This window comes from Eschrichtius robustus, chromosome 3 (genome assembly GCF_028021215.1).
Source record: "Eschrichtius robustus isolate mEscRob2 chromosome 3, mEscRob2.pri, whole genome shotgun sequence".
Classification (NCBI taxonomy): Eukaryota; Metazoa; Chordata; class Mammalia; order Artiodactyla; family Eschrichtiidae; genus Eschrichtius; species Eschrichtius robustus.
The window spans coordinates 166416944-166489032 of NC_090826.1; the positions used below are offsets into that span (position 1 = coordinate 166416944).

General features: G+C 39.7%; 1 protein-coding gene across 2 annotated transcripts; it reads left to right on the forward strand.

The window, feature by feature from the left end:
* Window positions 1-1761: 1761 nt before the first annotated feature.
* LBR (lamin B receptor) lies at window positions 1762-29008 on the forward strand. Of its 2 annotated transcripts, none has more exons than XM_068541759.1 (14): window positions 1762-1895; window positions 7093-7271; window positions 8872-9087; window positions 11511-11621; window positions 11852-12044; window positions 13138-13334; window positions 15239-15293; window positions 17977-18168; window positions 18900-19003; window positions 19921-20046; window positions 23052-23220; window positions 25992-26072; window positions 26170-26292; window positions 27030-29008. In XM_068541759.1, exons 2-14 carry the CDS (start codon window positions 7107-7109, stop codon window positions 27188-27190), a joined length of 1893 nt encoding a protein of 630 aa, XP_068397860.1. In that variant the 5' UTR covers window positions 1762-1895; window positions 7093-7106; the 3' UTR covers window positions 27191-29008. The 2 variants fall into 2 exon arrangements, with proteins under 2 accessions (XP_068397860.1, XP_068397861.1); XM_068541760.1 differs by having other exon boundaries at window positions 11511-11594.
* The last annotated feature ends 43081 nt before the right edge of the window (window positions 29009-72089 follow it).

Sequence of the window (72089 nt, forward strand, 5' to 3'; positions counted from 1 at the left end):
TAAGAATGTCTTTTAAAATTTATAAGGTAGAATGTTAACTAAGCTAACTCTAGTGATTTACGATCTTTTAATTTCATTTTGTTATGACGAGACTTTATAAACCTGATCTTTAAAATGAAGTGTGTTTTTTAATGAATCTTCTTTTATTTCATAAGTGGAAAAATCCAGGAAATGTGTACCTCAAGGGAAATCCAGTGAAATCTTGGTTCTGTGTAGAAGATAGGAGAAAAGAATAATGAAGCACTTCATGGCTATTAGGAATAGTTACTATCTTAGGTCCCCACATACCCGCTACAGTGTTTTCATTTCTGTGTCATTTGCTGCAAAAAATGAGGTAGCACTAATACTATCTCACCTTAAGGGCTAAGACAACTGAGGCTGAGGGCTTTGCCAAAAATCACAGAGGTTTTCTGACTTTGAAGTTCGGTGTGCATTCCTATAGCTCAGATTTCCACCCAGGGCAAATTTGATGACAATGACAATTTGATGTCAGAATTTGTTCTAGGGAAAGGCTCGGATGAACTCATTCACACTGGATGTGAATGACAGAGAAAGCTCAATGTATTTTTTTTTTCTTATTTTTGTAGTAGTAAACCTGGGTGTTTTGTACTTATATAAGTGTGAGAAAATGAGAGCTCTTGCACCCGAAGCTGGGCTATAAATGGTAACGCCGACTTATTATAATTTAATGGATAGTGTTTCCAAAATAGAAATTCACATAAATTTACCTAGTAAGTTAGGTTAACCTAGTAGTTGGGTTAAGAAATACTTTGATTAAAACCACGCTGCAAAATGGGGAACCTCAATGGACTGCTTTAAACTCTTGACCTCAAAGGAAGGAAACAAACTAACCAATAATGATAACTTGGAGAGAAAAAAAAGCTTTAGGATCCATAACAGATTCGGAGTTAACAATGTAATGATTCAGCATTTTGGAAGCCAAGTAAAACCAGACTTGTGGGATGCACGTCAAGTGGCATCTCACTGCATACGGCACAGAATTTTCTCTTCCACGCCGCACGTTGTTGAATATCTTCTACCATATCTCTGCAGGACCTCCACTTAATGTTAATCCCCCTCCTCACAGCAGTCGGGCTAGGAACGCTGCGAGCTGTAGGGAACCCTTGGACATTCTTCACCAACCCCCTCCCACCCACTGGCCCCACTGCCCCCAAGCTGCGGTCCAGGTCAGTTTCTATCGACGTGCAGCCATCGCCAAGACAAAGGAGCCCCAGATTGCCTTCGTAGCCACTGCTTGCCCTGGAGTCTTCTGGTTTTTTTTGTTTTTTTGTTTTTTTTTTTAACACGGTAAGGAGAGCAGCAATAGTGTTTTAGCAAGAAGTACTTTCGGTCTCGGTCAGTTGATCTTTAGTTACCACTATGCAAATTTACTTTATAGCCCTTTTATATCTCCCGCCAAGCCACTTCACACACCAATTTCCCTACTGTGCATCGCCAGACAACTGTGGCGAGTGCCGGGAGGGAAAGGGCGGGGAATGCGCGCGGTCAGCGGGCTACAAGTGCGCCTGGGCGGCTGAGATAAGGCCCGGTCAAATACGCCTTCTGGGCCGCACCACGGCCAGACCCGCAGCGATCCTCTTCCCCCATCGCGGGCCTTGCCGCGGGGTGGGGCGGGGCGGACGCGCCATGTCGCAGAACCAATCGGCAGCGCCGGGCACTATTCAAAAGGCCGAGGGGCCAATGGGAGCCCTGGGAAGCCAGACTGGGGGGCGGGGCGAGGAGAGGGCGGGGCCGGGGAAGCGCGCGCCCGGGCTGCGGGACCGCGGGGCGCGAGAGCGCGTGAGCCGGCAGTGTCGCGCGCGTGGAATCGTCGCCGGGTTTCTGCTCCGCAACTCTCCCGGAGCTGTTCGTGTTCCCGCCGGAGTCCGGAGCAGGTGAGCGCCCGTACCCCCGCCCCGCTCCCCGCGGCGCAGTTTCCGAGGGGCCGGGGGGAGGCCCGTGGGGCGGGCGCGGCGGGTGGGCCGGGGTCCCTGGGCGCCGGGCCTGGCGCCGCGGCCTCGCCCTCCCCTCCTCCGAGTCGGTCCGGGCCGCTGCTGGCGAGGCTCAAGGTGCGCCCGGCCCGGCCAGCTGCGGAAATGGAGCTGCGGTTTTAAATTGCAGACGTTTCCCTCCATTTTGGTCGCGCCGCGTCGGAGTAAAATGATGTTGGCTGGGGAGGATGTGTGGGTGGGTGACCCAGTGGGTGACCCACCCCGGTCCCTTTGTCCCCGCCCTGCAGCACCAGCCCTCCCAAGCCGGCTCCGAGCGCCTTTTGACAGATTAGCGGGTGGCTTGGTGGGCCCTGCTCTCGGGGAGGCGGAAAAGGCGCGGCAGCCTGGCGGACAGGGAAGTGGGGTTGCAAAGTTGCCTTTAATTCTCGCTGGTTGTCACTGGCCTTGAGGGTCCAGGCCGTCTCTGTTCGGCGACTCTCCAGTGCTGGCTGCGCGCGTTGCATTCCCTCGCCCGGTGTTTCCGCACACTCAAGAAACGGGTCCTTGGGCAGGTTTGCGTGCTCCAGCTAAAGCTCGATCCTATTTTTTCATCTTTTTAAAGGCTTTAAAAAAATTCTTCGTAATGACACCTTCCGACACTCGCAAGGGACACTTAGCGCTTGATGGCAGAGGGCCTGGTTCCAGGCGGTTCATCAAAATGATTGCACGGTCTGGTCGGGAGTTAGGCTGTGGATACTCAGAACGACCCAGTAGATACATTGGACAGCGCGTGGACAGTGCAAGGGTTCAGCCTGGAGCGAGCGAGCGAGCTTGCTCACCTGCTGTGACGGGCATGCACCCGGCCGGAGCCCAGCTAGATCCACGCTCCTGGTCCCAGCCCTCAGGGACCTTGCAAATAAATACGTGCAAATCTGTAATTACACTTTGTAGCAACTGCCGTGGAGGAAAGGTGTGTGTGTGTGTGTGTGTGTGTGTGTGCTAATTTAGACTGGGCACCAAGTCCAGTTTAAGTTTAGTTTCTGAGAGCTGTCTAGGGAGGAGGGAAAAGAGTGAGTAGGAGGGGAATTATTGTTACCTTCAGTTCTTTGTATTGCTTAGGGGAAAAGTCGGGCCATGCCACCTCTACAGCCAAGAAGGTGGCGTTTCTTCTGCATCCTGTGACAGGGGCAGGAGGTAGGCCAGGGGTTCCTGTTTGGGTTTTGCCTGGCAGGCCAGCCTTGGGCCCAGGTGTTGAAGAGGGAAGCTGTCAAACTTCATTTGAGCTTCCCTTTCTCTGCCACGTTTAGACTAACTTGGGAAAGTGAGGAAAGATGACCAAAGGCCTCTGTAACACTGCGATCAGCAGAGAATAGCACATTCTGTTGTGCTGATATACAGTAACATATTGGAGCCGATATGTGTGGGGATTCCAGTGCCAATTGACACTGAAGTTAGCAAGCATGTGGCTTAATAGAGAAAAGCCTGAGGGTCCTCATGTTTCCACTGCTAATGGGGAATGAAGACATTGTGTTCAGTAAACAAAATCTTTCTTTGCCAACCTACTTGGCTAAAACCTCCCTTCTGAGGGAGGCCTATCCCTGCGTGTTTTGACTCCATCAGGTGAGCATAGTGATGTGCACAAACGTCCTGGGGCTTTTCTGTCCTAGCTGACGAATTTACTCTTGCAGAGTTAGGATGTGATGCACGGTGTGACACTTGTGTGTGGATCTCGTGCAAAGTGGAGGTGCACGTAATGTCGGTGGTTTCACCTTTTGGAACATTTGTGTGTGAGATAGTGGTCTCCTAAGGAGCGTGCTGGTTTGTTCCTATTTTTTTCTTTTTTTCAGCCATTATATGAAAGAGTGTTATCGAGTCCTAATTCCTAATTCTTTTTTTAAAAATGTTTAGAGACCTAACATATCCACCAGCTATCTTAATTTGTTTAACCCCAAATATTTAATTGATAACAGAAAAACTTCTTTGGCACTGACCTGTGTCCAGTATTGCACAGATACTGTGTGTGTGGTGTAAATAGGTACAATGGAAAGATGACAATAAATGAATTTTCTGAAAAGGACAGAATCTGCTCAAGGGCCTTTTAAAAAATCTAGGTGGCCCCCAAGTCCTGAGGGCCTGTGTTTCAAAAGTTTATAAAGAGTTGTTTGAAACTCGGATGGCATCTTCACGTAGAAAGATGTAATTGCCTTCTGCCAACCCTGGTTGACCAATGTCAGAGAACTAGTACTAATAGCAGTGGTTTGATTTTAGGGGGTCCGAGGAGAAGGAGGGGGCACGAGAGAAGGAGGGCACATTTCCTTCCTCTTTCTTAGTGTTTGGAGGCTCAGAGCTAAATGTTGAAATAGGCAAAACTTGCTGTTGTCACCTTCCTTTTTTGTGCCCCTCCTCCGGGTCCCAAGGTGTCCACCGCCCTCTGCTTCCCAAGTGCCCCTCACGTGACTCCTCAGCCAGGTGTGACTTCATCCCCAGAGTGTCTGGGGTCCCCCCCAGACCCCCCCAAAGCCCAAACCTTCTCATTACCCCAGTGATGCTATCTCAGGTAGGTTTGGGAAGAAAGCCATCTCTTGTACCTAATGTGTAAGTGGACCGACATCCTCTAATCACCACCTGTCTTTGTGTTTTCTTTCATCTACTGACCTAGCTCCTATCTATCTAAGCAAGTGAAGCTTGTGAAGTTTTTTCCTCATTTTCCTCAGGCGATTAACAGTGAAGAAATGTGGTGCTTGGGAAAGACTTTTTCTCAGGAGGGGCGTGGTAATCTTTCTCCTTTCTATCTATCTATCTATCTATCTATCTATCTATCTATCTTATCTATTTATTTATTTATTTATGGCTGTGTTGGGTCTTTGTTTCTGTGCGAGGGCTTTCTCTAGTTGCGGCAAGTGGGGGCCACTCTTCATCGCGGTGCGCGGGCCTCTCACTATCGCGGCCTCTCTTGTTGCGGAGCACAGGCTCCAGACGCGCAGGCTCAGTAGTTGTGGCTCACGGGCCCAGTTGCTCCGCGGCATGTGGGATCCTCCCAGACCAGGGCGCGAACCCGTGGCCCCTGCATTGGCAGGCAGATTCTCAACCACTGCACCACCAGGGAAGCCCTCTTTCTCCTTTCTTAACTCTGGAGAGTCTTCAGAAGCTCTCAAGCGTTGTTTTTGTTGACAGGAGCTGGGTGAGGAATGTATCTTTATACGCCCAGAGGATATTTCGGGAATTGCTTAGTCAGTGGGATGAGGGTGATGTAGGGAGAGATTTTTCTGTCGTACTGTCTGCTTCTTAGACGAGGCCCAGCTAGTTCAGTTGGTGTTGCAGCTGTCGGCAGGTGCTGGTTTTGTCCTGTGGAAATGTGAATCTGCTGGTCCAAGGAGGGAGGAGCATTACTACCTAAGAGCTTAAAGCACCCAGCAATCAGTTGATGTTTGAAAAACAGGCCTCATTGTAAGTGGCAATTCCTGCAGATTGCTTGTGGCTTCTTAGAGTGTTGTTTTTAAACCAGGCTTCATGGGCCATGTTTTGGTTCAATGGAGAAGAAGGTTACAACTGGGGATTGATGTCTGCTGTAGGCTTTTGAAAAAAGAGCTAGGATGCTGGCCCAGGTATGTGGTTGGCAGTTACTTGGTGTGCATTTGAGACTTCAGCTGTAAGACTTGAAAGCTTGGTGAAAACCCCAAATTTGCTATTCATTTTAGATTTGGAGTTATATTTTTCTCCCTGTTGGTTGGTTATAGCAATGCTAATTACACAGCCTTGATTTTCCCAGTCTGTTGCATAGTTTACTGTTTTTAATAAAGGTAATTTGTAAAAAATTAGATAATACATCTTTAGAGCCTTTGTAAGACTACAGTCATCCCCCCTTATCCGCAGTTTCACTTTCTGAGGTGGTCACCTGCGGTCCGATAATATTAAATGGAGAATTCCAGAAATAAATAGTTCATAAGTTTTAAATTGTGTGTCACTCTGGGTAGCGGGATGAAATCTTGGGCTGTCCCTCTCCGTCCAGCCTGGGATGTGAATCGTCCCTTTGTCCAGCGCATCTTGCCCATTAGTCACTTAGTAGCCATCTCGGTTATCAGATCAGCTGTCGAGGTATCACAGTGCTTGTGTTCCAATGACCCTTATTTTACTTAATAATGGCCGCAAAGCCCAAGAGTAGTGAAGCTGGCAATTCAGATATGCCAAAGCTGTAAAGTGCTTCCTTTAAGCGAAAAGGTGAACATTCTTGGCTTAATAGGGAAAGAAAAAAAATCCTATGCTGAGGTTGCTAAGACCTATGGTAAGAACGAATCTTCTATCTGTGAAATTGTGAAGAATGAAACAGAAATTCATGCTAGTTTCGCTGTTGTACCTCAAACTGCGAAAGTTACGGCCGCAGTGCATGGTTAAGTGCTTAGTTAAGATGGAAAAGGCATTAAATTTGTGCCTTTAAGATATTTTGAGAGAGAGACCGACCACATTCATATAACTTTTATTAAAGTATATTGTTATAATTGTTTTATTATTAGTTATTGTTGTTAACCTCTTACGGTGCCTAATTTATAAATTAAACTTTATCATAGGTATGTATGTATAGGAAAAAACACAGTATGTATGGGGCTCTGTACTATCTGTGATTTCAGGCATCCACTAGGGATGCCTGGGGGTCTTAGAATATATCCCTCTTGGATAAGGAGGGGACTACTGTATATGCAAATTTATCAATCAGAAAATGTGTGTCCTTTGTGAGATTGTGCCTTGTTAATTAAAGAAGTATAGTTACTGTAAGCGGGTAGCGTCTTGCATGGTGCAAATCATTTGGAGCCTTTATGTTTTGTCATATTTAATCCTTAGTGTCACTTCCGTGTACAGTGGCTGTATAAAGTGATTCCCAGTGAGATATGGTGTAGCAGAAAGAACAACCTCTATGTCCTGACTCTGCCACTTCATGCCATCTGTTTCTATGCCCTTGAACAAAACAGTTAACATCTTTAAGCTTCAGTTTTCTCACCTTTAAAATAGGAGTGGTTCACCCTCTCCTCTAGAGGCTTTTGTAGCCTGAAAGTCTTGACCAGTTAAACATTTTGGAAAGTTGTATTTTAGTGTTTAATCTATGAAAAAAGACAAATGTAAGTGTGTATGCGCTGACTCTATTTTTTTTTTTTTTTTAACTATTCAGACTGATTTTCAAAAATGCCAAGTAGGAAATTTGCCGATGGTGAGGTGGTAAGAGGTCGATGGCCTGGGAGTTCACTTTATTATGAAGTAGAAGTTCTGAGCCATGACAGCAACTCCCAGCTTTACAGCGTAAAATACAAAGATGGAACTGAACTTGAATTGAAAGAGAGTGATATCAAGGTAAGCACTCTTTGGTTTACAGAGCATGTTTATAACAGTTGGAAAATCACTGTAGGTGTGGTTTTTAAGCTTTAGAGCAGTCAGTTCTGGCTCTTTGCAGACATAGGGTCACTCTCCTGCTTTAGGTCAGATCCTGTTTTTTGGCTTTGGGAATGTATGAATGAGGCACAGTGCCCTGTTGCTAAGAAGCTGTCAGTCTGCTGAAGTCAGACACTTACATCGTCCTCTCCCTGGTTTAATGCACTCTGTCATTCTGTGACAGTTTGTCGTGCGTGGTGTTGGAGCACATCAAGGGTAGGGAAGGGCACTGGGTTTTGGGGAAGGCTTTCAGAGCTGCGTGCTGAGGATAGATAGGGAAAACTCAGGTGATGGGGTGGGGGGGCTTCCACAGCGGACAGCATGCCAAAGGCTTGGGTCGGGGGACACAGACGACCAATGCTGAAAGGGTGTGGTGGGCGAGGGCCAGAGGAGGGGAAAGAAGGAGCCAGAACTGGAGGGGTTTGGGCTTCATCCCAGACACCGAGGATTTAATCAGGAGAGTGACATTAATTAGATTTGAGTCCAAGGCTTCTCAACCTATCTGGTGAGGACCTGAGCTTGCAAATATCTGGTCCATGGTATAGAAGTATTTACGTAACACATCGTAATTACTAGGCAAACGGGGGGAAAAAAAAAAGGTACAAAATAAAAACCCCACTGTCAGATTGAGTAGACATAATATTACTTTGTCAAAATGCTATAAAAATTGCTGCCCACCTCTTCTCAGGTTCATTCCTTGCCGCAGGTCAGTAACAAACAGTTCTTGAGCCTACAGTGTATGGATCACAGTCTGGGTGCTCTAGACCAGGGGTTGGCAACATTTTTGAGTAAAAGGACTTGGAAACATAGTTTGTGTGCTGCAGGAGCAGCTCTGGACATGGCTGTGTCCCAATGCGATTTTAGTCATGGACACTGAAATTTGAAGTTCAGATGATTCTCACATGCCACCAAGTTTCATTCTTCTTTTGATTTTGTTTGCAGTCATTTGAGAACTGTAAAACCATTCTTCGCTCCTGTGCCACCCAAAATGGGTGGGAGGGATTTGGGCTGGGAGGTAGTTTGCCTTCCTTAGGTCTAGGTTCCTGGAAATATTGGGAGTTAGGTGAGGGCAGGGTAAAACATTGCTAAGTAACCCAGTCTTGGACTCATTTTCAAGATCTGACCGTGTTTTTTTCAGAGTGAAACCGTGAGACGAATTTTCTTGTTATTGTTTGTGTGCTAATTTTTTTTTTTGTCCTATCATCTCAGTTTTAATCAATGTTATTAGTATCTCTTATATATGTTATTAGGAAAATGTACAGCTGCTTGGTTTAGAACATTCATTTCCTGGCAATACCTTCAAAGAAGAGTTAGGGGTGGAAAGGCTGCTTTGGTCTCAGGGGAGACGGGTCATTATAGCTGAAGTTGTTATTGGCCTCATCTGATGGATGCTCAGATCCCACGAGTTCCCAGGGTGGTTTTAGAGTCACTGGCGCGATCACTGCCGTTGCGGCCCTCTGGCAGTGTGGGTCTGCGTGTGTTATGACTTACGGTGAAGCTCTGCCTTTTCTCCTCCCTCTAGCCTTTAACCTCCTTCAGGCAAAGGAAAAGTGGCTCAACTTCCAGTTCTCCCTCCAGACGCAGAGGGAGCCGCTCCAGGTCGCGCTCCCGATCCCCTGGCCGGCCCCCAAAAGGTTCCCGCCCATCCGTCTCAGCTTCGCACCAGGCTGACATTAAGGAAGCAAAGAAGGAAGCAAGGAAGGAAATGTTGGAAATTAAACTGACTCCGCTGGTATTGGTACGTGTGTTTGGGAGATCTCCAACCTTACACAGTGTTTAATCTGCCCAAATCATGTCTTCCCCTTTATGTGTACTCAAGTGATTTGCAGTTAATAATATTAAAGATTACATTAAAAAATGAATGTTTGGAAGAATAGAAGGTATAATGCTTTTAAATACCATGAAAAAGAACATTTTTAAGTTATGAGTACAATTTAATATTGTGGTTTTTTTTTAAAAAGCAGTGTTTAAATTTGAAATAGATGTAGGTTATAGATTGAACTGAATAGTTTTTATAGTGAATAAAAGTTCATGTAGAAAATAATGAGACATAACTATCTTATAAAAACATATTCTTGCTGTCATAGTATCATTGTACTTGATTGCTTTCCCTATTCAAAGATGGTACTTATAATGGAATTTACTTTCAGAGTTCAAGGTTGGAAATATTAGGGTGTGCAGAGCCTGGAGGACCTTGCACAATGAATATTTTAGATAGTAGACCAAATTGAAATTATAAATAAACAGAATTGAAGAAAGGTCGTTGTTTATTATTAAGTTGTTTATTCACTTAATGTTACCTCTTTTCTGGATAAAATGCACACAGATTTTTGATAACCTTAAAAAACTGGATTATTACATAGTGTTTTGTAGTCAGATTTTTAAATTTTAAGATGTTGGGCATAACCTTCTGTGTTGTATTTTCCTGCATCACTTTTGTTGTTGTATGGTATTATTTGGATTTATCATAAATTATATAGAGGTAATGTAATTGTTAGCTCCCTTGTTGATAGACATTTAGCTTTTTTTCTTTCCAAGTTTTCATTATTATAAACAAATATTCTTACACAACATCTGATATGGCCTTAGGATAAATTCTTATAAGTGGAACTGCTCGGTCAGATGGATAGAGCAGATTTGAGGCTTTTCTACATATTGCCAAATTGCTTCAGGAAAGTTGATACCAGTAGGAGTAGGGTATGAATGACCATTTTCTCATTCCGAGTATAATAGTTAATAGGTTTTTTCTCTTTTGTTTTGTTTTTTTTGGCCAGTATGATTGTCAAAGATTTTCAACTCACCATTTTAAGTTGCATTTTGATAATTACTAGTGAGTTTGAACATTCTGTTAGTGGCTCTTTTTACTAGTCGGGAGACTCAGGGTAAGGAACAGATGCTGTATGCTTTCTGTCACATTTCATTTTTAGCTTTTAGTGACCGTTATATTTTTTACAGTGTAACCTCCTTATAGTCCTGGTGACCCAAGAGCCGCAGACTGGCTTTGCTCCTCACCCGTCGAGCCCTAGGCTCACTGTGGACCCATCACTGAGTTGAGGATGGGGTGACGTGTGTGAAAGAATGTACTTAGGCAGCACGTAGCTTTGACATCACATCATCCTTATTCTTTGGGACTCCTAATTGTGATCTTTGCAATACCTTGCCTCACTGTGTGAATACCCTGTCAATTTGCAGTCAGTACAGTTCAGGGTCAGCTGACTAGCTATGTTACAGGATTACATTTGTGGTTGCTGTGGATTACACATTGGACCTTTGAAAAACCGAGAGTGTAGTTTTTAGGTGGGTCCGTTTGCTGCTAAGTGGCTCGTTGGCACTTTGGTAAACTTAAGTATGTGTTGAATGCTGTCACTGCTCAGTTAGACCTTGATTTGAACTAGAACTTGATACTATATTAATGCTGTCTTTTGACAGCTGGCCTCCCAAAAGATATATTTGTCTTTTTAATTAATCTGTCAGGGACTTTAAAGGAGCAAAGTTACCTATTTCAGCCATACATTGCCTGGAAAATGTTTTGTAAGCGAAAGTCCTTCCTCTGTACAGTCAATAAGAAATTCCCTCCACTGCTTGAAGAGAATGACGTTCAAGGAAAGAGACTGAATTGAGAAAAGAGACATTAGGGAGAGAAAATGTAAGGTTAAAGAGAAATAAGGCAGATGAAATTCAGAAAGTGGGCAGTTTGTAGGTTACTAGTAATACTCCATAAGTAGCCACTATTTCTTAATTTCCTATTATTAGCTGTTTGGGGGCAGTGAATGTCTTTTCCTCTTTTTTTTTTTTTTTTAACCAATTAATGAGCTGATTTACCAGTTTTTACTGTATCTACCTCTTATAGCAAATATTATTAGAGCATCTGTTATTGAACAGTGAAATTATGAGATTTAGTCTAATTTTGTTTAGAAGATGAAAGATCTTATGTGGAAACCTCTACTGTAAGAGCCAATCTTTTGAAGATTGGGAAATTCTAATCAATTTTATTCCATTTCATTTTTAACAGAAGTGGGCTGAAATTCTTCAGCATTACGGCTGTGAAAATCTTTGGTTGGTTTTATTGCTTGGCTTCACAATACTGAATTTTTACCATCATGTTCCTTTTTACTAAGTTATCGTTCTTACGGTTAAAATGTTTTATATTCTTCAATTTAGAAGCCATTTGGAAATAGCATCAGCAGATATAACGGGGAGCCTGAGCACATAGAGAGGAATGACGTACCTCACAAAAACGCGCAGGTACAAAGGGGTTCATTTTCCTCTCAGGTAATTTTTTTCCTTGTTTAAGTGACTTTATCTACAGAAGCACATTGAAAACCATAATTTTTCTTAGAATCTTGTCTAAGATTCTGTCCTTAAATTAAGACTGAGTATAATTTAACAAATTTATTCTTATTAGTGTATATGGCTATATTAAGATGCTGAATTAGTTAATGTGGTAGCATTAATGAGACTTACTGACTACAGATATTTAATACTTTTTATTTTTTAAATAGGAAAAATTCCCTTTGTCACAAGAGAGTTGTTATATACCTACACAGTATAGCCTTCATCCAAGAAGAGAAGAGGTCAAATTAAAAGAAATAGATTCAAAGGAAGAAAAAATTGTTACAAAAGGATCTATGTCGTTGAGAACCTTTGAAGTGACAGCCACACAGCAGAAGGACTTAGAATTTGGAGGAGTACCTGGTAGGCATCAGAACCGGCCTAGGGAGGGCAGGCTGGGTGGGCAAACGCTAGTCGCTATAAAGTGAGCAGGAAAGGGCTTTCTCTGAGGAGATCTGAAGGCGGCCAGGTAGTGAGCCAGGTCGGAGCCTGGGGAAGAGTTTTCAGTCAGAAGGAACAGCAGGTGCAAAGGCCTGAGTAGGAGCATTTTTGAGGGTTATCATAGAGTAGAAAGGGTGCCATTGTGGCTATGTTTAAAACTTTTAGCAATCTTTTAATAGGTTTTGAGCAAAGAAGTGCAAAGAAATGATGAAAGGAAGGTTGGTATGACTGTTGTATATAGGAAGGACGGTGAGCTATTCGTGACTGGGAAATCTGCTGATAATCAGATCTCAGTGACAGGGCCTGGCTTGGCAATAGCACTGGGAATAAGCTGCATGCATCCGGTGGGTGCATGGTGTCTACCTTACCTGTTAGGCAGGTTGCTTTTGAGGGTCAAAGATCTGAAGCATTCAGAGGCTTGGAGTTATTAAGTGGGTGGAGCTGGTGAGGTTTTATGACTTAGTAAAAGAAAGTACTTCTTGGTTAAATGGTTCAAAATCCTGCATGGCTTAACTGCTTTGTATTTTGTAAGTTATAACTCTTGGCTAACTGAATCTGTTAAAGATGGTGTCCAGCATCGCTTAAAAGTCTGCGCACATGTAGCGTGAATGTGATAACTATTTTAACTGATAGAAACTTAGGGGTATAAAGTTTTTTGTTCTTTAAAGATTAGACCGATAGTTTTTAGATGTTCCAATCTTCAGTTTGCTGGAGTTTCAACATGTTTGCTCCCATAGTGGTTGGATTTTAAATGTTTCAGAGCTTGGTTTCCGAAGTGGAATTTAGCTCATCAGTGCTGGGCATTTGCTGTTTTACTACCTTCATGCCTGTGGTTGCTTTCCCACAGGATGTGACAGGTAGAGTTAAGACTTTCTAATGATGCATTCGAAATTGGTTTCAAACAGCTAGCCAGACTTGAGTTCTGACCTTAGAAATTCAAGTGATTTTTGAAAAAAATAAAATAAAATAACCTGGATTGAAATTAGAGCCTTGAATGTTCACTAATTATTTGCAGGTGTTTTTCTCATCACGCTTGGCCTGCCTGCTTTCCTCTTCCTGTTGCTGTTGATGTGTAAACAGGAAGAGCCCAGTCTTCTGAATTTCCCGCCTCCTCTGCCAGCTTTGTACGATTTATGGGAAACCAGGATATTTGGGGCCTACCTCCTCTGGTTTTTCCTTCAGGCTCTGCTCTACTTACTGCCGATTGGAAAGGTAAGGGTTTGTTTGTGGGGCATATGGTATTATGAGATTTTCTTCCCCTCGCTCCCGTGTTTATATAAAGGCATTTATAATAGTTTTAAGGTTAAAAGCTGTCCTTGGTCATAACTACCCAAACTTACTTAGTTTTAGTTTGTTAAGCCTTTACTCTTCTATTCTGTAACACATGCTTATTAAGCAAAACTTAAAGAATCTGATTGAGGGTTCTTGTGTAACTTTCCAAACCAAATAGAGAAGAATAAGCCATTTTGCAAAATAGCCTGACTAATGGTAGAGGTGGCTGGGAAAAAAAAATTCCCTCTCACTATATGTCATTTCAGATGCAGAATTTTAAATTACCGGTTGATAAGCTACTGAGCTCAATGGACTTTAGTCCGTTATCTTTTACTTTTTTTTTTTTTTTTTAATATGATGAGTTTCTAATTTTCATCTCTTTCAGAAATTTGTTGTCTGGACCATTGAATGTTCTTTTCAGACTCATGCAGTGTCTTTAAAACTTGTCCTCATTGCTAAGTGTAGTTTTTTCTTCTTTCATTAGAATACTCTACTTGGATATATTTAAAAGAACATGAGATTCCCTAATCAATAAATAATTCATTTAAAGATCTTGTTCTTAGAGCTTTGCAAGTTTGCCAACTGTCTGTAAACCAAAGGATCAGTTTTATTAGGAGTGGCAAATGCCAGGGATAGGAGGATAGAGCTGCAGACTTTAAATACTTTGGAACCTCACCATAACATTGGCTCTAGAGAGGATTCTTGTGATGTGAACCTTCAGGTATTTTTGTGATAAGGCTCTATAGTAAAAAGTCACAAATTCAGGTAAACTCAGGTAAAGCTAGTTCAAACTAGACAATATTTATTGAGAAAAGCAGTTTTGATGGTTAAAATATATATATATGTCTGTATCTATATCTATAGCTATATATATATATATATAGCTATATATCTATTTTTTCCCACAGACTAAAACCCAACACAGTAGTTGTTAGATACCTTTAATAGATAAGGATCATTTGAAATTAGCATGTGGGGTTTTGTTAATCCTGTAATCTCAAACAGATACTACATTTCCCCTGGGTTCCCTTTCATAGCTAATGAAAGGGTAAAGTAGTTGGCCCAAGACAAATGATACCATATTAGTATTTTACAATTTATAATGAATTGTACCATTTCTGAATAGTTATTTTGGGGAGTAAAATGTAGCTGCCATCGGGCAAGTGGACTTTTTATTTTAACTCATCCTGTTCAAGTAGTGTGTTTCTTGAGTACCTTTTATATGGGGATGCTGTGGGTGATCCACATGAAGAGATGAAATGGTCCAGTGGACATGCTCTCGGTCTCTTATTGGAGATAAAAGAATCACATGAAATGATTGAATAACTAAGTGAGCGTATATGTATAAATAGCAGAGCAAGTAAGTATATGAGTCTGTATCATCAAATAGCACATGGGCCTTGGGGATTGGGTAAGTGGGGTTGAACCCGATTGAAAGGATGACACAAATGTGAGATAGTGGAGTTGTGTTCTGCTTTGTAAGCAGTGGGGAGTCATTGAAGAGTTTTGAGCTAGAGATCGACTAGATGTACAGGTTTTTGAAAACACATCTGGTCTTGTGGTGGGACATGGGATCATTGGGGGAGAGTGGCTATTGCAATAGTCTCAGTACACGGAGAAGTCATTACCAGATTTGTATTTGAGATAAATTCCTGAAGGTGGAATTACTTTACCAAAGGGCGTGCCATGAAGATGTTTGAGACTTGTTACTAAAGTTTCCTACTAAAAGATGATCCTCCTTCTTGGGCATGTTGAAATTTAGGTGATTTTACAAGACATATATATCATGGTAAAGTGTTGTGCTTTTTAAATTTTAAATTAAAAAAATAACCTTTTCTTTTAAGGTTGTAGAAGGAACACCTCTTACTGATGGAAGAAGACTCAAGTACAGATTAAATGGTGATTTTTTTTTTTTTTTCAAGACTCAAATTGATGACTTGATAGCTCAAACTTTTGGGTGCTGTACTCTTTAAACTGTCAAAGCTGATTATGCCAGAGCAGTAAATAGTAAATTTCTCTCAGTAGTCCGAAGAGCATGCAAATAAACTGCTCGCACCTGCAGCCAATATGTCAAAAGTATGCCATGTTAAGTAACAAGCCACTCAGTCACTGTTTTCCACTCTCCAGTTTTATTTTCTTAGTAGCATTTATCACTCATTGAAGCAATTTTGACTATGTATTTTATCATCCCGAGTCATCCCCATGGCCTAAGAAGTTCTGCACTGATGTGGGCTTCCTGGCCACTCCTGCCCTCCGGAGCTCTTGCTCATTTGCTCCAGCCACTGGCCTCCGGGCCGTCTCTAGGCTACATTCTCAGTGCTTTTGCCTGGAAAACTTTCCCCCAAAGTGTCGGCTGCTTCATCCCTGATGTGTCTCTGCTCAGAGGAGCCCTCAGATCCCTTTCTTTCCTTTCCCCTGCTTTATTTTCCTCTATGACAGGTCTTTCTGACATCAGTGTACTTGTCTCTTCACTGGGGTCTCCTCACTAGAAGGTGGCTTGTGGGCAGGGACTTGGCTGTGTTCATTGTGGTACCCTTGGTGCCAGCAAAGGGACTGGCCTGTAGGAGGCGCTTGTTGGTAGGAGCCCTGAGTGGATGGAGTGGAAGTCTCGATGAGCATCTCAAGAAGTGGGCATTGTCCCTCTTGACGTGGGCACCTCCCGGGGTAGGAGTGTGTGCTGAGTAAGAGGAACAGTCCACCTTTGGCACGTGAAGACTTTGATAAAGTACAGTTAACCTGCTTTTAAGAAATACGTGTATAGTGTAGTTATCCTTAAATGATTTTCCATTTTAACTAGATTGGGTAGACTGTTTTCCTTTTCTTGGGAATAATATTGTAAATTTTAATTCTTGGCCTGTTTTAATCCTATCGCTTCTCACCTTTCGAACTGTGGGTACTTTTTTCAGTGACTCATCTAGCATCCACCGTATCTGAAATCACTCGACTGGGCTCTAAAAGGGAAGCCAAAGGTATTTTAGATGACTGCCTCTTGTGCCAAGTGGGTAAGGCGTTGAACCTAGCTCAGTGCCTGACCCGTGGTAGATGCTTAGCACTGACTTGCTGCTACTGTCAGATACTTTGTTTACTTTTACCAGATTCCTTGCTGCTGGAACCAGGTCTAGAATCTCCAACACACCCTCTCTCCTGCGCCTTGCGGCCTCAGTGAGGCCAGGTCTGGGGAGGCGTGGGGTGTTCCCTTTGGGCCGTCAGGTCTGTCGCTGTTCGTGTTTTGTGGGCTTCTCTCTAGGTACCCACTTACTTCTCTTCTAAGTGCTCTTCTTTTCTGTTTTTGCTTCCCTTTGAGGGGTGGCTCACTCGGAGGCTGAGAACAGTAGTACTGGGCTCGGAGCTGTCGGAGCAAGCAGGCAGTGGCTGAACTAGTTGCTTGATCCTTCCTTTGAAAATTTCCTCATCCGGTTCTAGTATTATGAGATTTTACCATCATCGACTAAGGAGAGTCCTAAGACATTTTGAATAATTTAATCCACGTAGGCTAGAGAGCAAGAAACTGCTTCATCTACCATTCTTTTTCTTTAATGTTCATACATTTTATGAGCATTAAATGAATGCTTTACAAAGTTAAAGAAAATGTTTAAAAAGTTAAAAGTTACTCTTTGGAGTAAACCTGACAATGTGGAAAATGTGAATTTAAATAATAAATTAGAGATGACCATTTGACTTTACAAAAGCTTTGGTTTTAGAATTCTTATAGAAATAACACCTACATCTTTTCTGTGTTAGACCGTTTTTATCCAAATGTGATTTGACTGCTTACTCAGAGAACAGTTTTTGCAGGCACTCAGCTCCTGAAAGGAAAACTGTTTCTTGGGTGCAAAGAAAAAGCAGCCAGTACCCTCAGCTTCTGTCTGTTGAGCCATAGCAGGGCTAGCTCGGAACAGGAGTTCCTCTTGTGGGGCCTCGTGGGCACTTTTGACTTTGGAATGAACATCTGTGGGCCTGGCAGTCCCTCCCTGACATCCCCACTCAGCTGGGTCCCCTAAGTCTCCTGCCTGGCCCTGGGGAACATTTGGGTTGTGGCCTCTTCTTTGAGGGCAGGGTCTTGAGGTCTTTGTTTGGGAGGTGGAGTACGACCAGGATCCTTTGAAACCCTTATTGATAAGTTATTTCGGGTAAAAATATTTATAATTTATAACCACCAACATTGCCCTAAAGGCTTTAAAATGTGTGTTTGGCCCAGCTCTGTCAATAATTAGCCATTTGACTTTGGCCTGAGGGGTTTGGATTTTGTGAATTTTGAGGTTCTTTTCAGCTTTTTAATAGTGAATTTCTGTGCACTTCTTTTCAGCTCTCTCTTCATTAAAAGCAGATGACTGTTCACAATGAAAAGTAGTAACTTAAGTGTGTTAGAATATTTCAAAAATTGTGTGCAAGATAAGGCATCTGTATTGAAGACTGCTAACCTCAGGGGCACTGCTCGTTCATATATTTGTGTGTGTGTAGCCTGAATAATGAAACTAAGATTTTAAAAAATAATGTTGCATTATTTTATAACGGTGTAAATCTCATGTGAATCCTGGGTTAACATTAATTTTTTGCCCTCCCCCCCCCCCCTTTTTTTAAGGATTCTATGCTTTTATCCTGACATCTGCACTCGTCGGAGCATCTTTCTTCTGGGATGTAGAGTTTTATTATGTGTACAGTCATTTCCTTCAGTGTGCATTTGCAGCCACTGTTTTTTCTGTGGTCTTGAGTGTTTATCTCTACGCCAGGGCTTTGAAAGCGCCCCGGGATGAACTGTCGCCGGCCAGCTCTGGTGAGCAGTGTTAGAACGTGGGTCCCACAAATGCCTCCCCACACCCTCACCCCACTGGCCCCCCAGCATCTGTTTCTAGGCTTTCATAGAATTCTCTTCTAGCTTCAGTTTATGAGAGATGACGAGAAATAGGAAAAAAAAAAAAAAAAAAAGGTGAAAATATTTAGAGAAAAATAAAAGGAGGAAAATCTGATTTTTTCCCCTCGTGCTTTCCTATTTGTTTCTTCTTTTTTAGTCACTTGATGACAGTAATACATTTTAACAACTTACAGCATTTTAGTAACATTAGTATTATAACAATTTAGGACAAATATTTTTTGTCCAAAATAGTAAACATCCTTTAAAAAAAAAACAAACAACAAATAATAGAGATGACAAATTGGTTGATTTTAGCCTAAAGTACTTAAACATTAAAAAAAATTAAGTGGCTTATTTTTAAAATTGTGAGTCTACATTTAAAAAAGCTCCAGTTCCCTCAAAATCTAGGAATCTGGCGCCATAGGCTCCATGCCTAGAGCAGCATGGATGTTTCCAGATGGGGCCAGCATCCCCTGCCCCCTGTGTCCTCACGGCCCCTCTTGGCTCTCACCATCATGCCTTTCCTCACTGGCTGTTTGCCAGGCTCCTGGAGGTGATTGAATTGTGACCCTGGAGAGTGGATAGCAGTGCAATTTTAAAGCCTCATAATTGGGTTTAGAATACTGTTTGGATAAGGACTTTTCCCTTCATAGGAAATGCTGTGTATGACTTCTTCATTGGCCGTGAGCTAAATCCTCGGATTGGTACTTTTGATCTCAAATACTTCTGTGAATTGCGCCCCGGATTGATTGGATGGGTATGTCTTTTTTTTTTTTTTTTAAATTTCAATTCAGTAGTACAAATTAGTCTTGCATTTAGAAAGGATTGTAGACAATGTTAAAGTAAGCTGTGGGTGGTATGTTTTTAGGAATAATCACGGCATTGCATAAATCTGTCTACTTAAAATATTTTCTTGCTGTAGATATAGTCCAGAGGGTTAAGATGCCCTGTTACAGGTTATTAAACATTAAAAGAGTTTGTTTTATTTTGATTATATCAGTTTATGTTTATGTAGGAAAATAATAGTGTATGAATTAAGAAAAAATGTATTTTCCTCCCCTTTAAAAAAATGTATTTTGACTTAATTTTAGACTTGTACGAGAGTTGCAAAAATAAAGAGTTCCTTCATACCGCTCTCCCCAATGTTAACATCTGGCAGAACCATAGTATAGTTTTCAAAAACAGCAATTAGAAAGGAAAAAACCCCACAAATTAACATTGTTACAGTAGTATTAATTAAATCCCTAGACCTTATTTGAGTTTCACCAGTGTTTCATGCTGTTGGCCTTTTCCTGTTCCAGAATCCTCTTCCGGGTCCGACCATGCATTTATTTGTTATTTGGCCTTAGTCTCCTTTAGTCTGTAACAGTTACTGGTCTTTCCTTGTCCCTCATGACCTTGACACTTTTGAAGATACTGGTCAGTTATTTTGTAAGAGTGTCCTTCAGTTTGGGTTAGTCCAGTGTTTTCTCATGATTGGAGTGAGTTATACGTCTTTGGCAAGAACACCACAGAATAAGTGTCCATCTCAGTGCATCTTATCAAGGGACTCCTGAGGTTGATATGTCTTATCACTGATGGTGGCTTCTCGGTAAGGTGGTGTCTGCAGCTTTCTCAGCTGGGAAGTTACCACCTTTCTCTCTGTAGAAACTATACCTGCCCCTGTTATTTCAGGTGGTCATTAACCTGGTGATGCTTTTGGCTGAGATGAAGCTACAGGATCGCACTGTTCCATCCTTAGCAATGATTTTGGTCAACAGCTTCCAGCTCTTGTATGTGGTGGATGCTCTCTGGAATGAGGTAATTAATTTTAAGAGCTTTGGAGTCAGACGGCGTTGCGTGTGGGTGAGTGACCTGACGCCTCTGAGCCTCAGCTTCTTACACACAAAGTGAGGAGAATATAGCCTGCCTGCAAGGCTTGTGAGGATTAAAGGAGATGTGGATCCCTGTGACGCATTGAGCTCACACACAGTGAGCACTGACAGAGGGTAGGTGTCGAGAACTGTGGTGATACTTCCATGTATATCAGCTGCTCTGTCAGGTGCTAAATATTTAAGATCTGTGGATCTTGGCTTTGTGGGTGTGACCGATTCATATAAATAAAACTTTATTTATATGAATTATTAATATTAATTTCTTATTGATTCTATCAGATGAAAGTGGATGGACAGATTATCATCGAATTAAGATAGTGTTTTTTGGATTGTCAAGGGGAAGATAGTTCTTAAAGGGGGAGATGTTTTATTGTTGGTGTTTCAGAATAAAAGAGTAGCTCTAATTAGATGGATATAAAACCAGAAATCATGATACATTGAGGAAACCAGTTTAAATAAAGCTAATTTCCTAACACTTGGCTTTTCTCATACGTTGATACATCATCAGTTTTTTCTGCTGCTTGAAGCCTGGCAAATGTTTGCTAATCTCGGTCTCACCTAACTATATTCCTTTTGAAAATAATTTCTCCCTTCGGTCTGTTTTACAACTGTTATCGTTTACTGTTATCTTTGTCATCATCTCCTCCAGATTCCAAGTTGAGTTTTCTTTCAGTTTTAAAAACAAAATTGGCAGCCCTATGTCATAATGTTCCAAAATAAATTTTCTTGGCAGTCTGTTGACATTTGGAGAGAAGGTCCATCTCCTTTAAGGTGTTTTTTTTAAAAACTGTCTTATTTGGTCATATTCAGTCAAAATGACGTTGAAAGCTGGATGTTGATTTGTCGATAACCTTCCTTTTCTTTGGGAGGAGATTAGGACCTCTTTGAGGTAAACAGACCTCGAGTGCAAGTAGCCACATTTGGATTCTTGTTGAGCTCCTGCCACTGAACACAGACCTGGGCTCAGCCTTAGAAGCTGCAGAGATTGTGGGAGCATCTGATACAGAGTCCTTTGAAAATTCCAAGTCTACTCAAAATTAAACATGCTTTTGAAATTAAAAAAAAAAACAACCAATTCTTGTAAATGCACGTAGTCTTGCCAGTTGTAGGTCTTTCTTTGATTTTGTAATAAAGGGCTCCTAAGAAGATGGTAGGTTACATTTTACAGGTCAGATGATATTTCCTCTGTTCCTTCATCACCTCAGAGATTTTTTTTTTTAACTTCCTGTCTGGAAGCTTTTCAGTGATGAGTAATTCTTCCTTCTAGTTTTCTGTCGTGTCATGGGAGTCACTTTTGAAGTGACTTAGAAATTCATATTTTCTAGAGATTTAAACAAACATTGATTTCTGTTAATTAACAGAAAATGTTTGTATTTTAAGGCAAAACTGTTAAGGCGGTTTTTCACCAGGGGTAGTGGATTAAAGTTGGGAAGTTATTTTGTTAAATACGTTATCAGTATCTCAGCCAGATTATAGTAGGCTTCTTGAAGAAAGGACTTGATTTTACGATTTTCTTTAGTATCTGGCACACTTTTGGGCAATTAGTAGATGCTCAATAATTTTCTTATTACATTGGGTGATAGAAATTCTTCTACGTGTTGATGTGCCGCACCTTAGAAAATGGAGAATACGAACTTACATATAAATGACCCTTTCTGTGAGCCTCCGCTGGCTGTCCAGCAAATCCCCTGAGGCCCCAGGAACTGGGTAGGGCTGAGGGTTCTGCCCCTGCTGGCACCAGCTGTTTATGCCTTGTCCCTCAGTCACTGCCGACTCCCGTGTGCCCTGTGGTTATCACTGGTCTGCTCTTGTACCTGCTCCCGTGTGCATAAGAATAGGCGCTCTTGACTAGAGGGTGAACCAAAGGGCCTGGAGTTGTTACATCCACTTTTCTGTTCCATGGTCCTTTTGCTTGCTTTCTGGAAAAAAATGCGTTTTGGAGATTATCACTCTTTTTCTTTAACCTAGAATATTGATTTTTTTAAAATTTTAATTTTATTGGAGTATAGTTGATTTACAATGTTGTGTTAGTTTCAGGTGTGCCGCAAAGTGATTCAGTTATACATATATTCATTCTTTTTTAGGATCTTTTCTCATATAGGTGATGTTCCCTGTGCTATACAGTAGGTCCTTGTTGGTTTGATTCTTCAGCAGAGCTTACTTACACTTGCTAATTTTCCTAGTCAGTGGTGAGTACTAGTGTCAGAGGCAGATTAGAGATGCCCTTGCGCAGGGCCGTCTCCACTTCCAGAGCTGGGCCTGCAGGTTTCTGGTCCAGGGGGATCTGGCTGCTGGCTTGCTCTGACCAAATTCCCAAGAGAGTGCATTCAGGTCCTGATTTACCCTGAGCAGCGAGGCAAGCATTTTCCCATGTTGCCGGGTAGTGTGGAAAAGCTACACGAAAAGCCAGATTGCTATCAGAAGTTAGGTTGGTGCACGTGTGCTGGGTGCTGGGGTGGCAGGTGGAAACCCGTGGTCCCCGCCTTCCATCTTCTAGTTTAGTGGCGAGAGTCGCTTATTTACAGGACAGTTACACGGTTGCTCCAGGCTTCAGCGGGTGGTGGGTGGTGGCATCTGAGAAGTGCCTTGTCTAGGGGGAGGGTTGAGGAAAGCAGCACGGGTGAGGCTTCAGCTGAAGTTGGAGCGGGGTGTTCCAGGCAGAGGCGTGGAGGCACAAGGGGCGTTGGGAGCTCTGTTGTTTCAGGATCGTGGAGGGAGAGGGTAGAGTGACAGGAGAAGAACAGAATGATACACGTGCCAAGGGAACCAGATCCCCACTCCCACTTTAAAACGGTTTTGGTTGGTGTACTTTCCCTTAGCCCTTTGTAAATTTGACTGTAAACTAGAACTTTATTTGAATACTTTAAACATAGAAGTTTTTGTCCCCCAAACTTAAAAAAAAAAATTTCCCCCCTCTCCATACCCTTATAGGAAGCACTGTTGACAACCATGGACATAATCCATGATGGATTTGGATTCATGCTGGCTTTTGGAGATTTAGTGTGGGTTCCATTTATCTACAGCTTCCAAGCCTTTTATTTAGTCAGGCATCGAAATGAACTGTCTTGGCCAATGGCTTCTCTAATCATTGCTCTGAAACGTGAGTATTAACTTCAGTCTCTGTGTATTAAATATTGTGTGCTGACTCTGCTGTGCTGTGATATCTACATATTTATAGCGTGCCCTTTTACTTATTTTTTATTTTTTTATTTTTTTCAAGTCTGAATGGCTCTTTTTATTGTAATAAATGGATAAATAACCACTTAGTTCCAACAACCCAATTAAGTACTAAGTAACCAAGTTCATGTTTATAAAAGGGACAGATATGGCAGAGTTATGTAAAAGAAAATGCTGTTATACACTGGGAGCAGCTATCTAGCAATAGGACACAACTACAGATCTTATCAGAATGAGGTGACTGAGAAAAGCAAGGCTGATGGGAGGGAAGAACAAAAGACACAGATATAATAAGATGTCATCTTAGGTAGCAGAAGGCATCTGGAGAATGGGGCTCGATGCTAGCTTTGACCGCTAGCTGTGTATTCTTGTACAGGTTACTTGTTTTCTCTGATCCTTGAGCTCTTTTAGGAAAATCAGGATTGAATTTTAGTCTTTCCTGGACCTTTTTTTTTTTTTTTTTAACATCTTTATTGGAGTATAATTGCTTTACAATGTCGTGTTAGTTTCTGCTGTATAACAAAGTGAATCAGCTATACGTATACATATATCCCCATATCCCCTCCCTCTTGCGTTTCCCTCCCACCATCCCTATCCCACCCCTCTAGGTGGACACAAAGCACCGAGCTGATCTCCCTGTGCTATGCGGCTGCTTCCCACTAGCTGTCTGTTTTACATTTAGTAGTGTATATATGTCCATGCCACTCTCTTTGTCCCAGCTTACCCTTCCCCGTGTCCTCAAGTCCATTCTCTATGTCTGCGTCTTTATTCCTGTCCTGCCCCTAGGTTCATTAGAACCATCTTTTTTTTAGATTATACATATGTGTTAGCATACAGTATTTGTTTTTCTCTTTCTGACTTACTTCACTCTGTATGACAGCCTCTAGGTCCATCTACCTCACTACAAATAGTTCATTTTCGTTTCTTTTTATGGCTGAGTAATATTCCATTTTGTATATGTGCCACATCTTCTTTATCCATTCATCTGTCAGTGGATGCTTAGGTTGCTTCCATGTCCTGGCTATTGTAAATAGTGTTGCAATGAACATTGTGGTACATGACTCTTTTTGAATTATGGTTTTCTCAGGGTATATGCCCAGTAGTGGGATTGTGGGGTCATACGGTAGTTCTATTTTTAGTTTTTTAAGTTACCTCCATACTGTTCTCCATAGTGGCTATATCAATTTACATTCCCACCAACAGTGCAAGAGGGTTCCCTTTTCTCCACACCCTCTCCAGCATTTATTGTTTGTAGATTTTTTGATGATGGCCATTCTGACTGGTGTGAGGTGATACCTCATTGTAGTTTTGATTTGCATTTCTCTAATGATTAGTGATTAGCGTGCCCTTTTAAATGGCCATGATTGGCTCAAGTTTGAAGTAATCTGTGATGGATGAGTTGAGTAATAAAAAGATTCTTGCATCTTACAAAGAGAATGGATGTTTCTTTCTGGGGTTCTTCAGTAGTTCTTTAAACATAATTTTAAACAAACCATTTGGTTTTAAAATTTAGTTTAAAATAATAAGTTAATTTAAAATTTTATTGTCTTAGTAATGATTCATTTTTTCTGTTGAGTGCCTGCTTTTTCTGGTAACACCTTAAAAAGTAGGAAGATTGGTGTTGCCTTCCTAGAGCTTGCATTCTAACAGGAGAAATAAGACGCTCAGACACTGCATTGAGGGGTAGGAAGAGTCTAGAGGAGGGACTTTTACAGACCAAATATGATGAGAGTTTAAGGTAGAGAGTGTGTCTCTCTCTGGGGGAACATCAGTGTAAACTTATTGGAGGATATGGTGTTTGATCTGAATTGTAGTGGGTAAAAGTGGGATGGGGAGATACATACATCGGACAGAGGGAACCACTCGGCCAGGGTGGATGGTGGAGAGGAGTGAGGAGTACACTTTGCCCGGCTGGTCGTGGGTTAGCTTCGGGATGGCTTTTCTTTCGTTATACTGTTGGTTAAACACCTCTGCCAGAGGGAGGGCAGGGAAAATTAGCACTGGACTTCAGATATTGCTAGTTTTGCTACACTAATCAGTATTTATGGTAGAAGAAGAAATTCAAGCTATTGGTTGAAATTAAGACTTAGTTTCTTCATTGGTTTGGTTAAACGTGCCTGTGTGTTATTCAAGACAGGATATGTATATTTTACAGTTAAGCTAAAAATAGGGAGTAGAGTTATTTCTTACTACTTTATTGAGGACTGATAATAAATAGTGATATGTCAGGGCCTCTTAATTTTGACATTTTGGAATTTGAAATAAAGCTACCAACTTGGAGGCTTACAGTGGGATTCGGCATATGTGCAAGTTGTTCTGGTGCAGATTCTGAGCTATAGTTTTATTAATAAAGCATTCATGTTGTGGCCAGTAGGTATCATAACTAACAGATGAACTCCAGTATTGACTTTATTGTAATGTGGGCTGCCTTAGATTTTGTTCATGGATGTAACTATATTTGTTTGTTTTGCCTTCAAGGTAGATGATGAAAGCTGTACGATAGTGAGATATCAGGATCATATCTTCTTTTGACCTTCTAAGATTGAGAGGTTTTGAATTGTTAAGAAATCAAACTATTCTGTACTTTGGAAATTTCCTTGGAGCACAGGAATAATTTCTAAATGAAATTACAGATGCTTTTAAATAAAGATTATATCTAAATTGTTAACAAATGAAATTTTTAAAAAATTACAGTGTGTGGATTTGTAATCTTCCGATGTGCAAATTCTCAGAAAAATGCATTCCGGAAAAATCCCACTGATCCAAAGCTTGCACGTAAGTATTGGTTTATATTTATAGTATTTATACCACATAAAGGTTTTATGTCTGTTTGTCTAGAGATCATTAAAAATGTATTTTTATTTTTGTATAGATTTAAAAACCATTCATACTGCAACAGGAAAAAGTCTTCTCGTTTCTGGATGGTGGGGTTTTGTTCGCCATCCCAATTACTTGGGTGATCTCATCATGGCCCTGGCGTGGTCCCTCCCATGTGGTAAGCATTTAAGAAGAGAACTGATTTGACTCTTTCTCCGGCCACCACAGGATGTGTGTGTGCTCGTTGGGTCTGGGTGTCGCCTGTTGGAGGTTTGGGTTGCCCGTTCCCCATCTGGGTGCTGCACTTTTGCGTATCCAGCACCTCATTCATCCAGCGTCTGAGGGGAATTAGGAATTCACAGAGCCTGAAGTTTTACTCTAAACTTCTGCAAGCAAAATTTTAAGTTTTAAACTGTGCCTGGTAGCTTTTTTTTCTAAGAAGAATATGTAGAAATTAACTTTTTATTCGTGACTCAGTGTACGTAGATTGTGAAAAACTTTGGTTCTTAAGAAGAAGAAAAGGCGCACTCTGTTCTGTTCGTGTTAGTGTCAGCCCATACCCTGCAGTGCTGTCTGCCCTGCCCACCCTGCCCCGCACTGGTGGCCTGCCGTCCTCTTCCTGAGCACCGGCGGGGAGGAAATGGGGAGATTTGCGTTAAATACAGAGGTTCTGATTATGAAGGATTGTTAGGGTGGATTAATCACTGTTCTCTGAATAGCTCTTAATTCAAATACTACCTCCTGCCGCACCCTAGTGGGATTTTATGAACCGGTTTAGTTGTTTTCCCCATTGGAGAAAATGAAGTAACGGGATGGTCCATTTTTAGACGATTTGGGGACCAGCAGGAAACAATACTGTGTAGCTGTGTAGTGATAATAAAAATACCTAGTACTATTTACTGTTGCTGTCCCCAGGTTTCAATCACATTCTGCCTTATTTCTACGTGATTTATTTCACCATTTTGCTGGTGCACCGTGAGGCTCGCGATGAACACCACTGTAGGAAGAAGTACGGCCTGGCGTGGGAGAAGTACTGCCAGCGCGTCCCGTACCGCATATTCCCATACATCTACTGATTCTGGCCTAGGCACTGTCTAAAGGCTCCTGCAGTTTTGGCTTCCATTTGCAAAAAAAGAAAAAAAACCCAAAATGAACCTTTCGTTTCACCAACAGGATCTTGATGTTTCTCTTTCTTTTTGAGGCAGGACTATAGAGCCAAGTAGTAAGTCTTTTAATGTAACCATGTTTATTTTTATTAAATCATAACAATTAACATAAGGAAAATATAAATAAAGACGTTAGAATTTGCATTCTAATAGGAAATTTTCAATCCTTAAAAATCTGAAAACAGAAAATAGTCTTACAAATGCACTGAATACTGTTGATGTTTAGGGTTTTTGATTACCTTTCAAAGTTTGATTCTTTTGTCCAGTTGCTTTTTCTTAAATGAAAACACTGTTACATTTTAAAGTACGTTTATGTTTTATTGCGTTAAGAGAATAGAATTTTCATTTGTTTCCCTTTAAATCATTTACTAGCTATGTGATTTGAAAGTAAAAACTGGTCCTCTCTGTTCAGTGCTGTACGAGAAGGGGGATGATTGATAGTGGACACTGTTTAATGAAGACCATTAGTAGTGGTTTGCTTAACCTCAACTTGTAAAACTGCATTTGAAACTGTAAATACATAGCTTTTATGTAATATATGGCGACTTCAGATTTTTCTGTATAGTATTTTGAATGTGAAATAATTTTCAGGACTAAGTATCTTTTTAACAAACATTTGCAGTATTTAAAATTAAATTTTGTAAAGTACTACATGCGAATTAAACATTTTGAAAGAAGTGGAATTCATTTAATATTGTATGAAAGATGCTATTAAGAGTAGGAAGGGTATTTTTCCTAATCCAAAGTTTGTGAATTTGGCTTTGCTACCTCAATCGCAGGTGTTTGTTTGCCTTTATAAACTGTTGCAAATAGAAAAATAGAATAAATATATATTTTTGGAATAACATCACTATTTAAACATTTTTACACAGAGTGGTGTTTGAAAATTTGCCATTTCTGAAAGGCTAATATTTTTATATGTTTTTGACTTTTTAAATTAAACTGTGTTTTTGCTACCGTTAGTTCAGGCAGTTTATACTGTATTTTGCATAGCCTTTGTATTTACAAAACTCTACTCCCTGTAAAGGAGTGTTGTATTCATCTTTAGAAATCTATTTATCATCTAAAAACAATTTAAGGGAATAGTTTAAAATCATTTCTTTTAGTTTAATAGCTGTGCATAAGGTAGCTTTAGCCATTAGATTCTACTTAAGTTGATGTAGTCTCATATTAATTGCCCTATAATGGAACAGTAGCAAATTCACTAAGGTTTCGTATTCAGAGTTAAATTGTTCTCCAGAATCTTAAACATAGGGGAATCTAATAAATATAGTGTATATGTTTGGGTTTTTAATTATACATTTTATATATGAGCCATTTAGAGATGCAGTGTTTGTTCTACGCTGCAGTTCGAAGTGTATATAACTGAACTTATGTTAATGTGATCATGAAGAACATTCCGCATCCTCTAGTCTTTAAACATCGTTTTGGTGAAATTTTCAGTGTTTTATTAGTACTGATGTATGCAAGCAGTTTTTTTATGCTTGTCTCCTGGCATCAAAAAATGGCGTCCCAGCCTATTCTATACTAGATTCACCAATGATGAAGCTTTAGGGGAGGAAGAAGGACCTTTAATTCTTTCCTTGGTAATGAGAAAAGAGCTGTTTCCAACACAGTGCTGCAGTTTCTGGATATCAGCTGCAATTTGTTTTTAATTTTGTTTTTGACATGTTTATTTGACAAGTTTTATAATGAAGTTTTAAGTTGGAAATAAAGTTGAAAATAAGATGTTGCTTTGATCACTTTGGAGTCTCTCTGTTTTGTTTTTTTTTTTTTTTTTTTGGCCTGTAACTCTGGGATCATTGGGACCAAAACAGGAGCCCTTAGATTACCACTCCCTACCCAACCCCTGTTTTTTTTCTAGGTTCCTTTGGGTCCCTCCTGGACCACAAGGAATCCAAAAGGCAAACTGGGACCCCTGGCAAACTGCTGTTTGCATCGAGGCTCTCAGAAGTTGGAGCTTGAAAGGGGTTAGTGGAGGGTCCCAACTCCCAGACATTGGTCATGGATTTAGTATTTGCTCTTTGAGAAAATAGAGGAATGATCAAAAGTATCATAGACTCAGTAATACTTTCAAATGAATTTGTATTACAAAAGCACCTAAAAGTGCATGTGAAAGATAGATAGTACATGTGTGTGAGAGGCATTTGTGTGTCAGTGAAATGAGATCAGACACTTTCATGTCTTCATCTCTCTTCCCAGTGTGACATGGCTTTGCAGAACGTGGGTGTTTCGAATATGCACCAACACCAAGTAGGCTAAAAATATCACATCATGTGATTCCAAGTGACCTGCCTGACCAGAGAAGTAATAAGAGCCTTCCTAACACTCCAATGTGTGTGGGGTCTGTGCCCTAAGATCAAAGAGAGGTGTTGTCAGTGGGTCCCAGATAGGACCTTTCCTTTAATAGAAGCTGCTGCATCTGGAGGAGGGTCAGGGAGGAGGTCAAAGAAGAGGAGGTGCGCTTCTCTGCCATTGCCGTGTGGGACCACCCCGTCCCAGGCCTGTTTTCCCAGGTTCTAGGGTGAGTACTTCATTCTTTTCCTACTCTGAGAGCATAAACAATTTGTAGTCTTTGGTCTATATATGATGATCTGGGATTGACAAGTATTTCAAATACAGTAAAACTCCCAAGTTTCTGGAATTATAATCCCTTAGGCCAGTGTTTTAAAAGAGAGCAAAAACAGTTACAGAACGAGTCAATCTTCTAGCAAGATGGAAGAGTAGCAAGACCCTGCGCTCACCTCCTCCCATGGCCACACCATATTTATAGAGCAAATGTTGATGAGAACGACCTGAGGACTAGCAGAAAAGATTCTCCACAACTCAAGATACAAAGAAGGAACCAAAATGAGACAGGTTGGAGGGACAGAGATGCAGTATATAGGTAAGACCCACACCCCAGGTAGGCAGCCCACAAATGGGGGGATAATCACAACTGCAGAGGTTCTCCCCAAGGAGCGAGTGGTCTGAGCCCCACATCAGGCTCCCCAGCCTGGGGGTCCTGCACCAGGAAGACAAGCCTCCAGAACTTCTGGCTTTGAAGGCCGGTGGGGCTGATGTATGGGAGAGCCAAAGGGCTGTAGGAAACATATAGACTCTTCTCTTAAAGGGCTCATGTAAAATCTCACATGCTCTGAGATCCAGCCCAGAGGCAGTAATTTGAAAGGAGCCTGGGTAAGACCCACTTGCTGATCTTGAGGAACCTCCCTGAAGGGAGGAGGCAAGTGGAGCTCCCCCTGGGGACATAGGTGCTGGTGGCAGCTATTTTGGAGAGCTCTCACTACCATGAGGGCTCTGGTGCTGGCAAGTGGCATTCTGGAGCCCTAGTAATAGCTTATTAGTGGCGGTGGCTTACCTGCCCACCAGCAGACTGCCCCAGGACCCAGACCCGTAGGCTTGGGGCCAGTTCTGCCTACCAGTGTGCCCAAAGCAGTCAGCCCCACCACAGTAGAAGGGCCCAAGTGGCCACCTAGGGTGTACCCCTAGAGAATACAGCTCTGGTGACAAGAGGGGAGCGTGCTGCTGCGCCCCATAGGACGTCTCCTACATAAGGCCACTTCTCTAAGAACAAGAAACGTAACCAATCTACCAAATGCGTAGAAATTAACACGGAGAATTAAGCAAAATGAGAAGACAGAGGAATGTGTTCCAAATGAAATAAGACAAAACCCCAGAAAAAGAGCTAAATGACATGGAGAGATGCAATCTACCTAATAAAGAGTTCAAGCTAATGATCATAAAGAGGCTCAACAAACTTGGGACAGGAACTGATGGACGCAGTAGAAATTTAACAAAGAGTTAGAAAATATAAAGGAGGGCCAAACAGAGCTGAAGAATACAATAACAAAAAATACCCTGGAAGGAATCAATAGTAGATTAGATGATGCAGAGGAATGGATCAGTGAACTGGAAACAGAGTCGTGGGAAATCCCCCAAGCTGAACAGAAAAAAGAAAACAATTTTAACAAATGAGGATAGTTTAAGAGACCGCTTACATCAAGTACAACATCAAGTGTACTAACATACATATTATAGGGGACACAGAAGGAGAAAAGAGAGAGAAAGGGGCACAGAACTTATTTGAGGAGATAGAGATAATAGCTGAAAATTTTCCTAACCTGGGAAAGGGAACAGACATCCAGGTCTAGGAATTTACAGAGAGTCCCAAACAAGATCCACCCAAAGAGATCCACACCAAGACATATTGCAATTTTAATTACCATATTAATGGCAAAAATTAAAGAGAGAAAGTTAAAAGTAGCAAGGAGAAAGCAACTGGTTATGTATAAGGGAACTCCCATTAGACCATCAGCTAAATTTTCAGCAGAAAAAACTGCAGTCCAGAAGGGAGTGGCACAATGTATTTAAAGTGATAATAGGAAAAAATCTACAACCAGGAACACTGACTGGTGACGCTCTCATTCAGATTTGAAGGAGAGATCAAGAGTTTTACAGACAAGCAAAAGCTAGAAGAGTCCATCACCACTAAACGGGCTTTACAAGAAATGTTAAAGGGACTTCTTTAAGTAGAAAGGAAAAGACCACAACTAGAAATATGAAAATTATTAATGAAAAAATCTCATTGGTAAAGGCAAACATACAGTAAAGATATTAGCAGAAGAACCACTTATAAAGCAGGTAGGAAGGTTAAAAGACAAAAGTAGTAAAATCATCTATATCCACAACACAGCCAAACATAAATTTAAAAATAAATAAATAGCTATTTATTACAAAAAAACAAAACAAAAATGGAAACAAAAAAACCCCAAAGTTAGTAGAAGGAAAGAAATAAAAATCAGAGCCGAAATAAATGAAATAGAGACTAAAAAAATAGAAAAGGTCAATGAAACTAAGAGCTGATTCTTTGAAAAGTACCACAAAATCAATAAACCTGTAGCCACACTCATCAAGAAAAAATGAGAGAGGGCCCAAATAAATAAAATCAGAAATGATAGAGAAGTTACAAATGACACCACAGAAATACAAAGGATCATAAGAGATTACTATGAACAACTATATGCCAATAAAATGGATAACCTAGAAGAAATGTATAAATTCCTAGAAATGTACAGTCTCCCAAGACAGAATCAGGAAGAAATAGTAAATATTAACAGACTGATTACCAGTAATGAAATTGAATCAGCAATCAAGACACTCCCAACAAACAAAAGTCCAGGACGAGATGGCTTCACAGGATGTTAAAGAAGAGTTAACACCCATCTTTCTCAAACTCTTCCAGAAAATTGAAGAGGAAATAATGCTTTGGATCTCATTCTACCAGGCCAGCATTACCCTGAAACCAAAACCAGACAAAGATATCACAAAAAAAGAAAATTACAGGCCAATATCACTGATGAACATAGATGCAATAATCCTCAACAAAATATCAGCAAACTAAATTCAGCAATACATTAAAAGGATCATATACCATGATCAAGTGGGATTTATCCAAGGGATGCAAGGATGGTTCAATATCAATCAGTATATATATAGTGGACTGTTAGCCATAAAAAAAGAATGAAATATCATTTGCAATAACATGGATTGACCTGGAGGGTGTTATGCTAAATGAAATAAGTCAGACAGAGAAAGACAAGCATTGTATGACTTCACTCATATGTGGAACCTAAAAAAACAAATGAACAAACATAGCAAAATAGAAAGAGACTCACAGATATGGAGAACAAACAGATGGTTGCCAGAGGGGAGGGGGGGAGGGGTTGAAAAGAAATGTAACTATGTGCAGTAATGAATGTTAATTAGCTTATTGTGGTGGTCATTTCAGAATTCATATTTATCTGAAACCATAAGGTTGTATACCTTAAATATATACAATTTTTTGTCAATTATGCTTCAATAAAGTTAAAAAAAGAGAAAAGATGAACCATGGTAAAAAAAAAAAAAAAAAGATTTCACTCTGTTCAAACTTTGTCATCTACTTCTACCATTGTGGCTACAATGATTCATTTAGGCTCTTGAAATTTTAAAAGGTTGGGAAGGGTTCTGTATCATATCTTTGAATGGTATGAAAAAGGCTAAATGAGTTTTGATAAGTAGAAGATTTAGTTGCTAGCAGCTCCAATTCTGGGTAACTCCAGTTGTGTGTTAGGAAGGCTCTTACTTCTCTGGTCAGGCAGGTCACGTGGGAGAAGGGATGAGCATAGCTGTCCTAAGCTCAACACTCCAGGCCCCTGGGCCAGCTCTTTTTCAGGTGAGCTGCAGTGTGGAACAGCCAGTGCTGTACTCACTGACATTATCTGAGCTCAACTCTGTGGAACACAACTGTATCTGAAGGTGCAAACTGAACTCATAGAAAACACCTTGAAATCGTCTTATTCTATAAAAGACTCTTACTGGAGATTGCTTTGTATAATGACTTTCACTTCTCTTTAACTCTCATGTAAATCCAAAGTTTCTTATACTGCATTTGCTCTAGTATTGTCCTTTCATATAAATCTTGGAAGAAGTTAATATAATGCATTTGACAAAGTGACTTCCATTTATACTTGACTTGTATCACTTGGCCATGGCATATGGGGGGGGTCTTTCCTCTTTTTTTTTTTTTTTAATTTTATTTATTTATTTATTTATGGCTGTGTTGGGTCTTCGTTTCCGTGCGAGGGCTTTCTCTAGTTGTGGCGAGCGGGGGCCACTCTTCATCGCAGTGCGCGGGCCTCTCACTATCACGGCCTCTCTTGTTGCAGAGCACAGGCTCCAGACGCGCAGGCTCAGTAGTTGTGGCTCACGGGCCCAGTTGCTCCGCGGCATGTGGGATCTTCCCAGACCAGGGCTCGAACCCGTGTCCCCTGCATTGGCAGGCAGACTCTCAACCACTGCGCCACCAGGGAAGCCCCGGGTCTTTCCTCTTGAAAAACTCAAATCATAGGTAATTTGTAAATAGCTCAGATTTAACTCTCCAAAGAGCCACTCAGAATAAATGGAAGTAATCTTACTTTACTTAAATCGAAGCTGGTTCTTGGTATAAAGCAGAAATAACTGAGAACATTATTGTGAGGTTAGAGACAAATGACAAAGTTGGGAGGTCAGCACATACTCCCTTCTCACCCTCTGTGAGGCATAAGAAAAGGCACCAGCAAACACCTGCTTCTCTGCAACATTTGCATGTCCAATGGGCTGTGTAGAAGAGGTTAGGATATGGGCTATCGAGTCAGCTAGACTTGGGTTCAAGCCTTATGATCTGAGCTCTAGTGATCTTGAGAAGGCCCTTCACCCTCTTTGAACCTTAGTTTCCTGATCTATAAAATGAGGATACTTTTTGAGGATTAAATAATACAGATAAAGAGCTTAGCACAGTATCTGGCACATAGGAGATACTCAGTAAACGTTGGCTAATAAGCATCAGTGCCATCAATCACAGATAGATAGATTGTGATCTTCTGGAGGGCAGGAGCCTTATTTTGTTCATCTCTATATTTGCACCACCTAGCACAGCACTGGACACACACACGCACACACAGGTATATGACATGATACATGTATATATTGCAAAATGATCACCACAATAAGTCTAGGTAACATTCATCACCATATATATTTATAATTTTTTCTTGTGATGAGAACTTTTAATATTTACTCTCTTAGCAATTTTCAAATATGCAATACAGTATCATTAACTATCATCTCCATGCTGTACATTACATTGCAGGGCTTAATTCATTTTATGACTGGAAGTTTGTACTTTTTTGACCACTTTTACCCATTTCACTCACCTCCCTATCCCAGCCTCTGGCAACCACCAATCTGTTCTCTGTATCTATGAATTTGGTTGTTTTTTTTTTTTTTTTTGGATTCCACATATAAGTGAGAGCATACGGTATTTGTCCTTCTCTGTATGACTTATTTCACTTAGCATAATGCCCTCAAGGTCCATCCATGTTGTTGCAAATGGCAAGATTTCCTTATTTTTTATGGGTGAATAATATTTATTCCATTGTATATTAGAGAGTAGATCCCAAGAGTTCTCATCACAAGGAAAAAAACATTTTTCTTTTTCTTTTTGTATCTATGGATGTTAACTAAACTTTTTGTGGTAATCATTTCACAATATATCTAAGTCAAAAAGTCTGAGAAAACCATAATTCAAAAAGAGTCATGTACCAAAATGTTCATTGCAGCTCTATTTACAATAGCCAGGACATGGAAGCAACCTAAGTGTCCATCAACAGATGAATGGATAAAGAAGCTGTGGCACGTATATACAATGGAATGTTACTCAGCCATAAAAAGAAACGAAATTGAGTTATTTGTAGTGAGGTGGATGGACCCAGAGTCTGTCATACAGAGTGAAGTAAGTCAGAAAGAGAAAAACAAATACTGTATACTAACACATATATATGGAATCTAAAAAGAAAAAAAAAGGTCATGAAGAACCTAGGGGCAAGACGGGAATAAAGACGCAGACCTACTAGAGAATGGACTTGAGGATATGGGGAGGGGGAAGGGTAAGCTGGGACAAAGTGAGAGAGTGGCATGGACATATATACGCTACCAAATGTAAAACAGATAGCTAGTGGGAAGCAGCCGCATAGCACAGGGAGATCAGCTCGGTGCTTTGTGACCACCTAGAGGGGTGGGATAGGGAGGGTGGGAGGGAGGGAGATGCAAGAGGGATGAGATATGGGGATATATGTATATGTATAGCTGATTCACTTTGTTATAAAGCAGAAACTAACACACCATTGTAAAGCAATTATACTCCAATAAAGATGTTAAAAAAAAATCAAATCATTGTGCTGTATACTTTAAACTTATACAGTGCTGTATGTCAATTATATCTCAGTAAAACTAAAAAAAATATTGCATTCTATGCATATATACCACATTTTCTTTATCCATTTATCCATCAGTGGACACTCAGGTTGTTTCTATATCTTAGCTATTGTAAATAATGTTGCTATAAACATGGGAATGCAGATATCTCTTAAACATAGGGTTTTTGTTTCCTTTACGTATATTCCCAGAAGTGGAATTGCTGGATCACATGGTAGTTTTAGTTTTAATTTTTTGAGGAACCTCCACATTGTTTTCCATAGTAGCTGCACCAATTTATATGCATTTAAATAAATGTTTAAGATCAACATAAGCTACAGAAGTTTTAAAAGATCTAAATAAATATTCACGATTGAAAGTCTCAATATTGCTAAGATATCAATTCTCCAAAAATCAAGACGACTTTAAGGAAAAAGAGAAAAGTTGGAAGACTTTATACTACCAAATATTAAGAATTACTATAAGCTACAGTAATTAAAAGAGTGTGGTGCTGGCACAAAGATAGGCAAATAAATCAATGGAACAAAATTGAGACTCAAGAAATGGGCCCAGGCATATAAAATTACTTGATCTGTGACAAAGATGAAGTAGGGTAAGGATGACCATTTCAATAAAAAGGAAAAGGTGCCAAGTCAATACTTGGATACTCATATGGAAAAAATGACTTTTGACCCCACCTCATTACACACAAACTCAATTCCATGTGGATCATAAGCCTAAATGTGAAAGGTAAAGCAATATATAGCTTCTAGAAGATAACATAGGAGAATACTTTCATGACCCTGAGATAGGCAAATATTTCTTAAAAAGGACACTCAAAAATACTAACCCCCAGGGCTTCCCTGGTGGCGCAGTGGTTAGGAATCTGCCTGCCAGTGCGGGGGACACGGGTTCGAGCCCCGGTTCAGGAAGATCCCACATGCTGCAGAGCAGCTAGGCCCAAGCACCACAACTACTGGGCCTGCGCTCTAGAGCCCGCGCGCCTAGAGCCAGTGATCTGTGGCAGGAGAGGCCACCGCGGTGAGAGGCCCGTGCACAGCAATGAAGAGTGGCCCCCGCCCACCGCAACTAAAAAAAGAAAGCCCACGTGCAGCCACGAAGTCCCAACGCAGCCAAAAATAAATAAATTAATCAAAAAAAAAATACTAACCCCCAAAGAAAAGATGGTTATACTGGATTTTATTAAAACAGAGAAAAAGAAGACATCATAAACAAAGTAAAAAGGAAAGCCACATACTGGCAGAAGAAACTTCTGATACATATATCCATATATATATCTGACAAAAGACTTATGTCCAGAATATATAAAGAACTTCTGTAAATCAATAACAAAAAGACAGCCCAATTAAAACGTGGGCAAAAGACTCAAACAGGAATTTCACAAGAGAGGATATTCACATGTCAATAAGCATATTAAATGGTGTTCAACTTCATTAGTCACCAAGGAAATGCAAATTAATACCATGAAGAGATATCAATACATACCCATGAGAATGACAAAAATTAAAAGATAAACAATACCAAATGTTGGCAAGGATGTGGACTAATCTTACACATTACTGATAGGTCTGTAGATTGGTACAATCACTTTCAAAAATGATTTGGTAGTATCTACACTTAAGCTAAATATGTGACCCTCAATTTAATTCCCAGGTATATATTCAAGAGAAATGAGTATTTATGCCCATCAAAAAGACATATACAATAATGTTAAATCACCTTTAATCATAATAGCTCTAAACAGAAAACAACCCTAATGTCCATCAGTCAGAGTACAGATAAGTTGTGGAACATTAACACAGTAGAATACTACAGAGTGATGAAAAAGAATAATTACTGTATGCAAAATAAGGATGAACCTCACAGGTGTAATGTTGAGCAAAAGAAACTAGACACAAAAGAGTACATGCTGCATGATCCCTTTTATAGGAAGTTCAAGATAGGAAAAGTAATTGATGATGATAAAAGCCGGAATAGTGATTACCCTTGAGGAGAGCATTAACTAGGACGGGATGTGAGGGAGCCTTCTGAGGTGGTGACTTATAGCCTGATCTGAGTAGCTGAGTGGAATACTTAATATTTGTGACCTTTACTCTGTATATGTTATACCTCAGTGAAAACAAGCAAAAAGAAACAAGTAAAAGAGCAATAAACCCAAAGAAAGCAGAAGGAACTAAAAAGATAAACAGAGGTTAAAGAAAGGAAAGCAAACGAACAAAACACCATTAGAGTTAATTAATAAAGGCAAAATTTGGTTTATTTGAAAAAGTAAATGAAATAGACAAACTTGGCCAGTTTAAATTAGGAAAAAAAAAAAAAAAAGAGATGAGTAAAGGGATGTATAATAAAGAATTTGGCTAGCCTATGTCCCTGGTTCCTGGAAGGTGACCTCTAAACCCTTGGAATTTGTTATTCATGGTGGGCTCCTGGGACTACCCCTGAAGGTTTATGCTAATGAGGTGATTGTTGGTGGTCCCTGGATAGTTTATGCTAATGAGATGACTCAGGGTGGGAGTTGGTTATGCCAGAAAGAGCCACTGCAATATTAGAGGTTTGTGACATTGAGCCAAATGATAGCAGCGCAACCTCTGGGGTTGAGAGAAGACTGAAGATTGGATTCAGCCATGTGAGCAGTGATTCAATCAAACATGGCTACATAATGATACCCCAATCGAAAACTGAACACTGAACAACCCAGGTGAGCTTCCTGGGTTGGCAATACTCCATACACACCTAGCTACACCTCAATACCAGGAGGGTAACACATCCCTGAAGATGTGGAAGCTTTGTATTTGGAACCCTCCCAGTCCTAGACTCTGCCCTATGTGTCTCTTCCTTTGGCTGGTTCTGATTTGTATCCTTTTGCTATAATAAAACCGTAATTGTGACACTTTCCTGAAGCTCCATGAGTCTTTCTAACAAATTATTAAGCCTAAGGGTGGTTTTTCATTTGGTGTGAGGAGTCTTGGGCAGAATTAGTCTTAGACAACTGTGCCCTTAACCTCAAGTTTGGCTAACCCCAGGTAGAGGACAAAGAGTAATTTGGAGGGCATTAAAAATCCTATTCACAAGGGAGCCCCCCTACACTGATGATGGGAATGTAATTTGGTGCAGTCACTATGGAGAACAGCACAGAGGTTATTTAAAAAGCTAAAAATAGAGCTACTATATGATCCAGCAATCCCACTCCTGGGCATATATCCGGAGAAAACCATACTTCGAAAAGATACATGCACTCCAATGTTCATAGCAGCACTATTTACAATAGTCAAGACATGGAAGCAACCTAAATGTCCATCAACAGAGGAATGGATAAAGAAGATGTGGTACATATATACAAGGGAATATTACTCAGCCATAAAAATGAATGAAATAATGCCATTTGCAGCAACATGGATGGACCTAGAGATTATCATTCTAAGTGAAGTAAGTCAGACAGAGAAAGACAAATATCGCATGATATCACGTATATGTGGAATCTAAAAAAATGACACAAATGAATGTATTTACAAAACAGAAACAGACTCACAGACTTAGAAAACAAATTTATGGTTACCAAAGGGGAAACGTGGGGGGTGGGATAAATTAGGAGGTTGGGATTAACATCTGCACACTACTGTATATAAAATAAATAATCAACAAGGACCTACTGTATAGCACAGGGAACTGTACTCAATACTCTGTAATAACCTATATGGGAAAATAATCTGAAAAATAATAGATATATGTATATGTATAACTAAATCACTTTGCTGTACACCTGACACTAACACATTGTAAATCTACGATATTCCAATATAAAATAAAAATTAAAAAACTCCTATTCACAATAGCAACAATTATAAACCACTTAGGAAAACAATCTAACAAGAATTTTCTAAGACCAATGTGAAGAAAACAAAACTTACTAAAGAATACAAATGACCTAAGTAAATGGAAAGACAAACCATGTTTCTATTTGGGTTGGCCAAAAAGTTCCTTTGGTTTTTTAAGTAAAAATAAAAGACATATTTTTCATTTTTACCAAGAACTTTATTGAACAGCGTATTCACCGTTTTGTTCCACTACCTTCTGTCATCTTTCAGGCAACTTCATAATTCCATCTTCCCAAAACTTTTAATCTTTTTGAGCAAAGAACTGTTCCAGGTGCCTTTTACAGTCTTCCAGGGAATTGAAATTATTTCCATTAAGAGAATTTGTAAAGACCGAAATTAATGGAAATCCCAAGGTGCAATACCTGGTGAATAGGGTGGTTGAATCAGAACTTCCCAGCCAAGCTGTAACAGTTTTTGCCTGGTCTTCAAACAAACATGCGGTCTTGCATTATCCTGATGGAAGACTATGCGTTTTCTGTTGACTAATTCTGGACACTTTTCTCCAAGTGTTGCTTTCAGTTGGTCTCACTGGGAGCAGTACTTGTTGGAATTAATCATTTGGTTTTCCAGAAGGAGCTCATAATAAAGGACTCCTTTCCAATCCCAGCATATACACAACATCACCTTCTTTGGATGAAGACCGGCCTTTGGTGTGGTTGGTGGTGGTTCATTTCGCTTGCTCCACCATCTCTTCTGTTCCACATTATTGTACAGTATCCACTTTTTATAGCCCATTACAATTTGTTTTGAAAATGGAACGTTTTCATTACATTTAAGTAGAGAATCGCATGCGGAAATACGGTCAAGAAGGTTTTTTTCCGCTTAACTTATGTGGAACCCAAACAATCAAAGCGATTAACATAGCCAAGCTGGTGCAAATGATCTTCAGCGCTTGATTTGGATATTTTGAGTATGTTGGCTCTCCCACGCGTGGTATAACGTTGATTGTTCTCAATTAATGTCTCGATTTGATGGCTATCAACTGGTCTACCCGACTGTGGAGCATTGTCCAGCGAGAAATCTCCAGCACGAAACTTCGCAAACTACTTTGCCACGTTTTATTAGTCACAGCACTTTCTCCATACACTGCACAAATCTTTTTTTGCGTTTCAGCTGTGTTTTAACCTTTCTTGAAATAATAAAGCATAATAGGCCAGAAATGTTGCTTTTCTTCTTCCATCTTCAATATTAAAATGGCTACACAAAAATTCACCAATTTTGATGTTTTTTAAAAAATGCACCCTGATATGACAGCTGTCACAATACAATCTAACAAAATTAAGCACTACTAGAGCCATCTTACGGAAAAAACCAAACTTTTTGGCCAACTCAATATTGGAAAAACTCGATTTTAAAAAGATAGTAATTCTCTCCCAGATTTATAGGTAAATGTACTGTAAGCTGATCAAAATCCCAACAAGTTGTTTAAAAAGTGAAATGTGGTTGGCCTATTCTCAAATTCACCTAGAAGAGAAAGGGTACAGAAGTCAAGATAGTTTTAAAAAGGAACAATGAGTTCATGGATTGGATGACAACACCAATGCCAATACTACCCAAAGTGATCTACAGATTCAACATAGTCTCTATCAAAATCCCAATGATGTTTTTTGTAGAAACAGAGAAATCCATCTTAAAATTCATATGGAATCTCAAGGATAACTGAATAAACAAAGTAATATTGAAGAACAAAGTTTGAGGTCTTACACTTCCTGATTTCAAAGCTTATTACAAAGCTACACTAATCAAAATAGTGTGCAACTGGCACAAAGACAGACAATAGAACAATGGAACAGAATAGAGAATGAACCCAGAAATAAGCATGTATATGCTCAAATGATTTGCAACAAAGGTGCAAATATTCAATGGGGAAAGGACAGCCTCTTCAACAAATGGTGTTGGTTAAATTGGATATCAATGTACAGTATGGACTGTTACCTTACACTATACACAAAAATTAACTCACAATGGATCAAAGACCTAAACTGAAGAGCTAAAACTATAAAACTCTTAGAAGAAAACATAGGGGAAAAGCTTTATGACATTGGATTTGTTAATTATTTCTTGGTTATGGCACCAAAAGCATAGACAACAACAATAAAAAATAGATAAATTGGGCTACCTCAAAATTAAAAACTTTTATATATCGAAGGACACTATCAACAGAGTGAATTGGCAATCCACAGAATAGGAGAAAATATTTGCAACTCAGATATCTGATAAGGAATTAACATCCAGAATATATAAGGAACTCCTACAATTCAACAACAATAACCAAAAAATCCTGATTAAAAATGGGCTGAGGACTTGAATAGATATTTCTCCAAAGAAAATATACAAATGGCCAATAAACACATGAAAAGATTTCAATACCACTAGTCATTACGGAAATGTAAATCAAAAGCATAATGAGATACCACTTCACATCCTTTGAGATGGCTACTATCAAGAGCCAGAAAATAACAAGTATTGGTGAGGATGTGGAGAAATTAGAACACTGTGCACTGTTGGTGGGAATGCAAAATGGTGCAGCCACTACGGAAAAGAGTATGGCATTTCCTCAAAAAATTTAACAGAATTACCATATGATACAACAGTTCCACTCCTAGATATATACCCAAAAGAACTGAAACAGGGACTCAAACAGATATTTGCATACCCATGTTCATAGCAGCACTGTTCACAATGGCCAAAAGATGGAAGTGACTCAAGTGTCTGTGGACAGATGAGTGGATGAACAAAATGTGGTGTTATGGACTGAATATTTATACGCCCCCCACCCCCACCAATTCATATGTTGAAGCCCTAACACCCAGTGTAGCTGTATGTAGAGATTGGGCCTCTAAAGAAGTAATTAAAGTCACGCGGATGGGGGTCTTGATCCAATAGGATTAATGTCCATACAAGAAGAGACATCAGAGAGCTTGCTCCCTCTCTCCACACATGCACACCAAGGAAAGGTCATGTGAGGACATAGCTAGAAGGCAGCTGTCTGCAAGCCAGGAAGTGCTCTGCAACAAGAGAAGCCACTGCAATGAGAAGCCCACGCACTGCAACAAAGAGTAGCCTCTGCTCGCCACAACTAGAGAAAGCCTGTGTGCAGCAATGAAGACCCAGCACAGCCAAAAAAAAAAAAAAGAAGTAGTTAAAATGGTAAATTTTATGTTATGTATATTTTACCACAATAAAAAATAGTAAAAATGTAATAAAAATTTGATTAAAAAAAAGGAAAAACGAGGACTGACTTGCTCTACCAAGTCTCCACATATAACTTTACAGCTTCTAGACATGAGTGGTGTTGGTCCTGGAATAGACAAATAGATTCCTAGAACAGATTGGAGTTTAGTAAACAACAACAATGGCCTTCAAACCAGTGGGGCAATGGTGGGAGAGTGACTGGGCTGGGGGTGGCCTCGGGCATCTGGCTGTCTGCACCCTCACACTCCCCGCCTAAACTGCCTCTGTTCATAATCAGCACGTTGCCCAGTGCCCCGAGTTTCACTGCAGGCTGGCTGGGGGTGTCTCCTTGAACCCAACTGAACTCTGGAATGAGTAGGTTGCTGGGTGGCAGGCAGTTCAGCTGAGCCACGCTCAGGAGAGGTTTGCCCCACTGGTTTGAAATACCACCTTCAAATCCCAACCTAGCAGCGTTCAGTCTTCATTTGTGTCAGGGGAGAGTTATAAAGTTCATTTATTGTACTTATTTAAATCTTTTATTCATTTAATTTCTTTATAATTCTTTCCCACCCCCTAGAAGAAGAGTGGGAGAGATGGCATTTGATGGCATTTGGATTTGATGGGGACTGCACCATGCTTTAGTGCCTAGTATAGGGCGGGGCACGTGGTAAATGAGGAACAAAGGTTTGTTGAGGGACTGATTGATGGATTGATTGAATGAACGAATGATTACTCTTTCCAACTTTTGAAGTACTCCAGTACCTTAAAGGCTCTCCTGACTATGTTGAGTTTCTTCTGGATGATTATGGAGAACTCCTCATCTTTCATGTCAGTGGTGTCAGAGATCACATGATAGGTAAAAGTCAGGTCATCTGTAGAGATTCCTTGGGACCTTCCATAGTCTTGAAGCACAGCAATAAGAAAGGCTTTGGAGAAAAACATACACCAAGTTCCTTGTGAGTCTCAGGGATTTTGGGGTTGTGCACATCCCAACGTTTCCCTTGGGAATTAGCAACATTGATATCTCATGGGAAGGGAAGAGTGGAGAAGAAAGAGTAAGGAAATGCAAGAGGTGGGTGTGAGACTGGGCTGGGGGGGAGGAGAGTGTAAATCCAGCTGCCTCGCTTGGGCCTTGGTGATATCAGTCTGGCCAGCAGCATGAGCTTCCTGGGGAACTCAGGTTCTTTTGTAGGACCAGTGCCCCTCCCATATTCAATATGGGTGTTGAGGGGCTATGGGTCCTGGGACCTTACCCACTTTTGACCCAATCTTGGCAACAATAATAGTACCTCATCTTCCTGGCAACAAACATGGGTCCCAGGGGCAAGGCCAAGACCCATGTGTGTCAGAGCCTTTCTCAAAATGACACATGGGTATTGGGAAAAGGAAGGCTCATTTTCCTCTGGAGTTGCTAAACTGCTTGTGGCCATTTATTGCCTTGGTTGCATGGAGAAAGGCTATGTACAGCAGCAAAAAAAAACAAAAACAAAACAAACAAAAATGAGACCAAGATATAGTGGAAACAGAGCTAAGATATGAGGAGGCAGGCTGAGAGTGACATGGAGGATGATTGACTACCTGAATCCAGCCATGCCTGAAGCCAGACCCCTTGGCTTCCTTTCCACTTATATGTACCTATAACTTGCCCTCTTTTGCTTAAGCAAGTTTGGATTACATTCTGTAATTTGATATCAAGATACCTAACACAACTCTTAACTGTTCTCCTTGCCATCAGTTCCTTTTTCCCTTGTTTAATCCATTCTGCATAAATTGCCAGTTGAGTAACTCCATTCTACTTTTTTCTTTTTTTTTGGCCGCCCCGCATGGCAGGCCAGATCTTGGTTCCTCGACCTGGGATCGAACCTGTGCCTCCTGCAGTGGAAGTACTGGACCGCCAGGGAAGTCCCTCAAACTACTTCTTGATCATGTAATGCCCCTGCCTAGAAGCCACCACACCAGTGCACACGGAGTGAATTTTAGTTTCCTTAACTGGGTAATTAGCACCCTGCCAGACTGGCATATCTCCTCTACTCTGCTGCTACCGAAATACCCACTAAGACAGTGAGCCTGACTTAGTGTCTTTGCTCAGCCATCTGCCTTAGATGATCTTTCTCAAATTTCCCTACAATTCTTCAAGGCCCAAGAATCTATCTCTACTGGCCCAGACAGAAGTGACCTTCTCCTCTGTGCCCCTCTCAGAAGGCTAAAGGCTCCAGGAGACAAGACCTGGGTTTTGGCCGCCTCTGTGCCTGTGGCAGCAGCTGTCGCACCGCGGCCCTGTCTGGGTGCTCAGTGACTGCTGGCCGCACTGTCTCTGTCCAGCCAGACGTATGTCCTGAGCTCCAGGCCTGTATAACCAACTGCTTACTGGACATGGTGTTGGTGTTCTCCAAACATCTCAAACTTGACATGACTCTCATTTATCAGTTTGCTCCTCTCTCTGAGTTCCCTATTTCAGTCAATGACATCAGCCTCCACCCAGCTTTCCAAGCCAGAAACCTGGAGTCATGCTTAGCTTCTCCCTCCCTCTCACCCCATCCTCTCAAACGTGGAGTCCAGCTGGTTCTGCTTCCTAAATGTCCTTCTAGTCAACGACTTCTCTTCGACTCCACCACCGCTGTCCACATCCAGGTCACCACCAACTCTTGATTGGAGAATAAAGCAGATGCCTAAGTGACCAGGACCCAGACTCCGGTCCCGAGCTTCTGCAGTCCACCCTCGCCCTTCTTCCATGCTGCAGCCATCAGACCATGGGCCCCTTGCCTGGAGCATGGCAGCGGTTCCCATTGCCGCTGGAGGGAGCAGGCTCCCTGGGAGCTGGCCTGCGCTCATCTCTCCAGCTTCACCCCAACCATTCTCCCTTTGTCGGTCTTTGGCTCTGGTCATGATGAACATTTGGTTTCTCTAATGTGCTTTTTTTCTCTCTCACCTCTGGGCCTTTGAATAGTATTCTCTCTAATAAAAATACAATTCCCAGTTTAGTGCAGTGGTTAAACATGTGAATTTCCAAGTCAGACAGGCTAAATTCAAATCTTGGCTCAGTCCCTTAGTAGCTGTGTGACTTTGGACAAATTACTTAACTTCTCTCTGCCAAGGTTTTCTTGTCTGAAAATAGGGATAGTAATAGTAACACCACCATAAGATTGTCATGAGAATTGAATGACTTAATATATCCAAAGTCCTTAGAAGAGTGCCTGGCACCCGGTAAGTACTCTACAGTAAGTACTAAGGGTGTTAATTACTCTCCTCTTATTCGGTCTCCACCTGGATAGTGCTTAACTGGTAACAATCTTCAAGTCTCTTCTTAGAAGTTATTTCCTTAGTGGCCTTCCCTGACCCTTAGTTCTGGTCCCCCTGTTTCAGGCTCCAAGAGTATTCGTCTATTCTTACGTTCATTCAGAAAGTCATTTGCTCTTTCTTCAAATGTTGAATATTTATTGAGAAGTTTTTTGCTGGTGAGGGCTGCATTAGGTGCTTGGAATACAATAGGGAGTAAAAACAGACCTGGTTCCTGCCTTCATGGAGCTTACAGTCTAGTGCTGCCCCTTTACAACACCCATTATACCCCGACCACACATTACTGTAACAGGCTCTTGCTGGATATCTGCTCAAGCTGGTGGGGCCTAGGACCCGGCAAACATTTATTTATTAATTCTTATTAAATGAATAAATGAATGAAGTGGCTGAAGCACTGAATCAATCCCTTGGGTAGGTGCCCATCTCCAGGAGTCCACTCTTAAAATGTAGGCGCCTTTGGGAGGAATCTAGTGTTGTTGGTCTCTGACCTCATAGAATTAACGGCATAGAGGTGAGAAAGTGAGACACCTGCTGGGGTGCAGGTGAGGTCTGACAAGGATGTGGGTTTATTTTGGTTCATGAGGAGATGGGGCGAGGGAGGGATGTAGGTGGGGAGGGAGAAGAGAGACTGCTCTAGTGCATGCAAGAGGTCCTGGTACCTGTTGGGGGTGGGTGTAGGGATGTCATAGGGGCCTCTAATCCTAGAGGGGAGGAAGACATGGGGGAGTGCTGGTGGAGGGACTGGAGACAGACTTGTCTGGACCAGGTGTCTCTGGTCCTGGTTCTCATGCTCACCTTGTGGAAAGAAGAAAGCTGGGAGCCAATATCTTGCAGGAAATCCTTCAAAGAACTCCTTCTTTTGATCAGTGGGGTGTTGGGGGTTTTGGCTAGGTGATGAGCTGGAGTGCTTCCAAGCTGTGACAAGTCTCATATACCTATTGGAAGGCAGATCACAGGTTGGTGTAGTTAAGGGCATAATAATTGCACATTTTCAGATGATCTGAGCAATTTCTTCCAGCCTCTCCTAGATTCCTCCTTTCCTTTTCATCTCAAGCTCTCCCCCTTCTCTGGACCCTAGTCCTGTACTTTAATGAAAACCAGCTATGGCTTTAAAGCTTTTGAGACCACAAAACACTGGAACACATTGGATTTGGGTAATAAGGGATGTTTTTATTACAGTAGGGATCCTGGCTGGGCCTTGTGGAATCTTGTGGATTGGTTCTGAGTTACTGCCTTCAAACAGTAACACTTACTTATTGTTCAGTGGTGTAAGAGACAGTTTGGTACAGACTTTGGAACTAGATTTTCTGGGTTCAAATCTCAATACTTCCACTTTCTAGCTGTGAAACCTTGGGCAAGTTACTCCATGCTTTTGTATCTCAGTTTCCTCGTCTCTAAAATGAGGATGATAAATAATAGTACCTACTTCATATCATAGGGTTACTATGAGAACTGAGTTAGCATGAGCAAAGCACTTCGAAAAATGTTTGATACCCTGTGAGGTACCCCTTAAGTGTGAACTACTCTCATGCCTTTCAAATTATTTGTATTATGTATTAAATACACTTAAAAATTACATGCGACTATTTTTTATTTCTTTTTACATTTCTTCCTGCTAGCGTCACAAGCATAATAGAAAGAGGAATGTACCAGGTTTTGTTTCTACCTCTGTCTCTTAGGGCAGAGTGACCTTGGAAGAAACTCTCAACTTCTTAGGTCTCCATTTCCTCCTTCTACACTGAAGATAAGAATCCCTCCTTTGCTTAAATTCACATGTTGCTATGAGAACCCAAAGAGGCCAAGCATGTGAAATTATGCTGTAAAACCATTAAGCTCAAAACAAAAATGAAGAAGAAATGTAAAGCAGCTTTCATACATACGGTATTAAAGAAATTCAGCCTCTGGATGAGATCATTAACCCAGGAACTTAGGGGTTTACTTGACTTGTAGGCATGTTTCTGTTGGGATTTAGAAACAGGCACATAATTTTTAAAAGATTTGTCTTTGGGATCATTAAGAACATATCTGCAAACTTTGGTGACAGTCTCAATTGCCAGGGATAAATAACTTGGCAAGAGGATGCTGTTTTCCAACTGAAAGTACTTAATGAGAAATCTAAAGACTAATACCAAGGCAAAGCAGCATAATCTTAAAAGTGCTTTGGATAAAACACTTGCAAGTTTCCATCCTGGCTAGTCTTTTATCATTTTTCTCAAGTTCTTTAATCCATCTTCTTTCCTGCCACCCCTCTTCCTACCCACCTTTTTCCCCTTATCTGGGAAGATTACCTTCACAGGCCATTAAGTATAAGCAATCTCAACTTTCTGGCCTTCCTCTATACAAAATTCTATAAATCTCCATCCATTGTCTCTTTTTTCCCCTCTTTTCCTTCCAGTTCTGAGTCAAGTTGATTCCTGCCCCTGTGCTCTGCATAGCTCTTTTGGAGTAGTTTTTCTTTTCTGTAGCTTCAGCTTCCCATTTTCCATCCCTTTGTTTATTAACACACTCTTCTATCTTAAATACACAAACCACCTAACACTTAATCTTAATTGTTTGATTCTCAAAAAAATAGCAAACTAAATTCAAGAATACATTAAAAGGATCATAAACAGTGATCAAGTGGGATTCACCCCTGGGATGTAAGGATGGCTAAACATATGAAAATCAAAAAATGTGATATACCACAATATAAGTATGAAGGATAAAAATCCTATGATCACTTCAATAGATGCTCAAAAAGCAGTTGACAAAATTCAACATCTTTTCATGATAAAAACTCTCAATATTTGTTTGTCTGTCGATAGGCATTTAGGTTGCTTCCATGACCTGGCTAGTGTAAATAGTGCTGCAATGAACTTTGGGGTGCATGTGTCTTTTTGAATTATGGTTTTCTCTGGGTATATGCCCAGGAGTGGGATTGCTGGGTTATATGGTAATTCTATTTTTAGTTTTTTAAGGAAACTAATGGATAAAGAAGATGTGGTACATATGTACAATGGAATATTATTCAGCCATAAAAAGGAATGAAATTGGGTCATTTGTAGAGACGTGGATGGACCTAGGGACTGTCATACAGAGTGAAGTAAGTCAGAAAGAGAAAAACAAATATTGTATATTAACGCATATATGTGGAATCTAGAAAAATGGTACAGATGAACCGGTTTGCAAGGCAGAAATAGAGACACAGATGTAGAGAACAAAAGTATGGACACCAAGGGGGGAAAGCAGGGGTGGGGGTGGTGGTGGTGGTGGTGGTGGGATGAATTGGGAGATTGGGATTGACTAATACACTAATATGTATAAAATAGATAACTAACAAGAACCTGCTGTATAAAAAAAATAAAATAAAATAAAATTTTAGAAAGAAACCTCTCAACAAATTATGTATAGAAGGAATGTTCCTCAGCATAATAAAGGCCATATATGGCAAGCCTGTAGCTAACATCATACTCAATGGTGAAAATTTAAAAGCCTTTCCTCTAAGATCAGGAATAAGACAAAGACTCCCACTTTCACCATTCCTATTCAACATAGTACTAGAAGTCATAGTCATAGCAATTAGGCAAGAAAAAGAAATAAAGTCATCCAAATTGGAAAGGAAGAAGTAAAATTGTCTCTGTTTGCAGATGACATAATCTTATATGTAGAAAATCCTAAAGATCCCACCAAAAAAATGTTAGAATAAATGAATTCAGTAAATTTTCAAAATACAAAATTAACATACAGAAATCAGTTGCATTTCTATACAGTAACAACAAACTATCTGAATGAGAAATTAAGAAAGCAATCCCATTTATAATAGCATCAAAAATGATAAAATACTTAGGAATAAATTTAACTAAGGAAGTGATAGACCTGTACACTGAAAACTGTTAAGACATTGATGAAAGAGCTTGAAGAAATAAATGGAAAGTATTGTGAAAATGTCCATACTACCCAAAGTGATCTGCAGATTCAAGGCAATCCTGATAAAAATTCCAATGGCAGTTTTTACAGAAATAGAAAAAGCTATCTTAAAATTTGCATGAAACCACAAAAGACCTTTAATAGCCAAAGGAATTTTGTGAAAGAAGAACAAAGCTGGAGGCATAACACCTTCTGATTTCAAGCTATATTACAAAGATGTAGTAATAAAAACAGTATGGTACTGGCATAAAAATAGTCACATAGAATAGAGAGCCCAGATATAAACTGAGGCATATACAGTCAACTAATTTTTTTTTACTTTCTTTTTCTGGCTGCACCGCATGGCATGTGGGATCTTAGTTCCCTGACCAGGGATCAAACCCATGCCCCCTGCATTGGAAGCTCAGAGTCTTAACCACTGGAGCACTAGGGAAGTTCCCATAGTCAGTCAACTAATTTTTGACAAGGGCACCAAGAGCATGAAATGGGGAAAGGATAGTCACTTCAGTAAATAATGTTGAGAAAACTGGATATCTACATGCAAAAAGAATGAAACCAGACTCACAAAAATTCAGCTGAAATGGATCAAAGACTTAAATGTAAGGCCTGAAACCATAAAACTCATAGAAGAAAACATATGGAAAAAATCCTTGATTTTGGTCTTGGCAGTGATTTCTTGGACACCAAAAGCAGAGGCAACAAAAGCTAAGATAAACAAGTGGAACTATGTTAAAAGAGGTTCTCCACAGTAAGGGAAACAATCAATAAATTGAAAAGTCAACCTACAGAATTGGAGGAAACATTTGCAAACTGTCTATCTGATAAGGAGTTAATATCCAAAGTATATAAGGCACTCATACAACTCAACAGCAAAACAAACAAACAAACAAACAAACAATCTGATTAAAAAATGGGCAAAGGATCTGAAAGAACATTTTCCCAAAGAAGACACACAAATGGCCAACAATACATGGTACATGAAAAGGTGTTCAGTTATCACTAATAATCAGGGAAATGCAAATAAAAGCTACAACGAGATATTACCTCACACCTGTTAGGATGGCTATTATCAAAAAGACAAGAGATAACAAATCTTGGTGAGGATGTGGAGAAAAGGGAACCCTTAAAAGTTGTTGGTGGGAACGTATATGGTAGAGCCATTATGGAAAACAGAATGTTGGCTCCTCAAAAAATTAAAAATTGAACTCCCATATGATCCAGCAATCTGACTGCTATAAATGTGAAGGAATTGAAATTAGTATCTTGAAGAGATTATGTGCAATTCCATGCTCATTGCAGTGTTATCCACAAAAGCCAAGATATGGAAACAATCTAAATGTCCTTTGATAGATGAATGGCTAAAGCAAGTGTGGTATATACATACAATCAAATATTATTCAGCCATAAAAAAGAAGGAAATCCTGCCATTTGTGGCAACATGGATGGATTTGGAGGATATTATGCTAAGTGAAATAAGCCAGACAGAGAAAGACAAATACTGTATGTATCATTTACATGTGGAATCTAAAAATAAAAAAGCCTATTTTACAGAAACAGAGTAGAATGGTGGTTGCCAGAAGCAGGGGGGGAGGGGGAAATGGGGTAATGTGGGTCAAAGGGTACAAATTTTCAGTTATAAGAACAACTTCTGAGGATCTAAAGCACAGTGACTATAGTTAATAATATGGTATTTTATACTTGAAAGTTGCTGAGAGTAGATCTTAAGCATTCTTACCACCATAAAAAAAAAAAAAGTTAACTATGTTAACTATATGAGGTGATGGATGTGTTAATTTTCTTGATCTTGGTAATCATTCTACAATGTATATGTATAACAAATCATCATGTTGTACACTTTAAATATATACAACTATAATTGTCAATTTTTCCTCAATAAAATTAAAAAAAAAAAAACCCTACTTGTTTGTTGCAAGGGAGGCAAAAAAAAAAGACCCCTTGTAGCTCTCTAGGCTTGATCTTCTTTTCTTTACTCAGGCTTCTTGAAGAAGTTCATGGACTCCTGTCCCCTCTTCCCATTGCCTGCCAAACCTATTGTCATTTGGTGTCTTTGTTAGAAGTCATCAATGACCTTCTACTTTCCGTATTCATGATCCCACCCTATACTCATCTCTCCCACTTTTCTTATTTGTATTCTCTGCAGCTTTTGACTAAGTTGATTACTTCCTCCTTCTCTCTTGCCTTGGCTTCTCTGTCCACACTCAATCCTAATTTTCTCTTGAATTCTCTACTTCTTAGGTCTCATTCCTTGACTACTCTTTTCCTTCCCTTCCCTCCTTTTAAGGTGGTGTTGCCTAGAACTCCTTCAGCCTTCTTCTCTCCCTACTTTACATTCTCTCTCTCAGATCTAATCCACAGCTGTGGTTTCCACTACTTTGTCTAGGCTGATGATACCAAAATCTTGCTTTGCATTCTTACCCACTTTCTCTTGGAAGCCCCTCTAGCTCCTCGAGATGTTTCATGTCCAAAACAGGATGTCAGCATCTGCCCTCAAACAGCCTCTGTTTCTGCCTGTTCTGTCTCTGAATGTCACTACTGCCCAATTGTCCAAGCCAGACATTTCTCCCTGGCTAATTTCAGCTCTTGCTTTTCAGTCAGGTATGCCTTCACCTCAGCAACATGTAACTATACTTAGAATTCTGATTCCAACTGGGTCATATTCTCCCAACTTAACTTTGAACTTATGTGACTCCCAGCCCTTTCACTAATTAGCTTTCTTAGTAAGTCATGAAGCCTCTCTGTTCCTCAGTTTCCATATATGTAAAATAAGGGTATTTGAGTAGAGGATCCCCAAGATCCTTTCAAGCTCTGAAGTCTTACGATTCTAAGTGTGTGAAGCTTGCAGACACAACATCTCAATTTTCATCACAGTTTGCATTCAGTGTTTAAGTATTATAATTGTCATTGCTTTCTCTAAACTGTATGTTTTCTACCATAGGTTTTTAAAATAGCTTTATTGAGATATAATTCACACATCATGCAATTTATTCATCAGGATTTTGTCCATTCTTCAGGAATATTTGAGTTGCCTCCATCTTTTGGCTATTATGAGTAATGTTGCTGTGAACAATCATGACAAGTTTTTGTGTGGGTACAGTTTTAACTTCTCTCGGGAATATACCTAGGATTGGAACTGCTGGGTCAAATGGCAACTCTATGTTTCACTATTTGAGGAACTTAGAGACTATTTTCCCAAGTAGCTACATCATTTTATCATGAGCAGTATATGAGGGTTCCAATGTCTCTGTATCCCTGCAATGTTTATTATTATCTGCATTTTTGATTCTAACCATCCTAGTGGGTGTGAAATTGGATCTCTTGTGGTTTTGATTTGCTTTTCCCTGATGATGAATGATGTTGAGCATCTTTTCATGTGTCTGCATACATTTTGGTTACAAATAAATTTTAGCAAGTAGGCAAATTCACAAAGATGTAATTCACGAATAATGAGGATTGACTGTGTGTCACCGTGTGTGTGTGATTTCATCATTATTTGTAAGCATTATCCCGCTGATGCTTGTAGCTGTAGTTCGTTTACTTTCACTACATGTATAGTGTAATGTATGAATATACCATGTATTTTTCCATCCTATTGTGGACGACACATTAGTGTTGTCTCCAGCATTTTACCATTATAGATAATGATGTCCTGAATATTTTTGTACATGTCTATTGATACTCATGTGCAGGGGTTTATGTAGTTTTTATGTAGTTGAGATAATACTGTATATGCCATTTTGAATTTTTAAAAAATTCTTTAGTCACAAAACAATATAACAAGCATCTACCCTCCTCTGCAATTGTGGAAGTTATGTGATTTGTTTCAACTGTTTTAGTGGTTACCCTAAAAGTTACAGCATGCATACTTATAATTTGTAAAAGTCTATGGGTTATTATTACTTTTAACTTCCTTCCTTAAGACCTAAAAAGTCCATATACTCCCCAACCCTGGCTCATATGGTATTGTTGACTGTTTTTATTCTTGGTCTTTCCATTTCAAAATGTTCAATATTTTATTCTTCTTTCAAAAAGAATCCCACTGGACATTAATATTGCTGTTGTTTTTTATTTTTGTCAGAATTTATTTACCATCTCATTTACTACTTTTCTCCCCTCTTCATTCCTTCTCACATCTCAGAGTTTCCCCCTCATCTCTTTCCTCCTGCCTGATGGAAATGAGGAAGGATATTCAGGGTTTCCCTTAGCATTTGCTAATGATGAACTCTCTCTGCTTTTTCTCTTTTTGGTCTGTTTTATTTCATCTTCATTTTTGAAACAAAAGTTTGTATATACAATTTTAGTTTAACAGTTCATTTCATTTGACACACTGAAGATACCATTTCCATTCCTTTGAAAGTTACTTTTTTTTTTCCCTAGCTGCTTTTAAAGAGATTTTTTCTTTGATTTTCTGCAGGTTCATTAGGATGTATCCATGTATAAGTTAAAAAAGCTGTATAATGCTTGGGTTTCATTGAACTTCTTGCATCTATCAATTCTGGAAAATTCTCAGCTCTTATTCCTTTAATTATTGCCTATGCTTTATCCTCTCTCTTCTCCCCCTCTGAACATCAATCAAACTTATGTTGGACAGCCTGTTTGCCCTCTGTGAATCAATAGCTCTTTCATATTTTCCATTCTTAGTCTCTTTGGGCTGCATTCTGGATATGTTCTTAGGATCTTTTTTTTTCTTTTTTGCCTATAGAATTTTTTTTGGCCTATAGAAACAATTTATTGCCAGGGGGCAACAGGGGCAAGAGAGGCCAGAATTTTGCAGCCAGTACACACATAACCCCCAGCTCCTACTTTACAAAAGAAATTTTTACAGCCGCCAGCCCTCTGCACAAGCTGCATCCCGTCACCCCCCGTCTCACTGAATACAGCTTCCTGGTTCCCTCCAGTTCCTGGTTCCCAGCAGACCTGGGCCTGCAGCCACCTGACCTTGGAGTTGACCTGGGCCCTGAGCTCACCTTGGTGCTGGGTACCAGCTGGCCCCTACCAGGCCTGTCCTCTCCTTGTGGACCTGTCCTCAGCCCCATCTCCTTGATGAGCCTCTTGGAGGCCCTAGTGGGGACAGAATGGGCTGTCAGCCCAGTTCTGCTGGCTTTTTTCCAAAATTTTAATTTGGGTTTCTTGAATCTAAAACATATGTGTTTTTATAAACACTTATGCAAGCATGTGTTTTATAGAAGTATATATGTTTTTATAATCCTTAAAAATGAAATATTGCTCTAAAACTTAAAAAAAATTTAACAATACATTTTAGAGATCTTTCCAGTATATCAGCACATACCTTATTATTTAGATATTTCCTAATTTATCTAACCAGATTCCTGTTAATAGATATTCAAGTTGTTTTCAGCTTTATGCTATTATAAACAGCCCTGTGATAAACATCTCTTAGATAAATTTATTTAAGTAGAATTGCCAAATTGCCCTCTAAGAGATTTTATTAATATATACTCACACCAGAAGTATGTCAGCATCTTTTAATGGATACATAATATTTCATCATGTGGATATACCACAGTTAACTTACCCCTTCCCTAGAACTGGGACATTTATTTCAATCAAGCCAGTGACTAGGAAAGGATAATTGCTTACCTGCCACAATTTTGGCACTCTTGTATTAAGAAAAGAGTCATATATTTCCTCTAATTCTTGGGTGAGGATGATCTCTCCTTTTACAGCAAGTTGAAGATCTTTCAGAGATTTATGTATAATCGATAATAACTTATCAAATCTTTCAATTTCTTGGATCAAAAAGTTTAGCAAGACGCAGTGGATAAGGGGATCATAGCCTGGATTTAAAAAAGAGATGAAATTGTGATATTTTTCAGATATAATGAGGCTTTACTTGGAGAGATATAGGTTTGGAAGTTAAAGGAGTTTCATGTGTTGAGTCCAGGGGTTGAAAAATATTTTCTGCAAAAGGCCAGTTAGTAAATATTTCTATTTACTAACTTTGTTAGTAAATAGGCTTTGTGGGCTGTACTATCTCTGTCACAACTCAACTCTCCCACTGTAGAGTGGATGCAGGCACAGACATGTGAAAGCAAATAATCATGGCTGTATCCCAATGAAGCTTTATTTGTGGGCACTCAAATTTGAATTACATAAAATATTTGTGTGTCACAAAATATTATTCTTGTTTTGATTTTTTTCCAACCATTAAAAAGTGTGAAAACCATTTTAGCTTGTAGGCTGTACAAAAACAAACAGTGGGTTGGCTTTGGGCTGCAAGCCCTAGTTTGCCCACCATTAATCTAGACTTAACCATAATAACTATTTCGACAGACTATTGCTCAACTTTTGGCTCCAAAATGAATCTTTTTAAAGGGCTAAAATCTGGATGTTGAAAGTGTAACAGGGCAAATAGCTGGGCATGAAACTAACTCTGGACAATGAGGTTTGCTCATCTCCTCTGGACCTGCCCTCCCTCCCTCCCCTTGGTTCTGTAGACTCAGGACCTCTCCTATCAGAGGGCCCATCTAAACCTCCCTGCCCAAAATGCTGTTCCAGAAGGCAAAGAAGCAAAAAGTACAGAGATCTAGAAGCTCTGTGGAATCTCTCAAGCAGAGTTTCTCCTTTCTGGTTTGCTACATTATCACTTCTTCACTTTTTGTCTTGGGGTCATGGACCACCACCACCACCCCCCATCCGCCCCCATCCTTTTCTCCTCTGCTCCTCATCTTCCAACTTGGAGACAGAAGAGGGTGTTAGGGCATTAGCTTTCCCATCTCATGTCAGCCTTTTTACTTCTGCCATACCTTTTGTCCTCCTGATGCCACAGTCCTTCTCTGAGGAGGCTGGGGTGAGGGAGAGAAGTTCATGGCCCATGTTTACCTTTGAGATCTTTGTTAAAAGACTCCCAAATGGGGCTGAACATGATGCACTTCAACGTGCTTGGAGTTCCAGCACATTCTTCCTTCTCCACAGATAGTGGCAGCCGCTTTACCATGTCAGATAAAATTTCCATCACCAGCTCATCCTCACTCTGCTCCCGACTGAAAAAGAAATCAAGAGAAAAAGGAGATACAGACCTGTCTAATCCGGGAGAACCCTCTATTTAGGTCCCATCTGAAGGTAAACACAGCTTCACAGAACCACAGAACTGCACAACTCACATTAAGATGACATCTGATTGGATTCTGGCTATGGCTTTGGCTATTTGGTCATAGCTGCCAAGGTCATTCTATTGGCACAAAATAGACCAGTGAACTCTCATTTCACTGACTGAATGAACATATACTATCTGTGACATAGAAGGAAAGCTGACATGTAGAGAAAGAAGAATACCCAATTGGGAGACCATGGAGACTTACAGAGACCACGGAGTTCATTTCACTTTACAGGTGAGAAAACGGTCCAATGCACTTCAGACATTTGCAAGGAAGTACATATTTTTAAAGTTTTCTTAAGATTTCTTTGAAAACTATTTGGCCAAATGCATCTGCATGAAGGAAGAACCAAGACTGAAATGGAAAAGAGGAGGCAACCAGACAGAGGATGCCTCAGTAGCTTTATAGGTTATTCAACTGCGTGTCAAATTCCTCTGTGTTCACACACAGGGTTTCCTGGTAACACACTCAGTGGGTGGTGGTAGAAGAACAGTGTATGTATGGGTTGGGGTGATATAAGCAAAGTCACAAAAACACTAGAGCTGGAGGAGCTCTTTGGAATCCTTTCACAGATGAGGAAACCAGGGTTCAGGGAGTGATAGAACCTCCCTAAACAGTGGATGAGGAGGGAATGGGGCCCACCTCTTTTGAGTTCCCTCTCTCTGTTACTCTCTATACTAGTAGGAACTGGTTTTCCAGCAAACATCCCAGGTTTCACATGGCCAAATGAATTTTGTCCTTCAAAGTAAGTGATAATCTGGTGATAAGGTGTGTATTTAGGTTCATAGCGCTGCTTCTGAGACAGCTTATAACTCACATGAAGTAATACATTTGCTAACTTTGTCATTACACTTTGTTTTTGACTTTAAAGTAGGGTTACTCAGTGGAATTCGTCCAACATGGCTTCAAATGATTCAAAAGATCAAAAGATTACAAAAATCAAATGTATCTTCAAAGTGCAAAGATTTGCTTCCACTGAAGACATTACCTTGAATGTGAGAGATCTTTCAAGTCCCACAGACAAGTTTCTTTTTTAAATTTTATTTATTTTTTATACAGCAGGTTCTTATAGTTATCTATTTTATACATATTAGTGTATACATGTCAATCCCAATCTCCCAATTCATCCCACCACCCCCACCCCCACCACTTTCCCCCCTTGGTGTCCATACGTTTGTTCTCTACATCTGTGTATCTATTTCTGCCCTGCAAAGAGGTTCATCTGTACCATTTTTCTAGGTTCCACATATATGTGTTAATATACGATATTTGTTTTTCTCTTTCTGACTTCACTCTGTATGACAGTCTCTAGATCCATCCACGTCTCTACAAATGACCCAATTTCACTCCTTTTTGCGGCTGAGTAACATCTTCTTTATCCATTCATCTGTCAGTGGACATTTAGGTTGCTTCCATGACCTGGCTATTGTAAATAGTGCTGCAATGAACATTGGGGTGCATGTGTCTTTTTGAATTATGGTTTTCCCTGGGTATATGCCCAGTAGTGGGATTGCTGGATCATATGGTAATTCTATTTTTAGTTTTTAAAGGAACCTCCATACTGTTCTCCACAGTGGCTGTATCAATTTACATTCCAACCAATAACACAAGAGGGTTCCCTTTTCTTCACACCCTCTCCAGCATTTGTTGATTGTAGATTTTCTGATGATGCCCATTCTAACTGGTGTGAGGTGATACCTCATTGTAGTTTTGATTTGCATTTCTCTAATAATTGGTGATGTTGAGCAGCTTTTCATGCGCTTCTTGGCCATCTGTATGTCTTCTTTGGAGAAATGGCTATTTAGGTCTTCTGCCCATTTTTGGATTGGGCTGTTTGCTTTTTTAAAATTGAGCTGCATGAGCTGTTTATATATTTTGGAGATTAATCCTTTGTCTGTTGATTCGTTTGCAAATATTTTCTCCCATTCTGAGGGTTGTCTTTTCATCTTGTTTGTAGTTTCCTTTGCTTTGCAAAAGCTTTTAAGCCCACAGACAAGTTTCTAATAGGTTTTGAGCAAAGGCAGCATAACTGTGATAATAATAGCCTCCCAAAATGACCAAAGGGACATTAGTACACATATTTGGTTTGCTTATTAAAAGTATTCCTTAATAATCATCTCATCTCTTACTGGTGTATTTGTTGAATGCTAAAAGTGCAGAATTGGACTTCCCTGGTGGTCCAGTGGTTAAGACTCTGCACTTCCACTGCAGGGGGCACGGGCTTGATCCCTGGTGGGGGAACTAATACCCCCCACATGCTGCGTGGTGCGGCCAAGAAAAAGCATTGTTGTCAACGTCATTTAAAAAAAAAAAAGAAAAAAGAAAAAAAAGTACAGAATTAATCTTTAGAAGTGTAGGGCCTGCAAGGAAATTGAACCTGATATTCTGGGGACATACTGGGGGATTTCCAGTTGGGTACTTTTCTTTGTCTACATGTGCAGCTTTCCTTCTATGTCACGGATGATTAGTATATTTTCATTCCGTCAGTGAAATGAGAGTTCGATGATCTTATTTTGTGTCAGTAGAATGATCTTGGAAGATATGACCAAATAGCCAGCCAAAGCCATAGCCAGAATCCAATCAGATGTCATTTTAATATGAGTTGTGTAGTCCAAAGAGACAGGAAGACTGTAAAAGAATGCAGGATTTCAGTGGGTTCAGAGGTTTTAGAGGTAAGTGGAAAAAAATGTACATGTATGTGTAGGTAAAGACATGTAAAATCTGATCTATGAGTACATAGAACTCTTAGGTAATGTATAACTGGAAACTAGGGTGAAGTGGGCGTCACGACCATCACCTTATGGAGTTGTTGAGTTATTATCTTAAGGACAACTATAAACAAGGTTCAAAGCATCCTGTGAGTGTTGCCAAGAATGGATTCATGTTTTGGTTAAAATCTCTTTTTTGTTTAGTTTATTTGCTTGGTTTTTTCAGCCTCAAGCAAACTGAGAAGGCAAACTCAAAAATCATGGAAAGCGATAAAATTGGTCCCTGGTAAGCATCTTTCAATTCTGGGAAGATTTAGAATTAGATATAGATAGGGTTAACAGAATCAAAATCATCATAAAAATTTTTTTGTGTTGAGAAATCTATACATGTTGGTATTTTAAATATTTGTTACATTTAAGAGAATTGGGGCTCTTAAAGCCTTGTGACTCCAATTTAAAACAGATAATTGAGAAATTGGTTTAAATTTATGATTTTAAGTTGAAATCTAGCTTAACTGATATAACATATTGAAAAATATGGGAAAATTTAAGACTTGTCATATTTATTTGTTCAATTATTATATTTATAAGAATTACTATAAGGCTTGAAAAGTTTTGGCAGCCAGATAGCTGAAGTATATTAACTTTATAATGAATGTTAATATATTTGAAAGTGTTTAAGTTTATAAATGGAACCAAACACTATTCAAAGCCTTTTTTAAGTGACTGTTGGTCTTCCCTGGTGGCGCAGTGGTTAAGAATCTGCCTGCCGATGCAGGGGACATGGGTTCGAGCGCTGGTCTGGGAAGTTCCCACATGCCGCGGAGCAACTAGACCGTGTGCCACAACTACTGAGCCTGCGTGCCACAACTACTGAAGCCCACGTGCCTAGAGCCCATGCTCCGCAACAAGAGAAGCCACCACAATGAGAAGCCCGAGCACTGCAACAAAGAGTAGCCCCCCTCGCTGCAACTAGAGAAAGCCTGCACACAGCAACGAAGACCCAATGCAGCCAAAAAAAAAAAAAAAAGTGTTATAGTTTGTTGGGCTTATAAATTGAAAAACTAGATTTCTACACTGAACTTAAATGCATAAGGAAACAACTGTATTCTTAACACTGCCCTGTGAGGAAAGTACTGTTATTATCTCTGATTAAAAGGTGATGAACCTGAGACAGAAAAACTTAATTGACTTCCCCTAGTTCACAAAGTCAAGTGATAGATAGAGCTGGGATTTGAACCCAGACATAACAGGGTAAGCAGAGACAGAAGTGTGCATGTGTGTGTTACTTTCTTCCTGAGCAGATATGAATGACCACTTTGGGAGATGTTTAGAAATAGCAGGAACACACTTTGTCGGGGCAGGAAGAGTAGGAACATCCCTTTGGCAGTCAAGCCATTGGGGGTTTAAGCCATGTAGTTCTGGCATTAAACATGATCTTATTTTATAGTCACAGGCTGAGGAGCCCTGAAAATTTGGGTGATATGTGCTGCATCATTTAAACCTCACAATAGCCTTGAAGGGCAGACAGATATTATCTCCACTTATGGATAAGCAGGATAAGGATACTGAGGCAGTGTGACCTTGGATACAGAGCTAATAGAAGGTGGTTACAATATGTTGGTTACAACATAGGTGTCTAAAAGTAGGGCCAGCTCCTCTTGACTGCACTGTCCTCTTACTTATTATGATGGCTATTTTTTTCCTGTCCTGTAGAAGTAAGTATAACATTTCACATTTATACAAATTCAGTTAAAAAATACCACTCATCAGGTACAATTCAATCACTCACTCAACAAATATTTATTGAGAACCTACTACATGCTTGGTATCAACAATTACATATATATGTGTGTGTGTGCTCCTGTGTGTGTAAACTTGCTTCACTGTCATTTGGAGAATTTAGTTTCTGTATTTTTAGACTGTATTTTTCTATAAGTTCTATACTGTATCTCTTCAAATGGATATTTAATAATTTTCACCTAATATTTTTTCCTAGTGCGTTCTTACCTGAACATGAGGCCGGTTGTGGTAGGTCTTGGTTGCATGGCAATGAGTTTATCAATGAACTTCTGGCCCTGGATCTCCCTGAAGCCCCTTGTGGTCTCAGGGTGTAATTCCAAGAGCTCAGGAGGGTCATCGTCAGGTAAGGACTGGAAAATGTGTATGTAACCCTTCATGCTTCCAGATTTCGGCACTGGCTGACATGTGTGAAAATTTAAACACTGTTAGTTTTTGCCTACATATTTACTTTTCGTAATGTATGAAGATGATATTTCTCCATGAAATTTTATACATTATTTTATTCTTATTTGTTGGTGGTATATTCTAGACACTTCTGTCAAAAGCTGCATTTGGGCTATATCGTAAAGTGCAGTTGCATGCAGTTGCATAATAGGCACATATAACTTTCTCACTGGGAAAAGAGAGAAAGAAAAAAAGAAAGGAAAAAAACACATTTCAAAGGCTAGCGTGATTCCGACTACCCATTGCCTCAATGAACTACACCCACAGATAATGGATGCAATCAAGTTTAACAAATCATTTTACTTTGGTAAAACCTATACAAGAAACGTGAGAATTATCTTAAGAATAACTGACCACTGAGGGGATGGGGGGTGGGTGGGCAAAACTGGTGAAGGTGGTCAAAAGGCACAAACTTCCAGTTATAAAATAAATAAGCAAAAAAATAATAAAATAAAATAAATTAAAAAGTTATCTAATAGGGAAACAAAAAGTTCTTTCTTCCTGTTTACCAGCTATATCTCCCACTTGATAAGTTATAACTAGGTACTGATTGGATAAAAGCTCTGTAAGAGCAGTTATTCCTTTGGCTGATCCCCAAGGTCACAACTAATTAGGAAAAAATATGGCTTCAAAAACCATTAAGTGATAATGATAAATGTGGCTGTGCTGGTTAAAAATATGTCAAGTTCTTTAACATTCAACCCTTCAAAAGATGGAGTCTAATTCTCTTCTTGACTGGAGGCTGGACAGAGTGACTGCTTCTATTAAACAGAAATAAAATGGAAGGGATGGAGTGGGACTTTTTTTTTTTTTTTTTTTGGGGACTTTTTTTTCTTAAGCTTTAAAATCAAATTTTATTTAAAAAAATTCAGCTCATAAAGTATATATTATTCTACCCTCTGCCTTTTTTTCCCAGCTTTATTTAGGTATAATTGACAAATAATACTATATATATATATTTAAGGTGTATAACATGATGATTTGATATAAATATACGTTGTGAAATGATTACCACAATCAAATTAATTAATACATCCATCACCTCATATTCTCTAGCATATTTCAAGTATACAATACAGTATTATTGTTAGGGGAACCACTGACTGAATACACCCGCCCTGGCCAGGCCCAATAGCAGCCACTAGCGTGAGTCATCTTACAACAGGAGGTCCTGATAAGGAACACGGAACTAACAAGCTATCACTAATCGGAAGAATTTGGGAAAGGTCAAAAGGAGAGAGGAGATTGCAGTCCATATATCCTACCAACCTCCCAGAGTCCTCCTCGCTGGAAACCATCTTGGCTGAATGATGCGCGGTACCACCAGGAGAGACCCTGAGTCAGAGTGATTGGCCAGAGGCAACCTGGAAACTAACCCCATCACCATGAAACCTGAGACTGCAAGCCACGTGGCAGAGCCGTTCTTCTGGGGTCCCTTACCCTGCTGCTCTCCGCCCGGGCGCCCCTTCCCAATAAAGTCTTTTGCTTTGTCAGCACGTGTGTCTCCTCGATAATTCATTTCTGAGTGTTAGACAAGAGCCCACTCTCGGGCCCTGGAAGGGTTCCCCCTTCCTGCAACATTATTAACTGTAGTCCCACGCTATACATTAGATCCCCAGAGCCTCTTTATCTTATAACTGAAAGTTTGTACCCCGTGACCAATATCTCCCCATTTCTCCCTAAAGCGGGACTTTGGAGACCAGGTCTTAAAAGGCACTGCAGCTTCTTTTCTCTCTCTTAGTTAACTCACGCTGGGAAGTGACAGTTGCCATGTTTTGAGGACAATCAAGCAGCCCCGTGGTCCTTAATGTTGAGGCACTAAGACTTCTGGCCAACATATGAGCTTGTGGGTTTGGGAGTAGATCCTCCTGCCTCAGTTAAGCCTTCACGACAGCAGCCCCAGCTGGTATCTTGACTGTAACATTATGAGAAACCTTGAGCCAGAACAATGCAGCCACGCTGCCCCGAGGATATATGTTGGTGCAGTTTTTGTTTATTAGATTATAAATCGATTCATAAGGAACCCACAATGTTTAAAAATGAATTGTATCAGCCTGGACCAAAAGGGACAGAGACAGTAAAACACGAAGAGAGGACACTTCAGATAGGAAGTACAACTACAGACAGGAAGCAGCTGAGAAAACTATTTAGCTGCAAACATGGGCTACTTCCTATGGAATTGGAAGGCTAACTCAGAGGGTGGAACCAAGATCCCAGTGGAGGGAGGCAAGAGCCTCTGAGTCCTCCCAGGAAGTAAGACTGAGTCCTAATCAAGGAACTGCAACATTTACCCATTTGGATTTCAGAATTTCTGTGGACTAGTGAGGGCTACGTGCCTTCCACTTTCCCCTCTTTGAAGGGAAATGTCCATGGAAGCACAGTCCTATGCTTCTCCCATCACTCCCTGTGATATATATGGTGGTGGTTGGACCAGATCAAGTGTCTTTAATTCAAAGATCTTCATATGAAGAGGAACCACTTAAGGAGTTACACCCAAGGACCTTCACCAAAGAGTCTCATCTGCTCCAGGACCTCACAAGATCCTTGACCTTAACACTGCAATGAAATGAGAACTTACAGGTGTCTGAGAGGAGGTGAGTGCATTTTGCATATGGAAAGAATGTAAAACATCTGTGGCTAGTGGGTGGATTCTGAAAGTTTAAAAACCTTGCGCCAAATTCTTTAACTCTCCTCCTCTCAATCTGATTCTGTGGCTGCTTGACTAATAGAACACTGTACAGAATACTCATTCTGTGTCATGTCTGGTCCTAGGCCTTAAGTGTTAGAGAGAAAAAAAAAAGAATAACTGATCACTGACAAAGAAGACAAATGTTCATAGGGCCAGGAAAGTGGGTAGAAGTGGCTTTCTTGATATCTTCAAGGAAAACATTGACCAATTAATGAGGGCCACAGGGAAACATCAACTAACAAGCAGAATCATTGATAAAAAAATTTATCTGCAGAAACTAAGATTTTGACAAGGAACAGGAAGAGGTGGCAAGTTGGAACTGTCATAAAATTGCCAATGTTTAAAGCAACTAAGTAACTGAAACATACGGTTTCAGAATCCCATTCTGTAGTCTGATAGAACTCTGCCAATGGAATTGTATGCTGCATGTTACTGTATTTCTTATTCTCTTGTGCATACTCAAAGTAACAGCCTGTATACAAAAACCATGCCCACTGCACTTTTTTTCTTTTTTGCATTTAAAAGATTTTCAAGGATAATTTTACCTTAAGGGTTGACTTTAGACTCTAAACAACTAAAACGTTAAACAGTTTTTTAGAATGGAAATCTTAAAAACAACAACTTCCTGCCTTAACAGGAATGCTCACCCAGATGGAGATGGTGTCGTCTTCATTCTCATCTTCCATCACCTCTCCTATGCAAATTCCCACCCATCAAACTGATGTCAAGTCCTCCCTCCACGTTTTCAGGCCAGAGGTCTACAGGATTTGTGCCTCTGCTAGCAACCATCTGCCAGGGGCACAACTGCTGTGTGTAAACTGGAGTTTCCTGCTCCACAAAGATGGAGGTCTAGATGGAATTTAAACACTAAGTAGAGAGAGGACAAGGGAAGATGCAGAATTGCATCTTCTTGGGTGCTTGGGGTTGGGGTAAAATCCTTGAATCCCAGCTCTCCTTACTGTATGTGGCTGCACCCTGAGAACCTCAGTTTCCTCATCTGAAACTGGGGATAACATCTGTTTCACATAGTTGTTTTGAGCATTAAATGAGAAACAGACATCAATTGACAAGCGTGGATCAGATCAATACAGGTTAGCTTTCTTCTGCTTCCTTGTGCTCTGTGTTTTATACTCTAGGTTCCTGGAGGGCATGAACCATTTATCATTCTTTTTATTTACTGGCCAGCATAATGCTGTATTTAATAGTGTAGACTCCAGGTTGTGCCCCTGTGGAGGGTCTTGAGAGTACGGATGGGTAGACGAAATGGTAATTAGTAGAGTAATGGCAATTTACTTTTGTAATACTGAAAGTTAATAAAAGCCATTAAAAGTGAACGTTAAGGGAGCGTCCCTAGTGGCGCAGTGGTTGAGAATCTGCCTGCTAATGCAGGGGACACGGGTTCGAGCCCTGGTCTGGGAAGATCCCACAGCCCGCGGAGCAACTAGGCCCGTGAACCATAACTACTGAGCCTGCGCGTCTGGAGCCTGTGCTCCGCAACGAGAGGCCACGATACTGAGAGGCCCGCACACCGCGATGAAGAGTGGCCCCCGCTTGCCGCAACTAGAGAAAGCCCTAGCACAGAAACCAAGACCCAACATAGCAATCAATTAATCAATCAATCAATAAATCTTAAAAAAAAAAGTGAACGTTAAATACAGATTTTAAATAATGCAGCAATAGTTAGTTAAAAAGTAATCAAGTAATGTTAAGAAATGAAATCCTGGGCTTCTCTGGTGGCACAGCGGTTGAGAATCTGCCTGCCAATGCAGGGGACATGGGTTCGAGCCCTGGTCTGGGAAGATCCCACATGCCGCGGAGCAACTAGGCCCGTGAGCCACAACTACTGAGCCTGCGTGTCTGGAGCCTGTGCTCCGCAATAAGAGAGCCCGTGATAGTGAGAGGCCCGCGCACCACGATGAAGAGTGGCCCCCGCTTGCCGCAACTAGAGAAAGCCCTCGCACAGAAATGAAGACCCAACACAGCCAAAAATAAATAAATAAATAAATATTTAAAAAAAAAAAAGAAATGAAATCCTTTTCTTACCTCATCAGTAGAGAAACGGAAGTCATCTTTCAGCACTTCAGGATTGCAAAATTTGTAGAGAAGGGTGTTTAAACATCTCCTGTCCCAGCTGTCAGTCACCCGGCCACCGTAAACCACCTCCCCAATCAGGTAGCGCAGTGTCTGCCACGGAATATTGGACTGTGCGCTCAGGAAATTTTCCAACACTTTTATGGCAACCTTTAGAAAATCCACTAGTTTTCATTATTTTAGTACGTGTTTTCAGGTTGCTTTCATGATTTAACATAAAATCAACAACTCAAACAGCTACATATATTTTCACTTTAACAATATGTGGAAATAAAAAGAGGAACAAAAAAATTAGGCTATACATTTTTATCCATTGATTCTTTTTTGTTGTTGAACAAACATTGAAATAGTTAATTGATTAATATTATTATTTTTTGAATAGACAAAACAAGCATGTAGTACTGAATTCAGAAGATACAAAAGGATAAACAAGGGGATGTAAGTTTTCTCCTGCTCCCTGCTCTAGCCATCAGAGCCCCTCCCTTGAGGCCATCACCATTAACAATGTCTTTGGTACCCTTACATAGATATTTTATGTAACTTTATGCACATAAATTGATTTAATTGTTCCTTTTCTCCCTCCTTACCTCACCTCCTCTCTCCCTCCTCCTTTCTACCCGCCCTCTGTCCTTCAACTCTCTCTCATCTCTCCTTCTGTCTCATCCATCTTTTTTCTGTTTTCTTGTCTTTATATGCACTGTCCTGCAATTGAACAATATATCTTGGCTATTGTTGTTCAATGACTGCAACAATTCATATTTCCACTAACAGTGTGTGAAAGGATTCTTTGCTATGGTTCTCTCTTCTCTTCCACTACTAGGAGGTGTTGCCCTATGTAATTTTTTGTACTTTGCTGTTAGTTTAATTTGTATTTCATTTGCTACTGGTTATTTTTAGCATCTTATGTCTATTGGTCATCAAGAGTTGATCTGTACATTTACCTATTTTTCCTTTGGATTGTTTGTCTTTTTCTTGTTAATATGTAAGAGCTCTTTGTATATTATAGACATTAACTCTTTGATAGTTATTTGCATTGCAAATATTATCCTAAATCTGTGATTTGTCTATTGACTTTATTTTGTCACCATTTGCCATATAGAAGTTTTTATAATCAAATATGCCTATCTTTTCTTTTATGGTTCTGGGTTTCCAATTTTAGTTAAGTTGTCCCTAACTCCATGATTGTACATGTAATCTCCCAAATTTATTTTTAAAGATTTTTATTGTTTTATAAGACATCTAAAATTTACTCCATTCTGGAATTTATTTTTGTATATGGTATAAGATAAAGGGCCAAACTAATTTTCTCCGAGCTGGATGGCCAATGTAACCAGTAACCTTTACTTTTTAAAAAAATCCCTCATTACTGAGTTAAAATACTTTCTATGTCGAATATTAAAATTTCATATAAACTCAGATATTTGGAGAATACAGAATATTTCTGTATTCTCCATTATGTCCCACTGATTTATTGTCTACTTCTGCCAAACACTATTGGATTTAGTATAGTGGATTTTTTTTTTTTTTTTTGGTATGTTTTGATATCTGGTGAAGGAAGACTCTTGCAGTGTTTTAATTTTTTGTACATTTCTAGTTTATTCTTCAGTGTGTCTTCGTCCATGTGAATTTTATCAATTCCAAAATCTCCCCAATAGGGTTCTAATGACATTAAATTTATTAGTAATTTTGGAAGAATTGGTAGTTTATGATATGGGAAGTCTTCCCATCCAAGAGAGAAGGCAGGATTAAAAAAAAGAGCTGTGGAATCAGACTGCCACAACTGTGTAACTTTGGTGAGTCTTTTAAGTGTCCTGTGGCTTCATTTCCTTATCTTTAAAATGAGGATAATTAGTGTACTCACTTCATAAGGTTGTTGTTGAGAATTAAATAATTCATATAAAGTAATAAGAACATTTTAAGCTCTCAGCAAATGTTATTCTTCTTTTTTCCTCCTAATTTACAGTGTTCATTATTTAGGACACATACAGTTCTTGTTAAATTTTTTCCTGAATATTTAAAAATTTTTTATCATTATTGTGAATGTACTATGTGTTCTCTACTTCCATTTCTAGGTGTTCATTGCTAGGGAAAAGTTACTGGCTTTTATATGTTTATGTTTTTACCCAGCCACTTTACCAAATTCTCTCATTACTTCTAATAGGGTGGCTTTTTTTTTCTTTTAAACTAGTCTCTCAGGTTTTCTAGATATAAAATTATATCATCAACAAAAGGTATTTTTTTCTCTCTTTTTACAGCATTAATATGAATTATGTATTTTCTTAATGCATTTATTAGAACTTTTAAGGCAATGTTGAATGACAATGGTGATAAAAGGCATCCATGTGTGATTCTTGATTTTATTTGAAACAATTTCAGTGTTTGGCTATTTAGAATAATATTTGCTTTAGTTTTTTGGTAGTCGTTTTCATAAAGCCGTTCCTTTGAATCCTATAAGAGTTCTTATTAGGAATGGTGCCTGAATTCGTAATAAAGCTTTTTCTACAACTATTGATCTGATCATTCAAATTGAGATTATAGATTTCCAGATAATGAGCCACTCTTACATTCTTGGAATAAACCCTACTTGGTCATGGTGTATTATTTGATTCATTGCTGAAACCTATTAATAGTTTAATATAGAATTTTTATATCAAGTCCTAAGTGAAATTAGCCTATAGTTGTTTTCTGTATTATCCTTACCAATTATTCATATTAAAATTTTGTTGGTTCATAGAATCAACTGGGGAGATTGCCATCTTTTTCTAAGGTCTGGAATAGTTAAAAAAAATTTTTAAATTAATTAATTTATTTTTGGCTGCGTTGGGTCTTCGTTGCTGTGAGTGGGCTTTCTCTAGTTGCGGTGAGCAGGGGCTACTCTTCGTTGCAGTGTACGTGTTCTCATTGCGGTGGCTTCTCTTGTTGTGGAGCACAGGCTCTAGGAGCTTCAGTAGTTGTGGCATGCGGGCTCAGTTGCTCTGTGGCCTGTGGGATCTTCCAGGACCATGGCTCGAACCTGTGTCCCCTGCATTGGCAGGCAGATTCTCAACCACTGCGTCACCAGGAAAGTCCTGGAATCATTTAAATAATGTTAATATATCTGTTTTTTAAAGTTCAGAGTGAACTAAGTTGTGAAACCATTTCATTCTGGTGTTATTTGAAATTTCTCATGGCAATCGGTCTACTCAAAATTTCCATTTCTTTTTGAGTCAGTTTTGATAATTCATATTTTTCAGGGAAATCATTGGCTTCATCTAGGTTTTCAAACTTTATTAGTCTCATCAAAAACCAATTTTTAAATTTATTTTTCTTTCCTACTTTTTTGTATATTATATATTTCATTAATATTAAAATTATATTTATTTTTACTTCTTTTTGTTGTTTTTTTCTAATCTCTTAAGATGAATGTTGATTTCTTGTATTTCTTCTTTAATAATGAATATTTGAGGTAGTTTTTTGTTTTTGTTTTTGTTTTCCTGAGCATAGCTTTTGTATCTCACATTATTTTTGGTATGAAGTAGTCTCATTTCTATTGTGTTTGAGATATTTTGCGACTTCCCTTTCTAATATTCTCTTTATCTTCCCTTTTAATATTCTTATCTAGAGGCGTGTTTCTTACTTTCCATCTTGTTAAGATATCTTGGGTCAAATTTTTACTATTTATTAGTTTATGATTAGAGAATGTGACATAAAATCATTAAATATTTTTCTTTGTGGCCATTTTATTTTATTTTTATTTATTTATTTATTTATTTATTTAACATCTTTAATGGAGTATAATTACTTTACAATGGTGTGTTAGTTTCTGCTTTATAACAAAGTGAATCAGCTATACATATACATATACATATATTCCCATATCTCCTTCCTCCTGCATCTCCCTCCCACCCTCCCTATCCTACCCCTCTAGGTGGTCACAAAGCACCGAGCTGATCTCCCCGTGCTATGCGGCTGCTTCCCACTAGCTATCTATTTTACATTTGGTAGTGTATATATGTCCGTGATTGTTATGATTGAGTTTTCTAACAGTTCCTTAGCTATATGAAAAAATATGAACTGTCTATTAGAAAGACGTTAGGTTCTATATACATCTGTTCTATAAACATCTGTTAATCAAGTTTGTTGATTATACTATTCTATTCTTTTTCTTATTTTTGCTTATTAGAGCTGTCTAATTCTGAAAGAGCTTTTTGAAATTTCCCACAATAATCACATTTATATAATGTATATGTACACATATACATGTGTCTATATAGACATACATGTATGTATATATGTGCTATAGTGTACCACTCTCTGATTAATCTAGAGACCACATAGTGAAACAGCTGAGAGCACAAACTCTGAAGCTAGACTACCTGTGATTGAGTTGTGTCTGCTCTGCTCACTCATTAGGCAAATTGCCTAACCTCTCTGTACTTCATTTGTAAACTAAGGATCATACTGCCTTCTTTATAGGGATGTTGTAAGGTCTCAGTTAATTAATTCATAAAGTACTTAAAACCATGCCTGAGAGAAAGCACTATAAAAGTTAACTATTTTCACAACTCTTATATCTTCATAAATTCTTTCTCTTGCTAGTTTTGTGCTTTTTCAGCTTAAATTCCATTTTGTCTGATATTAATAATACCACTCCTGCTCTTTGCTGTTTTTATTTTCTTGGTAGTTTCAAGCTTTTTCATTAATGTAAGGGTTTTTCATATAAATTCCATATAGTTGAGTTTTGCTTTGTAACCCAATGTAATAATTTTGCCTCTTAATAAGAGAATGCAATCCATTTACATTTAATGTAATAACTGTTAATATTCCTTTCATATTGCTTTACATTATTGTTTATTTTAGTATGTTGTTTCTCTCCCTCCCTCTTGTTTTTAGTAGGTTGATCAAATTGTTATT

Bases quoted from the DNA above. Each gene is read 5' to 3' on its own strand.
- LBR (XM_068541759.1), top strand. From the start codon at position 7,107: ATGCCAAGTAGGAAATTTGCCGATGGTGAGGTGGTAAGAGGTCGATGG. The intron at 7,272-8,871 runs GTAAGCACTCTT...TCCTCCCTCTAG, and splicing joins TGAAAGAGAGTGATATCAAG to CCTTTAACCTCCTTCAGGCA. The intron at 19,004-19,920 runs GTATGTCTTTTT...CTGTTATTTCAG, and splicing joins GCCCCGGATTGATTGGATGG to GTGGTCATTAACCTGGTGAT.